A 63,642-nucleotide genomic window follows, 5' to 3' on the forward strand; every position below is an offset into this window, starting at 1 on the left:
TGGTAATTCAAAGTGCTTTACATAAAAGAAAGTGAAATAGTCATTAAAAATAACAAGAAATTAAAAATAATAATAATCACAACAATAAAAACAAAGTGATTTAAAAATTTATTTAAAAAGAATTTAAAACATTTAAAAATAGAAAGTGATTATACATAGTGTGATCAGTTTGGATGTTGCGCAGTGCTCATTCAACAAATGCACAGCTAAACAGATGAGTTTTGAGTCTGGATTTAAAAGTGGCTAATGTTTTAGCACATCTGATCTCTTCTGGAAGCTGGTTCCAACTGTGGGCGGCATAATAGCTAAAAGCGGACTCCCCTTGTTTTGTGTTAACCCTTGGTATTTCTAACTGACTCGATCCTAATGATCTGAGTGGTCTGTTAGGTTTATATTCAGTGAGCATATCTCCAATGTATTTAGGTCCTAGGCCATTTAGAGATTTATAAACGAGTAAAAGTACTTTAAAATCAATCCTAAATGTAAGAGGAAGCCAGTGTAAGGACCTGAGGACTGGTGTGATATGCTCAGATTTTCTGGTTCTAGTCAGAATCCTGGCAGCAGCATTCTGGATGAGCTGCAGCTGTCTAATGGTCTTCTTGGAAGCCCGGTGAGGAGACCATTACAATAATCCACCCTGCTGGTGATAAAGGCATGAACATGTTTCTCCAAGTCTTGACTGGAAACAAAACATCTAATTCTTGCAATGTTTTTGAGATGATAGTATGCTGATTTAGTTACTGCTTTGACATGACTACTAAAACTAAGGTCTGACTCCAGAATCACCCCAAGATTTTTGACTTGGTTTTTAGTTGACTGACCCCTAGAGTCAAGATATGCATTCACCTTGAGAACTTCATCTTTGTTTCCAAATGCAATGACTTCAGTTTTCTCCTTGTTTAACTGAAGAAAGTTCTGGCACATCCAACAGTTTATTTCATCAATGCATTTGCAGAGGGAGTCAATGGGGCTATAGTCATTTGGAGATAAGGCTAGGTAAATCTGGGTATCATCAGCATAGCTGTGATAGGCAATTGCAGCTCAATGTTGCCCCCAGGGTGGTATGGCCGTAAGCGAGGGCTGCTGCAAAGAGTGTCGTTTAGGGTGGCTGATCTTTAAAAAGCTCAGTGTATTAGATAAGGAGTGAAGAGAACCCAAAAGCTTACAGCATCTGGTATTCACAGGCGGTCTCCCATCCAAGTACTAACCAGGACCTACCCTTCTTAGCTTCCAAGATCGGGCGCAGCCAGTGTGGTATGGCCGTAAGCGAGGGCTGCTGCAAAGAGCGGGCTATTTAAAGATCAGCCACTCTAAAGGACAGTGTATTAGATAAGGAGTGAAGAGAACCCAAAAGCTGACGTTTATGTTTCTTCCCTTTTAGAAATTTAAACTTAATCCTCCTTTGTCATCCACACTTATAAGTCCATATCCATTAATGAAAACTTTTACAAAAACATCTTTGCTCAGGTATTTCCACATTTGAAAAACATTCTCTCTCATCACATTTTTAAACATCACAGTAATGTCCACTTTTTTCCCTTCAAAATATGCCAAATTCCTTCTCGCCCAAATTGCATATGTTGCATGACTTAAAATATAATTACACAAATTAACCTTCGTATCTTTGCAATTGTTACATTCACCAAATAAGAGCAATTTTCTCCATTCATCTCCTTTTACCTCTTTTCCCCAGTTATCCTCAATCATTTTTTAAAGTTTTTCATGAAATACATCCAGCTCTTTACATTCAAAAAAGACATGCATTAAACTTTCTGTATCAGTCTTACATACATCACATTCTTTATTCTCATTTTTATTAATTTGATGAATCACCACCTTTGAATATGTTCTATTATGTCTTAATTTAAAATCTAAGTTTTCACACTCCAGTCCATTATACTTCACACTTAAGTTCTTCCATATTGTCTTTACATCAAATCCTGGGAACAATTTTGGCCACACAGCTTCTGATACAGGCAATTTAATTTCCTTTTTCACAAATATTTTATATATCATTTTCGTCGTCATATCAGTCAGAAATTTCTTTTCATCATTTTTTCCCACAATAAACATTTCTGGCATTCCCCAATTTCCCGGTTTAACAGTCTCTCAATCATTTCTACCCAAATCTTGTTTCTACCAAAGCTTGTTTTAATATTTTCACATACAGAATCCACTTTTGATTTTTCAATTTCATCATCCCAATCCACCACATAGTCGTAAATAACTCTATTTGGCAAAAAACCTCTCACATATTCATATGCCATATCCTTTACTTGTCTTGAACCCTCTTCGGACTGGATTAGTTTTACAAGGGTAGATGGAGTAATGTTAATTTACCACAGGACGTCTGTAATATTAATGGCCAATTCGCACGGGATAAGAAATCTCAGTAAAACTACCAGAAGTGGGAGGAGTAACTCGATTCACACACCGCTGTCACCTCCCTGTCGTCATGTGCGTGCTATATCCATCGATTTATTAATTAAATTATGATTGGATTCTGTTTGCAATAGACACTTACCTAAAGCTAACAGTTTCATGCCTCTAACAAGTGCTTTTGAGTCGTTAGTTTCGACCTTCTTTTTGATCTGAATGGTATGCATTGTCATATGCAGAAAACATTCGAGGTTTGCCGCAGACTTGTCCCACTGCCTAGAACGCAACTGAATGTTTCTTCAAGCGTGGAAAAAACACGGAAAACTACTTTTAAATAGAAAAATACAGAATATTTACGTACATATTTACAGCTGGTCTATTCACACGGGATTAGTATTACCTGAGGTAATTCTTCCGGACCTTTTTACAGAAGGTAAAAGTCACCGTAATCTTTACTGACATCATCTGTAATGATTACTGAGATGGCACATTCGGACGGGACTAAAATCACTGAGAAGCTCTGGTAAAAATTACTTTACCCCACCTCTCCATGTAAAACTAATCCCATCTGAATAGGGCTTTACTCCCGCTTTCATGTAGTCTATTATAAAACATTTACCTTTCATCTGTATCTTTGGATTCAAAAATATTGGCTGCTTGTGTATTTGATTTATATTTTCACACTCATATCCCACATCCATTAAAAACTCAGCCCGTGCACTACATACTTCCTGATAAAACAAGGGTATATTTTCAAACATTGGCTTCTTTAAGGCCATGAATACCCCTTATTCTCCGCATCCACTACTTTTATCCAAAAAGTCTTTCATAAAACCTTTCCATCCATATTCCACATTATCATATAAGTACTACTTCATTGTTTTCACTCTTATTGCGTTTCTTTTGACCTCTAAATCGATCAGCTTTAAATCTTCTTCCGTGTAGTCTGCTATTAATGTTCTTTTTGAAATTTTAACCCCCTTCTCTCCCAAAAAAAATATTCAGAACCTCCTTTATCTCATTTAACACCCACACTGGTAAGTCAACTGCGCCCAAAACATAATTACATTTAGTAAGCAGCATGGAATTAACAACTATTACTTTACCCCTTAATTCTCTTAATTTCCAAAAATGTAAAATTTGTTTTATTTTATTTAAAATCCCTGTCCATGTAGCATCTCTTGTTTCTTTTGCCTTTACTCCTATATTCACTCCCAAAATCATTATGTATTCTTTTGTGGCTTTAAAAGGAATATCACACCTGCTCATATTTACCCCTCCTATACTCATTATTTCAGATTTTTCGATATTAATTTTTGGATTCCTGATGCTTTTCCGTATGTTTCCACACGTTTCATTATTCTTTTTATACTTTCCATATCTCTTACTGTAAATGTTGTGTCATCTGCATACTGGTGAATCAAGCTCATTCCCCCATTTGGCACTGGAATTCCACTTATTTCCCCGTCTCTTTTTACCAGTGTTGTCAGCAGCTCAACTGATATTGAATACAGCATCGCAGACAGCGGACATCCCTGCCTCACTGATCTTTCTAGTGGAAAAGGATTCGTTAAAACACCATTCACCTTTACACAACTTTTTGCATTATTATATAGCAGCTTTATCCACCTCAGAATCCTCTCCCCAAATCCAAACTTCCTCATTACTTGTTCCATAAAACAGTGCTCTACTGTTTTAAAATAGTAGTTAATATTTACATTTAAAAAAACATGCAAATAAAAAAGCCATCAGCCTTTCGATTTTTCTTTCTGTTCGATCGCGACCTCTGAGGTGATTACGACAGATTAACGACACAGCAATAGCGTCAGTTGCAGCAGATCAACTTACAGCACCACGTTAAACATTCTGATATGTGCACGTAGGTAATTTTTTTCGCTTTAGGCTTGGGATATTATTTTTGTTGAAATGAAACGTTGGTTAATATCAACCAATGACAAAGCAGGGAGACCAGCAGAGAGGCCAGCGGAGGAACGCGGAGAAGCACCACCGTCAGAAAGGCCATCAACGTCAGGTACGGAAAGAGACCGGCGTGTGCATAAAGAGGACATCCATAAGCAGTCGAATCAGCCTTACTCAAAATATCGAAAGTATCGAGAGGAATTTATCCAGTATGGATTCACATGCGTCATCGTCAACGAAGTACAACATCCCCAATGTGTTGTGTGCACTGAGGTGCTTGCACATGAAAGCCTAAAGCCTGTAAAAATTCTATGACACTTGAAAACCAAGCACCCCTCTCTTGCTGCTAAACCAATAGATTTTTTCCGGCGATAGGAGCTAGAGTTACAAGGCCAAAAGAAAGTCCTAACTAAACAAACAACAATCCCCGCCAAAGCTCAACAGGCATCATATGAGGTGGCATATTTAATTGCACAGGCAAAAAAGCCACATACGATCGGGGAAACTCTCATTAAACCTGCTGCTATAGCTATAAGTCGGGCTATGCATGGGGATAAACTGGCCCGTGAGCTACAATCAGTGCCACTGTCTAACGGGACTGTTGCCCGGCGCATCTCCAACATGGCCCAGGACATAAAGTGTCAGCTAGGGATGCACGATGATATCGGCACAACATTGGTATCGGCCGATAAAAGCTTAAATTACCATCATCGGCATCGGCCGATATGAAGATTTCTGCCGATGAGGCTAACCGATAGGGGGGCGTGTTTCATGTGCGCGCGCGACGACCGTGAACGTAGCTTGAGCGCCAAAAACTTAAACTTACAACATGTCAGCTGTGTGGAGGCATTTCGACGTCTGTCAAACAGATAACAAACTTGCTATTTGCAATATTTGTAAAGCACAAGTGATGCGAGGAGGCGTAAAACAACAGTCTTTCAACACTACAAATATGATTACACATCTTAAGAGCCGTCATCCTGAGCAGCACCAAGATTTTTTGAAAAGTAAGAAAGAAAAAATGCCGGCAAAAACCCATCAGCAGCCTCTACTTCAGTCCTTTGACAAAGCTAGAAAATACAGCAGCGACAACCCAAAGGTAAAACCTTTCTTCACTCTGTCCACCAGCTGACACTGTCAGCTGGTGGACAGAGTGAAGAAAGGGAAATATGCTTTACAGTTAGACGAATCCACAGATGTATCAAACTCTGCCCAGCTGCTTGTATTCGTCAGATACAGTTTTGACAGAAAACTTAACGAGGACATTCTGTTTTGCACGCCACTGGAGGGAACGTGCACAGGCGAGGACATTTTCACAAAACTTGACAACAAACTAAAAGAAGATGGACTGTCTTGGAGCAAGTGCATCGGTGTGTGTACAGATGGTGCTGGAGCGATGCTGGGGAAAAAGAAAGGTCTTAAAGCAAGAGTCTTACAAGTGGCGCCTCACGTAAAATTCACGCATTGTATTATACACAGAGAAGCTCTTGCGAGCAAAACACTTGACCCAGAACTTAAACGTGTTCTTGAGACTTCTATAAAAATGGTCAACTATATAAAAGCGCGTCCACTCGATATCAGACTGTTTGCCACTCTCTGTAATGAACTGGGATCGGAGCACGAGTGCTTGCTGTTCCATACAGAAGTCAGGTGGCTTTCGCGAGGAAATGTGCTCAGCCGCCTGTTTGAGCTGCGGGACAAAGTGCGCTTATTTCTGATGGAGCATGGGTCCCAGCTCGCTGACTACCTCAGTGATCCTGACTGGCTAACAAGGCTAGCGTATTTGGCTTGCATATTTGAAAAACTGAATGGACTTAATATGTCATTGCAAGGTGAAAACACAAATATCATGTCGCTGAATGACAAAATCCACGCATTCAAGAGAAAACTTGAGCGCTGGACTGAGCGAGTTGAAATGGGTAGGATTGATATGTTTTCTGAGCTGGACGAATTCATGTAGGAAAACGAACTGAGTGTTAACATAGTGAAGAAGTCTATCACTACCCACCTTCAAGCTCTCCTGGAACACTTTAACAGGTATTTCCCAGAGGAAACAGCTCCAGAACAATACGACTGGATAAGATAACCATTCACTGTAACGAGGGCAAATCATCTGACATCTGACCTGGAGGACGCATTGGTTGAACTGTCAAGCGACCGAACCTTGAAGACAGTTTTTAATTCCAAGACGCTGGCTGAGTTTTGGATTTCAGTCGAAAGGGAATACCCACAGCTATCCAAGGCCGCTATGGATGTACTGATGCCGTTTTGCACTACCTACTTGTGCGGAAATACTTTTTCGGCACTCACGTACATTAAAAATAAATACAGGTCGCGACTGAACATGGAGGATGATCTCCGAGTGGCGGTCTCCAAAATTAAACCAAGAATGGACTTGCTGTGCTCCAAGCATTGTGCCCACCCATCTCATTAGGTGAGGTTAATGTTGAAATTAAACGAATGAGTAAATTACTATAAAAAAATTATATGGTTGTTAGACCGTTGTGTTTTTTTGTGTTGTCATTAGGCTATGCGCATGTTTGGATAGGCCTATTGGTGCATGTCTTGCCGTTACGCATAACGTTTGTATATTTTATCCACCTCCGAGGATAGTGGGGGTCGCGAGTCACTGGCACCGTTATTTTGGGGGTCGTGGGCTGAAAAGTTTGGGAACCCCTGCTCTACCCTATCAAAGGCTTTATTTAGATCCATGCATAAAACCAACCCCCCTTCCCCATCTTTATCCATACTATACTATCTCTTCCTGGTATGCTGTATGCTTGATTTGGCGATATTATACTCTCCACTACTCCTTTTATTCTATTGGCTAAAATTTTTGTCAGAATTTTATAATCAGTGTTTAAAAGACTCAAAGGTCTGTAATTCTTCAAACTAAGTGGACTGCCTTTTATTCTTGTACAGTATAGTAATTACTCCCAAACCCATTGATTCTGATACCTCCCTTCTCTCTTCCATACACCTAAATAACCTCGTCAATATCGGTGCTAAATTCTCTGAATGTATAATAAAACTCATGCGTTAAACCATCTGATCCTGGACTTGTATTCGGCTTTGTCTGTTTTATTGCTTCTCTTATTTCTTCGATACTTATGTCTCCTTCACACATTTCTTTCTGCATCAGTTAAACTAGCACTTACAGTATTTAAAACTCCTTCCACACATTCTTGTTTTACATTTTCCTTCTTGAAGAGTTTCTTATAAAATGATTCTACTACTTCTATTATTTCTACAAAATATGTTACCTCCTCCATTTTCCAACTCTGTAATATATTTTTTCTCTAAATTCAGAAAGAACTTTGCACCTTTCCCCCTCCACCGCATACTGTGCTCTACTCCTCACTATTGCACCCTCACACTTTTCCTTTTTATACATCTCCATTTCTGCTTTTATCTGAAAGAAATGTTCTTTTGTATACTCAGGGTTATTTTCTATTTTCTCTGCTTCTTTCTCCAACATACTTCCCATGACCTCCATTTCTCTCTTTCTCATAAAGTTCCTCTGTTTTGAATATCTTATACTTCTCGTTTTATTTTCCCTTTCATTATTTCCCACCACTCACACACATTCTCTTCAAATAATGGATTTTCTATTTCACACCTTATACATCCGTTAATACTTTCCCTGTAAGCTTCTTCCTTTAATAAAGATGAATTCAGACACCACATTCCCCCTCCTCTTGCTTCCATGTTTACACCCATCTTTACTGTCACGGCAGCATGATCAGTTACTCCAATAAACTTATATCTCACATTTTTCACATAATGTAATATTTCCCTTTTAACTAAACATAAATCTATTCGACTTTGTTTTAAGTTTCCCAGCACCATTTGCCTTCTTGAAAATTCCTTTTTAAATGAGTTCTCCTCTCTCCAGGCATCTACCATGTCCTCACTTTGCATTAATTCATTTAAATGTTAATAACGAATTAATTCGTTTTTTTTTTTTGTTTTTTTTTTACTATCACCCCCTTCACTTTTAGTTGTCCCTCCATCTTCCTCTTCGGTGATCTGTTCCCTCAAGTTTCTCCCATTACCATCCTTAAAACTTTCCATCCCCTCTCGGTTTGAGTCAACATCATCTCTGCTGCTCTTTTTCTCACCAATCTGTTGTCCTGCTGTTATATCTCTTTCACTCCATGTGTCCTCTCTCTCCTCTTCCTCCACCTCTTCATACAGATCCACAGAGCTTCCCACGCTTTCATCCTCCTTCCTCTCTTCTGAAAGTTTGCATGCGCAAAATGCAGTTCTTATCCTGCACACACTGCAGTTTCCCTCATTGCATTCCCGCACAAAGTGCCCCTGCTTGCCACAATTAAAACATTTAAAGTTCGGACAGTCTCTCACGATATATCCAGGTTGAATGGGTATGGCAGCGATTTAACAGTATGTGTGAACTTGACTTTCAGGAATCTTGTTCCATCTGCAATGTCAGTCCCTGGCCACATTCTTCTTTTAATAGTTGAAACTGCGGTCACTCTTTTAGTTTTCCCATTATCTCCTCATCTTGAATATATGTTGGCAGGTTTAGGAACGAAACCACCATCTCATTATTGCTGATTTCCTTTGCCATTATCTGACTATCTTTTATCTTTAGCCCATTCAGTATTTTGTCCTTTTATTGTCAATTCATATTCTCTTGGATTTTTATATATTTTTTATATTATATATTATTTTATCTCAATTCGAACAGCTGAGTCTTTAGCCATTTTCGAAAATCATCTAAAGACGCCAGCACCTGACCAACTAATACTAACACCTACCTATTCTATCTATTTAAAATAAAAATAGCTACGTGTACTGTGCTGGCCTAACTGAGACTTGTCATGGCACTTGTATACTGCTGCACTCTCGATGGTCTGATTGCTTTTATTGTTCTCATTTGTACGTCGCTTTGGATAAAAGCATCTGCTAAATGATTAAATGTGAATGTAAATGTTATATCTACAACCGATTACCACTCCACATTCTTCTCTTACATTTTTCAGTAACTGCATAATCGTAATCCTGTCTTCCCCCACAACCTCCACCAACACTGTTAATCTCTTCTCATAGTTGCGTCTCTTTGATACATCTTCATTCTCTCTCATATTCCTTTTGCCTTGTCCTTTGTCCATCTCCATGTTGTCTGTCCGTATCGTTTATAAACTCAAAACAAAAGCGCCCCAAACAGCAAAAGGGAATTAAGCTACACAACTAAAAAGCTGTTTTCAAGATATTATCAAAACAAACTAAACTAAAAAAAATCAGAATCTTTCTTCAAACAATCACTCTGCACCAGTACACTCACTTCCTGATTAGCTCAGTGGCGCCATCAGGGTGGTATGGCCGTAAGCAACGGCTGCTGCAAAAGCAGGCTTTTTAAAGACCAGCCACCTTAAAGGCCAGTGTATAGACAAGTATACTCATAGATAAGTACTACTTATAGATAAGTAGTGAAGAAAACCTAAAAGCTTACAGCACCAGGAGGTCTCCCATCCAAGTACTAACCATGCCCTACCCTGCTTAGCTTCCAATATCAGACTAGATCGGGCGCGCCCAGGGTGGTATGGCCTTAAGCAAGGGTTGCTGCAAAGAGCGGGTTATTTAAAGATCAGCCACTCTAAAGGCCAGTGTATAGACAAGTATACTCATAGATAAGTACTACTTACAGACGGGCGCTTGCGTGGGCCGCGGAGGGCTTGCGTGAGCCGCGGCTGGCGGCTGGTTTGCCTGTAGAGAAGCTGGATAGGGCTTGGGAACGTTTGCATAGGCTGGACTAGACACGGTGCAAGGCTCTGGGACGACAGCCACTTTAGGTGATGACTGGGAATCAGTGGTTATGATGGATGAAGACTGGAGATCGTCCATCACTCCGCCGACGGTGAATGCTGATCCCACTATCAGAAGAGCAAAGTCGATGTAAGACTCTAGATCCCAGCTTGGATCAGCCACAGGCATGATAAACCGGATACTATCATTTAGTCCATACCAAAATCCTTCCATTAGAGTTAGGTCATCACCGGCTGCCCAGCTACAGCAGTCGAGGAAGTCCTGGACATACAATTCTAGGTCCCGGCCATTCTGAAAGAGAAACTGGAGGATGGTGGACTGATTGGGGTTGTTGCTCCGAGGAGTTGTGTTGAGGTAAGCCCGTTGTCCTCGCATGTTGTTTTAAGTTTTTAATGGTCTGGTCTTCTGTCACATAATGGAGGGAGAGCTTCTTTATTAACTAAACTGAAGGCAGCATCAAAAGGTAAGTGCAAATAACTCGGAGTTCAAAGAAGCTCAATAAACTGAGGAATTAGACAGCCTTATCTCTCCCTCTTAGTGGAATCAACTGGAGGAAGACATCTATGGAGCCACAGCGATCTAGCAGGTAAGTGATCAGACGGATGAGGAGCTTGTAACCTCGAGACCAGACAATGAGGGTATGACTTGAGTGAAGTATTATAGGGAGCTTGATTAGTGACAACAGGTGAGGAGGATTCCCTGATGACGGTCAGGTGTGAGTGATTACCGATGGAGTGCAGGTGAGTGAACAGAAGGATGCTGGGAAGTGTAGTGCAGTTCAACTGGTGACTGTGACAGTTTCAAGCAAAAACTCACTTAATTTTGACATGTTTTTTCTGAAAACAAGACAATAATTTTTACTTGTCTAGAAAATCCTTCTTGTTTTAAGAATTTTTAGATATTTTGGCTGGAAACAAGACTAAAAATCTTAAGAAAGAAAAGCATTTTTTGCAGTGTATTTTCTGTGTAATTTTCACCCCTTTCCCTTCCCATGTAAAATCACATACACTTTTATTAAATTCATTCATCACCCACCCTGGCATTTCCATTACACTCATTACATACACACATGCAGACAACAACAGACTGTTTACTACCATTACTTTCCCATTTAATTTTAATTTCCTCCCTTTCCATGCTGCACATACTGTTCTTATTTTGTTTATCACCCCAGTCCAAGTCACATCTCTTGCCTCTTTGCTTTCAACCTCTCTACATCCCCTATATACATTAATTCTGACTTCTGCATATTTATTTTTGTCCCTGATGCCTTCCCATACTTCTTCACTATCTCTAAAACTATTTTTACACTATTTCCTTCCCTCACTGTTATTGTAGTGTCATCTGCATATTGGTTTATAGTACACATCCCTCCATACGGCATCTCAATCCCAACCACTCTTTTATCCCTCTTAATAAAAGTGGCTAGAGGCTCCACTGAAATGGAATATAATAATGCAGACAGGGGACATCCCTGTCTCACTGACCTTCCCAACTCAAACTTATCTGTTAGCACTCCATTTATTTCTATACAACTTTTTGCCTTTTCATTTGGTCTCCTCACCCATCCTATAATTTTCACCCCAAATTCAAACTTTTCTAATACGCAAGTATATTAACCTAAATAAGTATTCATGTTCCACCCTATCGAATGCTTTATTCCAATCTATCCCTGATATTATTCCTCCCTTCTTATCTCGTTTCATGTACTCCATCACATCTCTAACTGTCCCTATCGTGTCCGCTATATCCCTGCCTGGTATGCTGTAACTCTGTGTTGGTTGCACTATACTTCCTATCACTCTTTTCACTCTGTTCGCTAAAACTTTAGTCAATATTTTATAATCTACATTTAATAAACTGATTGGCCTGTAGTTCCCTATATCTAACCTATTCCCCTTCTTATACACTAAAGCTATCACTCCCTCTACCATTCTATCTTTCACTGTCCCCGTTCTCTCTATCCCCTTGAACACTTCTACTAATATGGGTGCTACCCCTTCCTTATATGCTTTATACCATTCTATACCGATCCCATCACTCCCTGGACTTTTTCCACTTTTCAAGCCCCCTATTGCCTCTTTCACATCCTCCTCCTCTATCTCCCTATCACACCACTCCCCATCTTCCTTACTTAGAATGTTCCCTACACTTTCTAATACCTCATCAATACTTTTCTCATCTACTCCTCCCCTCTTATATAACTCTTCATAGAATTCTTGCACTCTCTCCAAAATCTCTACATAATCTTTTGTTGTCTTGCCCTCTTTTGTATTTATTTCATTTATATATGTTCTACTTTGTCTGCTTTTCTCTAGCCCTAAAAAATACCCTGTACATTTCTCACCTTCTAATGCATATTTTGCTTTGCTTCTTAAAATCGCTCCTCTGCAATCTCCCTCTCATACTTCTCTAGTGCCATCTTAACATCTAGATATTTTTCCATACTATATCCTTCTTCATCTTCTGCCTTAACGTTAATTCTTCTCTCAGTCTTTCCCTCAACAACCTTTCTTCCTTCATCTTTTCTCTTCTTTTACTATATTTTATACTAATTAACTTGATTTTGGTCTTTCATTTTCTCCCATCTCTCTCCTATTCCATCATCTAGTCTACCATCTCTTTTATACTCATCTATCTACTTATATTCTCTATTTAATAAATCCTTCATCTGTAACTCATATTCTTCCTCTTCAATATACCCTGCATTCAATATCCACATCCCTCCTCCTGCCTCCTCATTCCCTATCTTAATTCTGAACCTAACACTATCATGGTCACTTAAACTATTTCCTTGATGTCTTATCCCATCTATATATCTAATGATATCCTCCTTAACTAACACTAAATCTATTCTACTCTGCTTTAATATACCTTCCTTTAACTGCCTCCTATAGTGAACTCTCTTTGTTCTGGATTTTCATACCTCCACACGTCCATCAACCTCTTTTCTCTCATTATTCCCCTCGATTTCTCCCATATAAATTTGACCCCCTTGCCAACATCTAATCTACTGCATTTTATATTGAAATCTCCAATTATAATGCATTTTCCAAAAACTAACCCTTTTAATTCTTCTAAAACTCCCCTCCTGTCCAATTCTATATTCGGGAACATATATATTTATTAATCTAAAATCCATTTCCCTGTATATAAATTCAACTACCAAAATCCTTCCCCTCTGATCTTTATACACTTCTCTTATATTTCCAACTATCCTTTTTAATTGATATTGCTACACCCCTCGCATTTTTTGCTCCATTATTATAATATATATCCCCTCTCCACTCTTCTCTCATCTCCCTTACCTTATCCTCTTCCCAATTTGTCTCCTGTATACAAATTATATCACTCCTATATGTAAATAGTAACTCTTTCATCTTGCTTTTATTCCTTAACCCATTTATATTTATTGAAGTTACGGTGGCCATGTCTCAAGCCCTCTGTCGTGTATGTCATGTGTTCCCGCCTCTTGTGTCCATATTTGGTCTTGTTCCTGTCCTTGTTAAGAAACAGGTGTTTCTACAGTGAGACTTCTGGCATTGGCTTCTGAGAAGTGCTTGCTCACGCTACCAAAAGAAACTAGTTCTCAACCAGTGTGGCTGTTAAAAAAAGATTGCAACTGCAGTGAAGGAGCAACTACGGTGAAGAGTAACTACAGTGCAATTTCATTATGATCTGCAGTACATGAGTACAAAAGATAAAGCTTACCCCAAAAAAAAAAATAAGAAAAAGAAAAAAAAAACCATGCCTTACTAGGATATCACATGTTCATGACCACAGTGGTGCCTTAAAGTTAAAGCTCAAAAGCAGAAGTTCAAAGCAGTGCAGCCTACTTGAAGCAACAACGTCTAACAGTCTCACATTCACCTCCATCTTATTAATGGAATTCACGGAGAAAGATGAAGATAAAGAGGAGATGAACATCTATGCTAATGTACATTCTGTAAACATTCATGATGTCAGGACAGAAACAGAGAACACCAGGAAACACCAAACACCTCAACACACAGGTACTGCGACTCATTTCATTATAACAACAACACACACATTTGACACAAATGTAACACATTTGAGTTATGAGTGCTTAACGATCTTCAGGAAGTGATTGCGTGAAGATCAGAAGCTCCAGAGCAGCTGTAGTGTGTTTTGTTCTGCTGTGTGTTCTTCTGCTGACTGCAGTCATAGTGCTGTGTGTCCACATCCATACAAACAACACAAACTACACAGAAGACAGAGATGAGCTACTAACCAGGAATACAGAACTCACAGAAAAGACATACCAGCTACTAACTAAGATTGTCAACCTCACAGAAGCGGGAGACCAGCTACTAAACAAGAGCATGCAGCTGACAAAAGAGAGAGATGAATTATTATCAAGTAACCATGTTCTGATTAAACAAACAGACCAATTACGTCAGGAGAAAAATGAACTGTTGATAAGTATTCGTGGAATGGGTAATTATGAACTATATTAAAACTAAAACAACCACTTATTAGTAGATCAGTGTGATGAGAATAAAGTGCTAATAGTTGAATTGATTCTGTTTACAGATGGATGGATTTACTATCAGTCTAATCTGTACTTCATTTCCTCTGAGAAGAAGAGCTGGACTGAGAGCAGAAGATCCTGTACAGAGAGAGGAGCAGATCTGATCATCATAAACAACAGACAGGAACAAGTGAGTGAAACTAATTTTATAACTACGTTATCTATGGCAAGAAAATTGTTATACTTTATCATATAACTATGCTATTTTTTTTTTATTTTTATATCAGGATTTTGTGAAGAAAATATCTGCTAATGCTCATGTCTGGATTGGTCTGACTGACATTGATGTGGAGGGCACATGGAAATGGGTTGATGGCAGCACACTGACCTCTGGGTGAGAAATCACTGAACTGATTATTATGTAATGAATGATTCATACAGTCAACATCATATAACACAGAAAGGAGCACTGAACATCTAATGCTGATCTGTTGATGCAGGTTCTGGGATCCTCGGGAACCCAATGGACATAGAGGAGAGAACTGTGCTCTGATTTATTCACCAGGATGGGCTGATTATCCATGTAGTGATCGTTTTCTATGGATCTGTGAAAAGAGCATTTTAAAATAAGACATCACATGAACTGCAGGTTCATGTAATACAATACATATGGGTACATTTTCCCCTAAGAACAGCTATATTTAAAGGAACTGCAACTGCTAGAACACAGTTATTTCTCTCTCTCTCTCTCTCTCTCTCTCTCTCCATGCAGAGTAGAATCATTTACAACACCAAACAGTGAAGTGAAAGTGCAAATACACACTTTAAATGAAGCAAATGTTTTTTTCTTATGTATTTTTTATTTTTTTATTATAGACTTTTATAATAGAAATAAAAGAAAAGGGTAAACACAGTAAATAAACTGCTTTGATGTTTGTTTTGAGGAGTTATTACACTAACTATGAATTTCCGTCAGTTAAAAAAAAAGAGGGCATTTGGAAGATGGAATACGAGAAGTAAATAAATATATATATATATATATATATATATATATATATATAAAATAGTATATCACTTGTACACAAAGTTTGATAAATATGTTTTATAAATATTTGATATGCATAAAACAATGGTGCTGTGTCAACAGTGTACTTGATAGCAAGTAAAGATAAAATTTAGTGTCCTAGATGCCAACTGTGTAGTAAAATCAGAATATGGATTAAGTGTTTTCTTTTTTTTTTTTAAGGTTTAACATCTAATCTTTAACTATGACAATCAAAATATGAGGTCAATAGTCAAATTTAACCACAGTAGCTGAGCCTTAAAGGTACAAGAAATGAAAGCAGTGAAATCAACCTGAAATATATTTTTTTTACCAATTTGAGAGTACTTATGCTACTTATGTTAACAACACAAGTTGACCAAAGTGTTTTACAGACCCAAAATTACAAACCAAAAAATACTGCAGTAGATGTCAAGGAAATGTTTGTTTTGAGCAGTTTTTACACTAATTATGATTGTTTGTTCAGTGCTAGTGGCAGAAACCACTTAATAGTTTTTACTTTTTATAGCTTTTTTAGCAAAAATGTCAAAGGTTTTCCTTAAATGTGCACTCTTTGTAATTTCTTCCACATTCAAATGTTATACTGAAATAAAAAGTACTTTTGAAATCATGTACACTCATGTAGACTTGTAACCACACAAAAAAGCATCTTATACACCTCAATGTGTAACTGCATGTGTTTCTTGTTCAAGAGATGCTGTCTCAGTTCAGTAAGACTCCGTTCAACTGAGGATGAATTCAGGTTATCATTTTAAAGCAGGAATGGGCTCTCTCTTAAAGCAATGAGAAGAAGTAGAAAGTGTTATTGATGTTTCTTCATGTTTCCTTTTATGTTATCAGATTTATTTTTCTTTTCCATTTTGTTATATGGAGGTCACATTAAACTGACTAGAAAAGTTTTACCATCCTTCCATTATTGTTTTGTGTTCAGTGCATAGATTCAGTTGTATGCTGTATACTATCTTAAAATATGGAGAAACATAATAAAATAAATATGACATTTAAACTATGTACAATTTTTACACTAATCATGACTGTCCCTCAGTTCCTCAAATCAAAAGTTCAAAAGGTGGTGTACTTTTTATGAATGAGGGGGAAAAAAAACATCCTCATATAAATATGAATGATCACTGAGCTAAACAGAGCAGTATATTGAGATTTTTGAGATGAGCTGGATGTTGACTACTGAGAAACGTGTTAATGAACTTTCATCTGTTGTGCATTATGCAAAATGGCTGTCATGGCACTATAAAAAAGACAACTTTCTGTAAATGCTCATTTCAAGTGAAAAAAAAAAAAGAAATTGAAAATTGCTGAGCATACATAAAAGAACAGTTCACCAAAAACAACACTTCTGTCATCATTTACTCACCCTTGACTTCGATCTGTAAAATGTTTAATAAAATAATATTTTTTAAATAAATAAATATTTATTTTATTTTATTTTTATTTTTTTGTCTCAGAGCCTCTGAAAACATCCCCAGTTGGAATCTTAATTTCTGGCGTGATCGGGGCGGTTGAAAAAAATGTGACTGTCGAGCCCTGACAAGGTCATGGCAATCACCGTGTACGTTCCCCCACCGTTCTGTGTAACCTGAAACAATTTCCGACAATAACATGCGACCATAAGCCAACACTATTAGAGATAATGAGACATTTATTCAAATGTGATTGCATGAATCTCCAACCTAATCTGGGTTAAATACAACCCAAATTTTTAAATTTGAATGAAATGAAAACTAAAAGACTTTCAAATCACATGAGCCAATATTTTATTCACAATAGAACATAGATAACGTAACAAATGTTTAAACTGAGAAATGTTACAATTTTATGCCCAAAATCAGCTCATTTCAAATTTGATGCCTGCTACAGGTCTCAAAATAGTTGGGACGGGGGCATGTTCACCATGGTGTAGCATCTCCTCTTCTTTTCAAATCAGTTTGAAGACGTCTGGGCATCAAGGTTAGGAGTTTCTGGAGTTTTGGTGTTGGAATTTGGTCCTAAGGATACGTTTTCTACATGGATTTACAGTTTGATTTGAACACAAACAGCGCATCCCTATATCGCGGCTGACACGGAAGAGCGTACGCATTTTGTGTACAGCGATACTCTCCAAAATGGCGCTAAGGTGACTTTACGGTGCCGAATTGTTGAATAAAGTCGTTATTTTTGTTTTATTTCCGTCGCTACATAATGTTACAGTTGAACCACTGATGGCAGATGGAGTATTCTGATGATGTTTCAGTTTCAGTTTATTTATAAAGCACCACTAAACACAACTATCGTTGACCAGGGTGCTGTACAAGTAAGTCTTACAACTAACCACAAACAAGATTAAAAACAAAAACAAAGTCACAAATAACACTACAAAACACAGGACAGAGCAAATTCAAATCACGAATAATAAGCCAGTTCAAATAAAAATGTTTTTAACCTGGATTTAAAAATGGGTAGTGTAGGGGCGGCTCTGATTTCTGTAGGGAGACTATTCCAAAGTCTCGGAGCAGCTACGGAGAATGCTCGATCACCCCTAGACTTGAGTCTGGTTCTGGGAATCATTAAGAGCCTTAAGTTGGCAGACCTAAGAGCTCTTGTAGGTTGGTGGTCTTTCAACAGATCCGAGAGGTAAGAGGGTGCTAAACCATTTAAAGACTTAAAAACCAGTAAGAGCATTTTAAACTGGATCCTGTAGCACACTGGTAACCAATGCAAAGACTGAAGGATAGGGGTAATATGCTCACTCTTTCGAGCTCCCGTCAGGACTCTAGCAGCCGCATTTTGAACCATCTGAAGGCGGTTTAGGGAGGGTTGACTGATCCCCGCATAAAGAGAGTTACAGTAATAAAGCCTCGTGGTAATAAAGGCGTGGATTACTCTTTCAAAGTTAGTAAAAGAAAGAAAGGACTTCATTTTTACCAGGGTTCGCAACTGATAAAAGCTTGACTTCACAACCTGATTGACTTGTCTATCAAGCTTTAAGGCACTGTCCAACACCACACCCAAATTTTTCATGTAAGGCTTTACATAAGGTGCAAGAACACCAAGATTTAGAGTTGTAATACAGTGTGTATCCGACGGGGTAAATACCACAATCTCTGTTTTACTCTCGTTCAGACTTAAAAAATTTTGAGACATCCATGCTTTAACATCCAAGAGGCAAGCGGCCACCGGATCTAATCCATTCTTATGTGTCAAAGGAATATTTATTTGAGTGTCATCTGCGTAACAATGATAGCATATATCACACTTCTCAAAGATCGATCCGGGGGGAAGCATATACAGAGAAAATAGCATGGGAGCTAGAGTTGAGCCTTGAGGGACCATGTCAAAGGTACAGTGGAAGAGTGAAATTTGCTAATATTAACTGAAAAACTTCTGTTCATAAGATAAGACTGGAACCAATTTAAAGCTGAACCTCTAATGCCCGCTACCTGTTCTAAGCGGGACAGAAGAACATTGTGGTCTACTGTATCAAAAGCAGCGCTCAAGTCTAAAAGTACCAGAGCTACAGAATCTGAGCTGATACATGAGGTTTTACAGCATTCAATGGCAATGGTGTATTGAATAAAATAGGATTGTGATCAGAAAAACTAAGATCACATATCTCAATATCACCCATCAAGAGCCCATGAGACATAATAAGATCGAGAGTGTGTCCATGAATATGAGTAGGTCCTTTAACATGCTGCACTAAATCGAAGGCTTCTGTTAGACTAATAAAGTCTTTTGCAAATGAGTTTTGGGGGCAGCATATGTGAATGTTAAAATCCCCAATAATTAAAAGCCTATCTGAGAAATCTGTTAAAAAGTCTTTATGTGGCTTAGGAGGCCTGTAGACCACAGCAACAACTAATGGAGTGTCTGAGTCCAACACAAGCATCTGCAATTCAAAACTGTTATATGTAATTCTTTGCATGGTCCGACATTGAAAACAGTCTTTAAAAATTGAGACCAAACCGCCACCCCTTCTCCCAGAGCGGGGGGAATTAAAAAATTTACATTTGGGCGGTAGAAGCTCAGAGAGAGGAGTCAAATCTCCATTGGAAAACCACGTTTCCGTGATAAATAGAAAGTCCAGAGCTCGTGAAGTGAAGAAGTCTTTAAGAATAAAAGTCTTATTTACCGCAGACCTCGCGTTGACCAACGCCATCTTTAACTGCACAGAGTCTTCAGGCAGCTGCGTTGCTCTCGTTGCTCGCGGGGGGACGGAGTCCGGGGAGGGAATTTCGAGAGAGGGCGGCGTTTCCAACTGGTTAGGTTTATTTGGAAATTAAAGTGATTTCTATATTTTATCCATTCAAAAGACTATGAAAGCGATCCCAGTTCTGCATATAAACGTAGTGCTGTCAGGGTTCCCACGGGTCCTTGAAATCCTTGAAAGTTTGTGAATCTGATTTAAAATTTTCAAGGCCCTGGAAAGTTTTTGAAAATAAACAAACATAGATACAGGTCCTTGAAAATTCCATATTATTCCCTCCGGTCCGCTAATGTGTTATTTCGCCAACACTGTGTGCATACTAGCTTGCTTGATTTACGTTGCACATTTATGCGTTACGTTAAGTGTTTCCCACGTGAGGTACTTTGTGTTGTTCGTTGCCATGACTTTCACACGAAACTACTAAGATGGTACCTCAGCGTTTCACAGACACACCGTGAAACACTGCAAAAATAGGCTGAAACGTGATGACTGGAAAATGCAAGTTTCAAGATATTTGGCTCACCAAAGATTACAAAGAATGGCTTGCCAGAGATCCAAAGGATGTAATGTTGAATTGCTTTGCTTGTTAAGATAATGTAAAGCCATGAGGCAAGAAAAACCTAAAAGCATATTCATATATCTTAAATCTTCTGGTTACATGAGCCTAAGCTCTTTTCAATAAAATCCATGCAAAAGTTAATATCAGATCATTTTAGAATACAGTATAGTATGTACCAAATATTATTCAATTTTATGCAAAACAGAAATACGACAAATATCAGATTTCTGTCATATGGCCAAAAATAAATGCAAAAGAAAAAAAAAGCTTTTTTGCATAGTTGTGTTTGACACATGAAAACTGTAACAATGTATCTTACAAGGTGACGCGATGTAACCTTTGCTCTCACTTGAAATGTGTCCCCACATTAAGTCCTTGAATTTGAGGGTATTGGACCTGGAACGTCCTTGAAAGGTCCTTGAATTTGAAGTTAACCAAGGTGTGGGAACCCTGACTGTGTTTATGGTTCGCTGCAAAATGCCGTCTTTTGCCATTTAATACCTGCAGTAGCCTATATAGACTGTAGCCAACAGAAATGCTTCTCTATCGTTGCGCGTCCTGCTCCTCACAGCACAGACCATGAAGGCAGACTGCAGTTGTTGTCATTCATTGTAACAAACAAAGTGTAGAGACGATGTAAATAATATATTCAGTGTGCAGTGTAGAGAGCTTCATTCATTAAAATGGAAGTTTGTGAGATAGCGATGAACGGAGGGTAACAGCTTTTTAATGATTATTGAGAGTTTGCAAATGTGAAATTTAATTTATATAACAGTTTATACATTTTTTATTTTATACAAAAGTTAATATTACGTGACTTACATTTTAGGAACACTGTTGTCTATTTTGCTTTATTTCGTCAACAAAAATATAGTTAAAAAACAAAGTCACAGCTGAGCCTCTGCGCAAGTCTTTGACACAGCGCTGTTTCGTTTATGAATGAATCTTTGCTTTTGAACAAATCTAGTGAGTCAATGATTCAATGACCCATTCATAAAGAGAGCCACTTGCTTCGTTCCTAATGAATCAGCCGTTTGTATGAATCAATTCAATGAATGATTCAGTGACAAAGACAGTGACTTGCTGCCACCTACTGGCAGTTTCTGTTTAAAAGCATAAATTGAGTCATTTAAATCATTAAAATTTCTATATTTAAAACATTAATCTCATAACATTGTTATTATGAGATGCATTAATGCCACCTCTGAGTCTTGTCAAAAATTTCTTAAATTCTGTAAATATTCCTTAATGCCACATTTGTGCTCTTCTGTGCCATGCAAAGATTAATTGTTGATGCTGATTTCATTTGACTGGAAACTTATTCTTCCTGATTGTTATTGTTATATCTTATTATTTTAATTGAATTTATTGTTTAGTTAAAATGTTTTGATAAAAGTTTCATCTAAAACATCTAAATTTTTTGGCACAAAAGATGACACATTTAATAAAGTTAGCAAAATGGCATTACAACGGTTTAAAAACAAAAACAAAGGAGTCAAATATAAATAGGAAGGTTAATTTCTGGGTCATTGCTGGGATTCGGTAATATTTCAGTCCCCCAGAGTTTCTAAAGTGGTGGTTCACCAAAATGAATTGTTAGAAGCTTTTCACAAAACTTTGGGATGCCCATTATAATTAATAAAAATAATTATTGCGTTTTTATATTTTTAGCATAAAATAATGTCTTAAATCCATCTTGAACCAAGCATTTTGTGATGTCCCTGAGTTTGTACTTAGAAAATTATTAACAAAATGTGCATAGTGTCTGTGATTTTTGGCAACAATGTAAGCATTTACTTGTGTTCCTTTCTTGACTTTAAAGTTATGTCTCTCAATCTGAACTCAACCCTGTCACACTAACCATTCTACGCCCATAATTTAGTCTCCACTCATATGTGACTTCATTCAGGTCTCTTTAATAGTGGTGCAGAAAATGGTTTATAGTATCATACTTTTTATTCAAATTGTTGAGGCATGTTATAGTCAGGGAGGGTACTGTCAAGCTTAATAACTCAACCCGGTCTTATAAAATTAAGATGGAAAATGATTACTTTTTCAACATTTTATTTTCAATCATAAGTATATTCAATGTGAGTCAGAGACTGATCACCTGCACAGGTGTTCCTCATTGCTTGGTCTATTTAAACTCTCCTTGCGAAGTCTTGTTTTGCTATGCAGTCATTTCTGAGCGGTTTCCCTGTGTTTGCTTACCTGTTGATGACCTGGATTGTTTACCCGTTTCCGAAGGGTTGCTGCCTGCCTCTTCTGACTCTAGTGGTGGGCAAAGCGAGGCTTCGTGAAACACTGAAACAGTCGAAGCAAATGTGTCGAGGCTTCGAAGCAGTTCGACACCCGTCTCTACGGTGACACCTAGTGGTCATTTTCAAGTATTGCTCTGAAACAGTTTCGACAGAGAAGCAGTTAGGCGAATATACGAATTATAACCTATGTTGTGTTTGTTGATTTGCCAAGTGATTTGGGGTAGTGGTTAGTGTTCATGACTGGAATGCTGTCGCCCTGGTTTCGAATCCTGGGTGAAGCAGTAATTCATAAAATAATAAGCATTTAGAATTTGTGTTTTTATTGTTCTGCTATTCTAATGTGTTGAAACATCGGTCTGACATCTGAATGAACTCTTTATGAATAAATGTTATTTTGGTCATGAAAAATGAACATTAATAAAAGACATCAAGCCACAATGTCTGACTTCTTTTTTTTTTCTTTTTTTTTTTACATATAAAGATTTTTATTTTAAAATATGGATTTTCTAAACAGTGTCTCAACACTTTGTGATCTGAATTAGATTTCATACAATGTATGCCTTGCTTAGATGGCCCAGCAGTGTCAATAGCAGGCCTAGGTACAGGGACAATGTTACCATCCTCTGCACCCCCCAAAAGGGCAGGATGAGTGCTCCTCAAATGGCCCATCGTGAATGTTGTATTATTACAGTAGGCTAGCTGATCACAATACATACATCTCACTTTATTTTGTGTTTCCAAATGGAAATGCTCCCACACCACAGATGCGTGGCATCTCTTGCATGGAGCGTCCATTATTATGTAATCTATCAGTATGAAATAATCTATGTATCAATTAGCCTATGATATCCTATCTCTAACTTGCTGTGCTTGTCACTATCTAACTTATATTAATGTATATGTATGCCTATATGAATGTATCAGTATATTTATCCTAATTACCTGTCAATTACCTATATCTATCAATATCTTAATAATAACTTTTCATCTAGCCTAAATATAATTAACAAGATTACACTATAAATATCACTATATCGCAAAATCTTTCTCCTCTCTCAAAAACCCACGAAGTGAAGATGCGTTAACTACACTTTTATACTTTGTGGGAGTTAGGTTGAGAAAGATGTGCGATTGTGTGATTTGTTCCCGACCCTGTCAATCAAACGCAGATTCGGTAGGTATGCCACGTCTCGAAACACTTGTGACACGCCCCGATGCTTCGAATCGCCTCAGTCACGTGACATGGGTGTTTCGAATCACGCTTCGGAGCAGTGTTTCGAAACATCTGCGCTTCGGGATCTCGACACCGTGTCGAAACATCAGCTTCGCATCAGCCATCCCTATCTGACTCTGCCTGCCTTACTGAGTATCTATATTGTCTGTTTGCCGCCTGCCTTGACCCTCAGCCCGAACTCTGTTTCTGATTCTGCCCTGCCTCTGCTATATCTGACACCAGTTACTGATTTATGCCTGTCTGACTTCTCTTGTGTTTCAATAAAACTGCACATGGATCCTGACGCCACTGCCACCTCATTACACATATGGTCTACTCTCCTATGCTACATGAGCAGCAGTGGCCATTTTGTATGCAAAACCACAACCCCGTCACACTCAACCCCATCACAAATATATGTATTTCTCATTGTTACAGGGTTGTAAACTTGTGACAGGGTTGAGTTATTTGCTTAATTTATTAATAATTTTAATGAAAAAATATAAAATAGTCATGGTTTCAGTAAATATATATACTCCAAAATCATGACAACTCATATTTTTTTGAAATAGAATTCATCACCCCTTCTACCCCATCACCCCTTGTCACATTAATATTTTTAGAAAAATACAGGGAAGACAATTAAGAACAAGTATTTCTTGCTGATTACCACCTGACATGTTAAGGGCTAAAACAATAAAATTGTGGTTTTAGTTAAAAGTTTAAATTAAAAATATTTTTTATAAAAAATATAAAGACTGTAGACACACAATTTGTGTATTTTTAGCTTCAGTCCCATAAAAATGTGAAAATGATGATTAATGTCACATTTGTTATCATTAAATTGTTATCAGGGACACAAGAGCAGTAGGTAGATGTTTGTTTTATGACGATTTCTGTGTAAAATCCTTTTTAAACCAATCCCATTTTGTCCATTACACATTTTAGAAAAAAAAGCTGGAAAAAAACCCCTGAAAATGATAAAAGGTCTTTAATGCCTGAGGTGGGAAAATATAATATTTTGAATATGATATATTAAAATATGATTAATATTTTTTGGAGGTTTGGTATGTGCCTAATGATGTGGGGTATTTAGAAGTTGAATGTAGTTGAAAAACATGTATTTTCCAAGTTGAAATGTTACCGAATCCCAGGAATGACCCTCCTGTCATTGATCAGAAGGTCTGTTCTTATTTTTTTTATTCTTTTTTATTTATTTTAAGTAGGAGCACTAGTGCTCCTGAAAAGAAATGTAAGCATAGTGTCCTCAAGAATGTAATATTAAAAACGAGCTGCAAACATTTTTGCAATGTAATATGTGCAAATTCACACACAACATATCTTTAATTTGGCCAGAATTGCAGGTGCTTGTCTAAATATACAAGAAGGTTTAGAGAAAATATTAAATAAGTTGTAAATAAATGTTATTATAGATCATAAAGTGTTTTATAATTAAATACATCCAAAAGGTCATCTAAAATTACCATTATTACCCCCCATTATTAGCTTAAACTTAACTTTTGACCCCTATTTTGAAGTTACTGTCCTCTGCCTTTGTATTGTCTGCAAAAAGTGAGAAGTCACACCAAGGCAAAAAACAGTAACTTACACAATATCAATATTCAGTTGCTGATCACCATTTACAAAATCATTATAGTAACACCTGTATAAAATCTAGTGATCATGGTATTTATTTTGGATGACTGACACTTACTTATAGCCATCTACTTATTGCCATCCTGTGTTTTGGTTGCATTCTGATGGCATTATTAATACATTAGACATGACACAATACCTAGCGGTAAAGAGTATCTTTAATCGGTGTGCAGTAAAACAGGTTGACTGCAGATAGGTGACAATGATTTATATGAATAAACACAAGATAAGCATATTTCTAACAAGTAAACATAACATTTTAATTAATACTGCAAAGATAAAACAAATAATGTACAAGTGAACTTGGAATCCTGTTCTTTTCATGTTGTTTCATGGTGTTCTTACTCCTCATCCTCCACAACATTGCTCACAGGCTGTGAACCCCAGAAAGCCCACCTGTTTGGGGGGGGGGGCATAAAAGGACATAATCAAAAAACTATGTCATTCTTTGCCTCTTCAATCCTTCAGCTCAAACCTAGCCCAGAGGAAATCCAACTCGGTAAAGAGAGCATCTCCTGGAGCCATGTCGCAGCTGAATCACTGACATCTTGCTCAAATTTGGTGCCTTCTTGGTCTTAACACTGGAGTGGCCATCCTTCCAATTCAGCATTCTTCATTTTGACCACACACACAGTAACCAGTAGACCCAACAAACAAGAACTGAAAGGACGGGCTTTAAAGACAGCATAACAAGGGAACTAAGGAGACACACCTGGAATCAAATTAACAATCAGACTGGGAGACAGAAACTGGGTCACTTGGAACACAGGGGGAGCAAAAACACAACAAAACAGTCCGGGGGTGTGACAGTATAACATGTGCCATAAAATACAACTTCTGGCCAGATTTTGGATAGGTAAAGTAATGTGTTAAAATGCCAAAAACTGCTGTAATTTCCTCAACTTTCTTTGCATCGCTGTAATGAATGAGCTTCAATGCTGGAATTATTTGTTGTTTGGAATTATTTGTTGCTCCTTGACATGTATTACTTTCACATTCCTCAGTTCCTATGGAAGCCAATGGGAGTGTCGCAACTCTGTTTCTCAATGTAACTGATTAGCACCATGTTTTGATTTCAAATCCAGATGTTACAAATTTTTTTAATGTTTTGTACCATAGTGATTATCTTGTTAAACAGTAATACAGTTGTTCAAAGACATATTTACATTGATGTGCAAAATATTAAAATGTCTTCTTTATAGATTTATGTTATTAAGATGTTTAATCAAGTGTTTAAACACGTTAAACATTAGATTGTAGTGTATTTTTCTTACGTAAAAGGTAGTAGTCTATCTTAAACACTTTAAATTAAAATTTACCATTGACAGAATTAGCTGTATAGTGCATGTTGTTTTGATTTGTATTATGCTTATTACAATCATGCTGGTCATAAAGAACTTTGTTTTTCTAATTGTACAAGTGCCATCTATGTTGCCTTTTTTTAAAATAGTTTTTCCTTGTTACCCCTATACTTAAAGTCATGTTAAAAATAAAGTTTAGGCCTACTTATTTGATTTTGTATTAATCCATGTTTATTTTTTACTGTAAGCAATGTGCTGTCAGGTTAATTCAGTGTACGCAGCATAGTGAAAATAGTCTTGGATGCAGAAAGTCCTGGTAAATGGTGATGATAAACAAATTAATATTTATTTTGCATGTATTTTTAATATCAATGTGGTTTAATACATACAGTTCTATCCCCTGACCATTATAATCTGATGAACTAATTAAAGAACATATTATTAATTTTGACATAATATTTCTTTGTGGGTTTTTCCCTCTCAGTTTCTTTCTGTAAAATTAGGTTTCGGCAACAGCTAAAAACATTGATGATAGCTTATTTAAAGGTTATGTCATTATGACTAAAATAAAGAGGCGTGTTCCAATGTATTAGCGTTGGGTGGGGCATAAATTTTAAATATGGTGGAAGGGAACATCATTGCTGTTGTTAATGCTATTTCACAACAATTATTTCAGTTACGTTGAATTGTTGTTGAAATAGTATGTTTATAGGCTATATATTTCATAAACTGTGCTGAGAATGTATTTGTACGAAAAGTCAGAATTTCCAGGAAAGTGATTGTTGTGGTGAATGTATGATTGTTAACCAATGGGATGCTGCATTTTATTATTTTTGACAATATAGCACTTAAATGTGACATGGTTGTAATCATGACTTCATAAGCGGATACGTTCGATAGCACATGATGGTGGCATAATGTTTATTAGTAATTGAAGGAAATTTATAAGGATTTGTGTAAAACAGTTTTAAAGCAGAAGGGAATAAGTTGCTAGTGAAAACGAAATTTACACTGAATTAGTTAAGTTGTATTGTTGTTATTTTTTTTCAGAAATAACCGTTTGAATTAATGACAATGGAGAAAAGATCAAAGTTTAGAGGTGGAAGGATATGTTCATGGTGTGTCCAAAGGGATGGAGGGAGGAAGTCGACACAAATACTTCACAGTGATGTTACAGGAGGCAACAAAAAATAGCCGTGTGGTGGTATTTGATGTGCAGCGTCATATGTTTGAAAGTGCAGAAAAAGACAGGTAATTGTAAAAAGTCATGTTATAGATAAAAATATAATTTTTTTTTTTTTGTATTTATGAATAAATATTGTTTGTTGTAAGTTTGTTTTTGTGGGAAAATATTAATGGAAGTTGTTTTTTTTAGGAGTCCTGTAAGGCTGTGTGGTGTTGGCTTTTCACCATTTCGCCAAAAGAAAGGAGAGATGGACATCATTGTCAATGTTTCGACCACTCTAACATGTGTGCGTAAACTACAGTTTGCGTTTGAGTGTACACATGACATTGTACAACACTGGACGGTGCAGCAAATCATCAATGATCCCAGGGAGTATCAAAGGGTAGGTTGTTACTACCATCCTTTTTGGAGATATAGTTGTTGTATTTTGAATGTGTGTGTGTCTGGTATAATGTTTTGTTATTTTTACCAAGTTAAGAGATTTCTGAATAATGAAACAATGTTTTTCCTTTTTTTTTTTTCTTTTTTTGCAGTTCAGGTGAATGTGAGGTCAAAGTGGTCCAGTTGGTGGAAGATAGACAGGGTATGACCCGTAGCAATCAAAGATTGCAAAGGTGGTCATATGATGTGGCTGATCAGACGTGTAGTTTGTCGTTGACTGTCTGGGGAGGAGATGTATTGGAAATCAGGAAGTGGTACACCACCAAGAATGCATCTGTTAGACAATTTGATGGTTACACTTGTTTGTCAACCACTTCACAGTCGTCTTTAACCATAGTACTGGATGTCTCAGCTACTGTTGCACAACCAGTTGACAGTTTTACAGTGAAGGAAGGAGAAATTGTGACCGCAGATGTGAAAGCCCAATACATGTTTCCAAAGATGCATACCTTGCTTGCTGTCAATTTGACCAGATGTCAGCAATGTGCAGCATATTGCAAAACTGCAAAAGTTAAGTTTGAACTTAATGGAACTGTCACTGTACAGGATAACACTGATAATATGAGTACATTTGTATTGGATGACTTTGTGCTTCGCCAGTTGATGACTGTTCCAGCTGACAGTCAGGTGGAACCAGATGTGTTAGCTGCAAAGTTGCTGAGTGATGACAAATGTTTGCACATCAAATTCAGAGGACAATGTGTTATGTGTGCATCATTTGTGTTTGATTCTGATTCAGCTAATCAATCTACTGAAGCAGAACAGAATGATGGTGTAAAAAGTAGCGGTACTGTGGAAGAGTGTGCACAACCATTGTCTGAAGATTTAATGTTGGAACAGTTGTTTGCAGATGAAACTGTTGAACCCTCACAAAGTCAGGGTTTGGGGGAAAAGGGAAAAAGGAGCTGACTCTATGCCTGCGAATCTGTCTTCTGAACCAGAAGAAAAAGATGTCATGGTAAGTGATATATGTCTTGTTGAATATCTGGTTTTTGGAAATTTGGATTGGATTTTGATACCTGATCCTAGTGGTAAAAAGTGCAAGTATAGAACAGTTTGTAGAATTAATGTCTAAAGATGTGATGCTTGAACAACTGTTTGTACATGAAAGTGTTTAATGTTTATAGAGTCAGGTTGTGGAGGAAAGGAGCAAAGGAGTCACAAAATCAGTTGTCCAAAGCACAAGAGAAAAGGTGTTCTGGTAAGTAGTGCAAGAATGGAATAATCTGCAGAACTACTGTTTAAAAATTTGATGCTTGAAATATTGTTTGCACATGAAACTGCTGAATATTCACAGTGTCAGGGTTTGGACAAAAGGAGCAAAGGAGGTGATGAATCCAGTAAAGGCAAGGCTGGAGTTTCTGTGGAATCTATGGTGAAAAGAAATGAGAAAACATTTGGAAAAGGTGTTAAGAGAAACAACCAGAAGTAAAGAAAGATGTTTAGTAGAGTGGGAAGTAATTTTCTTGTTTATTTGTTTGTTGTAAGAGACTAATGTGAATGTGTTTATTGTATAGTGTCACAATATAGTAAGTAGTTGAAAAAAGCTCTAAATGTTAGCTGTTTTGGATTTTTAAGCATTTTTCAGATTACAAGATTGAATAAACATCATTGTAGTACCTTTGGAGTTATTCACAATTGAGAAAGTTATACTCAGATATTTATCTTTAGTATTAAGGGTGCATTATCAAGCGTTGTGTTTATATATATTTTAAGAATTACAAAAGTTGTTTATTTGCATAAAATTTATTTCCATAAGTGAATGTTAAATACAGGTGTGTATTTTATAAATGCTAGTATTGTAACATTTTGAACAGACAGTATTAAGTAAATGTAAATGTGGAGTGTTGTATATTAAAAGTTGGTTTGCAAGGTTGATTTTGTTTACTTTGAAACACAATTTGTTGTGCATATTTAGTGGTTTTAAATAAATGTGTGAAAAAACATACACGCAGTCTGAATTGTGTTATTTTGTGATAGTGTTTGTACCATGTGTTCCATAAGGTGGTAAACAAGTTACATGGTGTCAGGATACAGTTAGCTAGTTTATATGAATATGTTTACACCAATTCAAAATAAATAAATAAATTATATATATATATATATATATATATATATATATATATATATATATATTTTTTTTTTTTTTTGGTCCAATTCTGGGATTTAATAATTATTGCAGAAGGTTTTATATTTTCTACACAAGTTATAATTATGTTGTACACATACACTGAATTTTTCTATGTACACAAAAGGCCTATTTCTCTCAAATATTGTTCACAAATCTGTCTAAATCTGTGTTAGTGAGCACTTCTCCTTTGCCGAGATCCACCTCACAGGTGTGGCATATCAAGATGCTGATTAGACAGCATGATTATTGCACAGGTGTGCCTTTAGGCTGGCCACAATAAAAGGCCACTCTAAAATGTGCAGTTTTATCACACAGCACAATACCACAGATGTCGCAAGTTTTGAGGAAGCGTGCAATTGGCGAGCTGACTGCAGGAATGTCCACCAGAGCTGTTGCCCATGAATTGAATGTTCATTTCTCTACCATAAGCAGTCTCCAAAGGCGTTCCAGAGAATTTGGCAGTACATCCAACCAGCCTCACAACCGCAGACCACGTGTAACCACACCAGCCCAGGACCTCCACATCCAGCATCTTCACCTCCAAGATCGTCTGAGACCAGCCACCCGGACAGCTGCTGCAACAATCGGTTTGCATAACCAAAGAATTTCTGCACAAACTGTCAGAAACCATCTCAGGGAAGCTCATCTGCATGCTCGTCGTCCTCATCAGGGTCTGGACCTGACTGCAGTTTATTGTTGTAAACCGACTTGAATGGGCAAATGCTCACATTCGATGGCGTCTGGCACTTTGGAGAGGTGTTCTCTTCACGGATGAATACCGGTCTTCACTGTGCAGGGCAGATGGCAGGTAAACACATTTACCAGACATTTACCAGATGGCAGGTAAACAGATTTACAGGTAAATCCTAGTATTTTAAATTTGTGATTAATCATGAGTCCATGAGTGTGATTAACGTGATTAAATTTTTTAATCGATTGACAGCACTAATAAATATACAGTATTTAATGTATAAACATAACCTATTTTTCTTAAATATATACATGTATGTGTGTTTATTTATATTGTAGCATTTGGACCAATCAGACACAATTTTTCATTTGATTTAACAAATCAATTAGTTATTAGATTAACAAATAATCACAGACCCCTCACCCAATACACATACTGGGTGCCCCTATGTCTGTGAATGACTCAGGCCCTCGGTTCCATGGTAACCAATCTGATAACACTAGTTTATTGCTCAAAGGAATATGGGTAGAGCAATACTCACCTCATTTTCCCTTAGGAAAGTGACTTTATGCCATAAAAATAGACTCTTCTCTAATTAATTCATAGAGAAATCTTTCTTTGAATGAACACACATATCATTCAGATCATTGTGTATATTATTACTGTTCTTGTATATGTTCTTGTGTATTGTATACTGTTGTTTTGCATGCTTATGATCGATCACTAGTTAATATTACCTCACATTCCATGTTTGGTCTCTATCAATTTGTCTTTGGATGATCTAATTGAGTGTATATTATATGTTGATACCTATGCAACATATTAGTGTTCTAAGAATCTTTAATAGTTTTTATATCAACTTCCAATCCAGTTCATATGCAAATTACCATGTTCAGAGACAAAGAGCCATAAAACATTGCCTCCAAAAGTTCAAGACACTATTGGCTCTTTGACACCCCAGAGGTGTGACCTCTATATCAGATAAAGCTCTCACATCAGTGATGCCTGCCAGTCTGCGGTTCTTTCAGATACTGAGAAGATGAGGATGTGAGCTAGAACTCTTCTGCACCCTTACATTTTTGTGCCAGGCCTTGTGGCCTTGACTTTCCATTCAACCAAGGATCCTCAGATCTCAGTAGATCTCTTTCTTAGCTCTTTTTTCACTTTCTACCTCGGAAGAAACTCCCAATTACCACCGAGCCTTAATAACATCTTTTGGAGTTCACTCTTCAAACCCGGAAGAACTTGAAGAACTTACACTGAATGTTTGCTGGACGAACAGATCAGTTGATGGCAATTTAATTCTGCTACAGTTATTACTGTCATTGTAATTATTTATATACATTTCACTTTTGAGCTAGATTTGCTACAGTATATACATAATAAATATACACAGTACACATACATATATTATGTATGCAAAAACCTTTATTTTGGATGTGATTAATCATTGCCCAGCACTAATTACTACATAACATAACTATATACAACTATTTACAACTCTACCTTTGTAGGTATAGGTTACAGGTTGTTCTTGACATGCCAGTTGTTGAAGCAGTCACGCTCTGGCAGGAAACAAAGAACAGCCCTACAGCCAGGGCAGAAGACTGGTGTCTTCATGTGGCACATTCTGCACTTTCTTCTGAAGGCACAGCTTGATGTAGTGATGTGCTTTGGCCTGTGGATGGCAAGCTGGGAGTCAGGAGCAAAGCTGAATGACCAGAGCGTCTCAAAACTCCATCTGACTTTTTGCCTTCTCATTTTTTATTGCAGCCAGCTGCTGGTGAATAATGAAGGCGTTTACAACAGCGATGTCCACAAAATGGTAAAAGAGAGACCATTTTCTGGTTTTTCTAAGGACAGTGTAATATCCAACGAGGGCATCGGACATGTCAACACTTCCCATGTTCCTGTGTGGAAAGCAAACATAAACACAAGTCAATATATAAAACCTAAACACTTAAGCACATTTTCTTGCAACACAGCAGAGAATAAATTCTACACACTTGTTGTAGTCGAACACTGCAGCAGGAATGGGGACGTCTTTTCTGCCCATTGCCCATCAGGTGTCTTGACCCTCCTCTGCACTGTCTGGTTTCCGTTAGTGTGGTGGCATCTGCCGCTGTGGGGAATCATTCTCAAAGTCTTGGAGTTTTGATGCCAGAAGATAAGACTTTATTATATGTGATAATGAAGCCTGAGAGACCCTGCAGAGAATCTCCCGAATCTGGGTTTGCACCCTCTTAAATACAGCTTTTTCTCCTAAGGCGTGTTCAGTACATTTCCTGTATCATTATTGTTTACCTTTTTTGGATGTGCCTCTAGTCTGCTTTCAGGAAGTGGACAGGAGGCCTCCATATATGTTAAAGAAGAGGCACCATCATATAGTTTTTGTCTAATGTCACAACAGGATGTGCAGTTTCAGCACAGAATGTATGTCTGCGCATCCTCTTCTCATGCTGGCCTCTACACACAGGCAGATACATGTTCATAATAGTAGAATAACTTGATACATAAATGGCTATATTCACATTGATTATACTTGATTAATTTATATTTTGATTAATAAAACTCTTCTAAATTAGCTGGATGGAAGGAGGAGCACATCATAACTTCTCTTGTGTCCTTCCATTCAACAAACAGAAGTTTGTTGTCCCTGATCCACTTAATGGTCCCACGAGGGGATTTTTAGGCAGTTTACGGTGGTTTGGGGGAAGCCTAACCTGTTGCTTCTGATGGTCCCACAGGCGAAGATTCGTTTTTCAAGGAGATCCCGGAAGAGCATTGGACTTGTGTAGAAGTTATCTACATAGAGCTTGTAGCCGGTACCCAAGACATTGTAATTGACTACAGCTACTACAGATTCATAGCTTAGCCCCTTGTTCTGTGGGTAAAAGCTAATGGTTTATAATGGTATTTTAATGGAAACCATTGGAATTTCTGTGACGGTTTCTATTGGACTTCTATTGTTTGTTTGTTTTTAGCAGGGTAAACACAACAAAATATATGAAGAACTAAAAAATAAGCAAATAAGTTATAAACATTTGGAAAATATTAAAGGTATTTGGTATTTGCACTTTTATTTATCACTCTTTCTATATTTATTTAATTCTATTTTTGTAATGAGTTTTTGTAAATCATAATGATGTTAAACTATTGTTTTGAACTGCTTGCTATCTACAGTGGTTACTATACTGTTTTTATAGTGTGATTTCTGGTGAATTGTATTAAAACCAGACTAAAAATCCTAATAATAACTCTGAACATAATAATACATATTAATAGCAGCTATATGGAATCCACAACAATTAAAAATGCAATTCATAGATAATAACAAATTATATTTCAGTGATATTTTGACCACTCTCGTAAGAAATGTCCACGGTTTCATTTCAGAAATCTGGTCACCTTTCGTTCAATGCACTTTTGTGATTTTAGACAGCAGCGCGCGAACAGGACTTTTATTCTGGTCTGACGATATGACATCATAAGTCTGCGCCGCGCTCCTGCATCAGTTTGGGAAACGACTCTAGAAAGGTTTGTGTTTTTACCCGCATTTAAATTGTTTAAATCGACGCAAACTGCTCTGTTTATTTTACAACTTTTATAATAACTGTAAAGTAATCCTTATCATTGAATAAAACAGTGTAATGCGTTATTTAACTTTAATAAACGTTATTTTTTATTTCTGAGGAAAGCGCATCTGAAAAACGTGGTGCGTCTCATTTCGCGCTCTATATCGTGAATCACTTCATCGTAATTCGTGAAGAGAAACGGTGCTTTTTGAAACAAACTCCGAGTCAACTGAAGCGAAAGTGATTCACTTGAAGCTCGAGTGAGTACACACTCTGGTCAAAACAATGTAAATACAACGAGATCAACAAACAAACACACTATGTGATGGGAACTACTGCAAATCAATAGAAAATGAATTCATTAAAATATAATCTATTAATCAATACATATCAAATCAATATAAAACAAACTATAAATCATAAATATGATTGTTTTGGCTAATTAGGTCATTTAAAATCATGAAAATCAATTCAATCTCATTCTGACTGATTAAGATGCAACCAGAGATATAGTTTGCATTTATTTTTGTTAATTATTCTGATCTTAAACAGGACAAAGTGGCCAAACACAGAGAAAAACTCCTGGTGAAGCAGCTGAGATCCACGTGACACACGATTAAAAGATGGCGTTTATTAAAGAGGAGAGTGAAGATATAAAGATTGAAGAAGTATTCAGTCTGAAACAAGAAGATACTGAGGAACAAACAGGTTGGTTTTCTTTTCCAAAGCTGGACTTTTTAAAATGTCAGTCTCTACAGAAATTAATGAAATTGTTGAAGAATGTCACATGAGCAGTTTTATTTGACATTGAGTGGGTCGCCTCGTGAACAGCCTTCAAGTGCAGCTGAGATCTGTCTATAGCTATAGTGGGTAAAATAAGTATTGAACACGTCACCATTTTTCTCAGTAAGTATATTTCTAAAGGTGCTGTTGATATGAAATTTTCACCAGATGTCGATAACAACCCAAGTAATCCACACATACAAAAAACCCCAAAAACAAATAAGTGCAGAAGTTAAGTTATGTGTAATCATATGGAATGGTGGTGTGAAATGGTGACGTGTTCAATACTTATTTTACCCTATCTATCTATCTATCTATCTATCTATCTATCTATCTATCGTTTGGTAAAGAAATGCAGTGAATGCTGTTATATTTTTCGTGTTTTTGGGTGACGTGTAAGGGAATTTAAACTATTCACAATCTCAGATACACTTACTCTAGTTTAGTTTACAAATAAAATATTATTATTGTAACCTTATTAGCGTATTTTAACCCTAAAACCCTATTGGGGACAAATGTGGGCAAAATAATTTTGATTTATTTTTTAAAAATACTTCCCTTGATCTGAGCGGTACAAGACTTGGCTACTTTTCCTAAGTTTACCACCTGAACACACACACACAAAAATGACTCGATTCTACAATGTTAAGTGGGTGAAAAAAAAAAACTCCTTAATTGTGCCCACAAAAATGGGCACCCATAGGAATGAATGGGAAAACCTGTAATTCAGAGCATTCTTGTTGTTTTTTTGAGCAATTCCACCGTTACGGACGTGACATTTGCAGTCAAAATCTGAAATATAAATTCTCATAAATTATATTTATTACCAATATATTAAACCATCTATTTATATTTTTCTAAACCCCCTAAAATAGAGTCCAGACATGAGAAAAGTATCAGTCTATAACCCTGTTTTATATGTTAAATGGGGGGAAAACACATGCGTTACGGACGTGACAAAAAATAACACGAGTTTCTGGGAGACAACATATTTTGTAAACTTTCTGCGAATTACAATGCACAGCCCAGAAGCGACAACGTGTGCCGAATGGAGAAGGGTTGGCTATTTACAAAGCATTAAATATAAATTTTGTTAAAATTTTCGTTGTTGTGTTTCAGAGGAAAAAATCAATGTTACGGACGTGACATCTCTCCGTTACGGACGTGACCAGTCTGAAAGCGGAATTCATCCGACTATGAAAAAACATATAAAAATGCTTTAAAAACTTTAACAGAGACGTCTAGTGAGTATTTAATAGGGCTGCCCCCCACTAAAGATTTTTCTAGTTAACTAGTTGTTCGTTTAAGCCATTATATTCAACTAATTGCGCATTTTATATTAAATTAATAGACCTACTAATCCATATGAGCTTCAATATATTCAAGCACACGTATAAAATTTGCCACAAGGCACAGGCAAAAGTAGCCTAAGGATTATTAATGTATAGAAAAAGGAGACATTTTAATTATTTACTAATAAACTAAAGTTTATTACGGCTGCAAGAAGAAATTCATAGTGCCGACTCTCACCTCCACAGTATGGACCATTGGACGCGCCTTTAGGGATAAATGCAACCTTCATACATTTAATTTTTGTTTTAAATTGGTTCGTTTAAAAGTAGGCATTTCAGCCTTTCTATAGATATATTTCTCTATGTGAGACACACGCTGAGTTGTGGTTCTTTTTGGAGACGTGCTCCAGTTCACAGAGACGCATCCTGTATGTTTTGGTTATTTTGCAAAAGCACAACATTTTATTGTTATTATGAATTTACATAAATAAAATTAGTTTCGAATTGATTTTAAGTTGTTTCATTATCAGGAAAAAAAAATGCAAATGATCGCACGGGCGAGGCGCAGGCGCATCAATTGATATTCCGCACAAACACTTGAACACGGGCCAAAAATATAGCACATTGATAGCCTATAGGTTAACGCTAGAGGTTGGAATCCACATTAAAATAAATCCTCACCAGTCTACATCCGAGTCAGGTGCAGTTATAATCTATAAATTGAAGGCTATTTGACGTTTTAAAATGATCTAACCCACCAACGCCGCTTCAATTCGTTGATAATAGTTGTTGATCACGATTAAACGGATGCCGCTGAAAAAAAAGTTTTAATGACTTGCTTATGCGTTAAATAACTAAGATAAAAACAGGTTAAGTAAAATATTCTAAATATAATAGGCCTATTGTTCAAATATATAGACTGCGAAGACCTTTTGCATCTGCATAACAAAGTGAATTATTTATTTATTTATTATTTTACTATGCAATGATACAAAATTAAACCAAACAAAAAAATATTTAGACAAAATAAAAATAAATTATAATCCCACAGTATGCGCGAGCAGCAAAATCTTGCACTCCCAGGTGAAAAACAAGTACACTTCCATAATGTACTTAAAGTGCTCTGTTATCGCGCACTAATTTTGTACTTAATATACTAAAACTGATCCTTTAGTACTTCTTAGGGTCAACTTAAGATCATCTAAGTGTACTCAACTGTGCTATTTTGAGACACCATGAATGAACTAAAATGCGCTTTTAACATACTATCTTTGTATTTAAAATGTATTTCGTTACCACTTGTACTTGAACCCTTCTTTCATTCACCAGAACAGCGACAAGAGTTATTTGAAACACATAAAACGTTTAAACAAGATAATATTGACAATGACATTTAAAATAGTTTTGGCGGGCTGAGAATGCGATTTCTAAAATGTTATGATAAGGTAAGCCTGACACAGCAGTAGACCTTTATCAGTCAGCAACGAGGCAAAAATGCGCTACCGGTGTTCTGATGATTTGTGCTACCGCTCAGATTGTGCTACCTCCCATTAAAAGATAGGCAGCACAAATCGATAGCGAAAAATGCTACCTATCAGATTGTGCTACCAGCATCTTATTCATGTGCTTTGAGGCTTTTTTTTTAATGTCCATACCTACCCCTACCCTAAACCTACCCGTTCACACCTACCCTTACCCTAAACCTACCCTTAAAACAATGCAAATATATTACTGGTAGCACAATCTGATAGGTAGCATGTTTCGTCGGTACACCGGTATGCATATGATTTATGAAGCGTCCGTAGACTACAATAGATTTACAATACACAAACCAGAAACGTTTAAATCCTATTAAAGTAACATAATACTCCATAATGAGCATATTCCGCTCAAGCATAAAGTTTGCCACAAAGCACAAGCAAAAGTTGCCTAATGATTATGAAAAAAGGACACATTTTATTTTTTATTAATAAACTAATGTTTTCATGAGTCCTTGTCAGCTGCAAAAATGAAATTCACGAAATTTCCACTGGACGCGCCTTTAGGGAATGCATTCAGATTACGTAATCAGGGAGTATTTGATTTCGTTTTGAATTGGTTCGTTCAAAAGTAGACACGCTTTCTGTAGATATATTTCTCAGGTAGGCTATGTAAGGCACCCAATTTTAAGTTATTTCATTATCAGGAAAAAATGCAAATGATCGCACGGGCGAGGCGCAGGCGCATCAATTGATATTCCGCACAAACACTTGAACACGGGCCAAAAATATAGCACATTGATAGCCTATAGGTTAACGCTAGAGGTTGGAATCCACATTAAAATAAATCCTCACCAGTCTACATCCGAGTCAGGTGCAGTTATAATCTATAAATTGAAGGCTATTTGACGTTTTAAAATGATCTAACCCACCAACGCCGCTTCAATTCGTTGATAATAGTTGTTGATCACGATTAAACGGATGCCGCTGAAAAAAAAAAAAGTTTTAATGACTTGCTTATGCGTTAAATAACTAAGATAAAAAACAGGTTAAGTAAAATATTCTAAATATAATAGGCCTATTGTTCAAATATATAGACTGCGAAGACCTTTTGCATCTGCATAACAAAGTGAATTATTTATTTATTTATTATTTTACTATGCAATGATACAAAATTAAACCAAACAAAAAAATATTTAGACAAAATAAAAATAAATTATAATCCCACAGTATGCGCGAGCAGCAAAATCTTGCACTCCCAGGTGAAAAACAAGTACACTTCCATAATGTACTTAAAGTGCTCTGTTATCGCACTAATTTTGTACTTAATATACTAAAACTGATCCTTTAGTACTTCTTAGGGTCAACTTAAGATCATCTAAGTGTACTCAACTGTGCTATTTTGAGACACCATGAATGAACTAAAATGCGCTTTTAACATACTATCTTTGTATTTAAAAATGTATTTCGTTACCACTTGTACTTGAACCCTTCTTTCATTCACCAGAATAGCGACAAGAGTTATTTGAAACACATAAAACGTTTAAACAAGATAATATTGACAATGACATTTAAAATAGTTTTGGCGGGCTGAGAATGCGATTTCTAAAATGTTATGATACGGTAAGCCTGACACAGCAGTAGACCTTTATCAGTCAGCAACGAGGCAAAAATGCGCGCCGGTGTTCTGATGATTTGTGCTACCCGCTCAGATTGTGCTACCTCCCATTAAAAAGATAGGCAGCACAAATCGATAGCGAAAAATGCTACCTATCAGATTGTGCTACCAGCATCTTATTCATGTGCTTTGAGGCTTTTTTTTTAATGTCCATACCTACCCCTACCCTAAACCTACCCGTTCACACCTACCCTTACCCTAAACCTACCCTTAAAACAATGCAAATATATTACTGGTAGCACAATCTGATAGGTAGCATGTTTCGTCGGTACACCGGTATGCATATGATTTATGAAGCGTCCGTAGACTACAATAGATTTACAATACACAAACCAGAAACGTTTAAATCCTATTAAAGTAACATAATACTCCATAATGAGCATATTCCGCGCTCAAGCATAAAGTTTGCCACAAAGCACAAGCAAAAGTTGCCTAATGATTATGAAAAAAGGACACATTTTATTTTTTATTAATAAACTAATGTTTTCATGAGTCCTTGTCAGCTGCAAAAATGAAATTCACGAAATTTCCACTGGACGCGCCTTTAGGGAATGCATTCAGATTACGTAATCAGGGAGTATTTGATTTCGTTTTGAATTGGTTCGTTCAAAAGTAGACACGCTTTCTGTAGATATATTTCTCAGGTAGGCTATGTAAGGCACCCAATTTTAAGTTGTTTCATTATCAGGAAAAAATGCAAGTGGTCACGCAGGCGCCTCCCTGTCATTCTTGAGCATTAATTATTTACCACACAAACACTTGAATATGAATAATAGCCTAGCACATTTATATTAGGTTAACGCTAGAGTGTGGGATCCTCACCAGTCTACATCCTAGACAGATGCAGTTTAACCTGCAAATTGAAGGCTATTTGACGTTTTAAAATGATCTAACTGGCCATGCTGCTCCAATTCCTTGATCATTGTTGTTGATCAAGATTAAACGGATGTCGCAGTCATAAACTTGTTTTAATGAGTCTAGTAAACTTATTTTAATAAATCGCTTATGCATTAAATAACACAGATACAGAACAGGTTAAGTTAAATATGCTGAATATATAGGCAATTGTACAAATAATAAAATGCTATAGACTGCGAATAAGATTGCAGTTTCACATTTCGCATATGCATAGTATAGTGAATTATTTTTAACATGCAATGATACAAAATAAAACCAAACAATATTTGTAATGAAGAAAAATATTTAGAAAAAAATGAGAGAATGATGTAAACCCACAGCACATCTCTTGCGCGTTACACATAGCAACATGCGCGCGCCGAACACGCAAAATCTTGCTCTCTGAATGAATGCAGCGCAGATAGATTCGAGACACAAGTTATTTGAAACACATTGAATGTTTAAATAAGATAATATTGACTATGAACATTATATGACATTTGAAAAAGTTTTGACGATTTGTACTTCAGTCCGCCTGTGCATTTCTGGCCCGCACAGTTTTAGGCTCAATCTCCGCGATGTTTTCGTTGAAAATGCAATTTCTTACATGTTAGAATTAATTCATTTCTAAAATTTCATGATATGGAAAGCATGAAACAGATCCCAGCAGTATAAACATACACAGGCTATCAATCATCAGCAACGAGGTATGCATGCCAGTATGCATAACGTCCGTCACGGTCACGTCCGTAACGCATTTTTATGGTGGATAAGTGCAGAGAATGGAGATGAACTGTTGATCATAATTAGCATGGCCATAAGTTAGCTTTGTACAGAAAGTTTCAAGTTAATTGCATTAATAATTACTATAAGATATAAACTTAATCTTTAAAATGTTATGGACGTGACACAGCGCTGAAGCGTACAGACCTCATAAATCTAGCCCTTATAAATCCAAAAGTCATCGCTGTTAAGACAAAGTGAGTTTATTTACTTTTCAGACAGGCCTCCACCTTTCTACAAAATACTTACTTGTTGACATAAATAAAAAAATGGTCAGTCTTTGATCTCTTATTTGAAAACATGAAATACAGTCGAATGAAAATGTAATTTTACTTTAGGTACACCCCTCATATGTGATGGATAAACATTGCGATTTCCTTCAAATTTCTATTAAAGCACGTTAATGCAGTAAAATACAGACCTAAATGTACAAGTTAAACAGGGTTTTATTCTTTAGGTAAAAACTTTATTTTTTCATGGTAAGGATGACATTTGCATGGAATTGCTGTTTTGTAAAATAAAATCAATAAATCCAATACAATGTATATCTAACATACACACAAATGAAGGGCTGATCCTGTTCAACATTCTGAACATGGCAAAAACTCTCACTCATACACACACACAAACACAAACAATGCATTCAATGAGCCTATGACAGAGCTGGGCTCTGTCACACATACTGAACTCACTCACACATACAAAAATGATCCAATCAATGATGACAACCAATGGAATGATCCAATAAACCACCTGGCTCATCACCCTCTCTCTCTCTCTCTTACACACAAGCACACACACACACACACACACACACACAATGCATTCAATGAGCCTATGACAGAGCTCAGAGCTTTCAAATAAAAACTTACTCACACATACAAAAACAAAAATTTAATGAGCCAATGTCTGACCATGTTTTTGGTATGATCCAATCATCCACAGACTCTCTCACACACGCACACTTCAGAGTCAGATCAAAGTGCTACTGCAAGGTTTGTTGATACTTAGATACAAAACGTTTATGCAGCATATGCTACCTAAACCTGTAGTGGCAGTTATTTTATCAGTTCACTGCAAACAGCACAATGAGTAAGAGGTATAGTGCAGCAGAGACCCTGGATATTCTCCTGGAATCCAGTGGGGAGGAAGGAGGCATGCCAGACTGTGGTTTGGAGTCAGCAGAGGATCAAGGATCTGAAACGGACAGTCAGACCGAGTTTGACCCAGATTATGTCGACACAGATGAAGTCGACACAGATGAAGACTCTGAGGAAGAGGATCCTGGCATACTAACTTATGCATCTAAAAATGGAGAAATCATCTGGACGGCTACTGCACCTGACCAGACACCAGGGAGAGCACCTGCAGAGCACGTAATGAAGATGACCCCTGGGCCAACCAGATATGCCTGTTCGCGTGTGGACGACGTAAGGTCAGCTTTTGAGCTTTTTTTTCCTGAGGAAACTCAAAAAACACTGATTGACATGACAAATTTAGAGGGGAAAAGAGTGTATGGGGAGTCATGGAAAGAGGTGGACTGGGTGGACATACAGGCCTACATTGGTCTGCTTTTGCTGACCGGTGTTTATCGTTCTCACGACGAGGCCACAAGAAGCTTGTGGAATGCAGACACAGGGAGAGCCATTTTTCGTGCTACAATGTCTCTTGGTGCATTTGAAATCATGACAAGGGTCATCCGGTTTGACAACCGAGACACAAGACCTGACTGCTGGAGAGACGACAAACTGGCTGCCATACGAAAAATCTGGGACAAATGGGTCGAAAATCTGCCTAAAATGTACAACCCAGGCCAAGAAGTTACAGTAGATGAATGCCTGGTACCTTTCAGAGGACGCTGTAACTTCAAGCAGTACATGCCAAGCAAACCAGCCAGATATGGCATCAAAATCTGGGCAGCCTGCGATGCTAAGACCAGTTATGCATATAATATGCAAATTTATACCGGCAAACCAGCTAATGGGCAGCGGGAAAAAAACCTGGGAATGCGCGTTGTCCTCGATATGTCCGCGGGTCTCCAAGGGCACACTATCACGTGTGACAATTATTTCACGTCGTATGCCCTTGGCCAGGAGCTCCTGAAGAGAAAACTGGGCATGCTGGGAACGGTGAGGAGGAACAAGCCTGAGCTCCCATCCGCTTGTGAAAATAAGGGGCAGAGAGAAATTCTCTTCAGTGTTTGCATTTACCAGTACACACACACTTGTGTCTTACTGTCCAAAGAAAACAAAAATGTGCTCTTGATGAGCACAGTTCACAAGGCAGCCACAGTCAGCACAGGGGAAGACAGGAAGCCAGATGTAATCCTGGATTACAACAAGACGAAAGGTGGAGTGGACTGCCTTGACCAGGTATTTTACAAAAAAAATTTTTGCATTGTTTACTCATTTTCCTATGACAAATTGCTTGCAGTTTATAATTTGTAACAAATGGATGAGTTGCTAAGTGAAAAAATGTAAATGTACTTTTGTCAGTATAGTGTTTGATTTTATTCTTTTCTGTGTGTATTATTCAAGATGGTCGCTGCTTACACATGTAAGCGCAAATCCAACCGTTGGCCCATGGTGGTCTTTTCAAACATGCTGGATGTGTCAGCCCTGAATGCCTTCGTCCTGTGGTCGGGAATCAACCCTGCCTGGAATGCAGGAAAGACCTTCAGAAGGCGGATCTTTTTGGAAGAGCTTGGGAAGGCTCTGGTGTCCCCACTGATTCAGAGAAGGAAGAGTGTTCCCCGTGGAGCAGCCTCTCTGAGGATGCTGAATCAGATCAGAGGACAACCCTCCTCAGAAAGCATCCCTAGCACATCAACAGCAACTCCTCCAACAAAAAGAAAAAGGTGCCATGTCTGCACTTCCAACAGGAAGAAAACCAGCACTGTATGTCCAAAATGCAGAGAATATATCTGCAAAGAACATTCAGTTACAATTACCACCTGCCACAAGTGCATGTAAATAATGTAAATAACTATTACTGTTTGTTCTTACCTGTTTGTTTGTTCTTTCCTGTTCTTAGCTAACACTTATTTAGTTGTTGTTATGTATATTCTTACCCGTTTGGTACTAATTAGTTATTGAAATTTTATGTTTTTTGTTTGAAATAAATGATAAATGTTCTACTTTGTCTTTTCCTTATAGCATGGTCATATTTATCTAAGCATATTTTGACATCTTTGTATAGTCTCACCTAACAGATTTTTTTTTTTAAATTACAATTTTAACTTGTGATAGTCAAAAACTTAAGAGGTCAAATTGATTTTATACAGTGGTTCAGTTCAGTCTATATGCAGCCATTGAGTATGAGTAGTACTATAGCCATCTAGTGGCTATTGATATTATTGTTTTTTATTCTTAATTTAATACCAATATAAGGCACTAGATGCCAGCAAAAACACTTCATCTTCAGGATTTAACTCTCAGAACTTAGTGGAATGATATTTTTAATGTAGGTAAAGAAATAATAAATATAACATAAAATAAGCATTATTTATATAGAAATTGTGGTACTTTTAGAGGTAAATAAATTCAAAAATACCCCCAAAATAAAAAAAAATACCATAAATGGATAGAATAAATTTTATCGAAGACATTGATATAACATTTATAATAAATAAAAAATTGGATGACACCTGAGACCTCTGTGCCCACATTTGTCCACGAACAAACAATTAAGGGCTGTTATGTGAATAGGGTATGAGGGTTAATATAAAAAGTAAATAAAAGTAAACACTGAATCAAGCGATAATTAAATCATATGTCAGATGCACCAGATGAAATAAAAACATTTCTCCTGTTGAGATCTCCATCTTGCTAGAGTTACTACATTAGCACCTAAAACGTAAATCAGTACAAACTCTATTCATCTTTAGTAGCAGGTGGATTTTGAACTTGAGGCCACATCCACACGGAGAAGTGTTTAGCTGTATACGTAAAGATTTTGTATCGTATCAGCGTTTCGCAGGGCTCTACAGTGCGACCGAAACCTACTGCGTGCGACTATGAAAGAATATTTAGGAGCGCCTGTGCGACTGACCCGATCAGCATATTTGTGTTTGCGCTGAGGGAGCTTCAAAGGTTTCTAACGTAGGCTACTTACATTACTCAACGCTGCAAAAGCACGTTGTATCACAGACCTCTCATTATAACAAACAAAGTGTAGACAGAATAAATAAGAGATTCACTGTGCATTCACTGTGTGGAGCTTCGTTGATTATAATGGAGTTTTGTGAGATTGAGATGAACTAAGATGAGTGACAGCGTTTAATGATTATTAAGGGAGTTTGCAAATGTGATATTGATTTAATACAAGAGTTCATTAAACAAGAAGTTAATATTAAGTGACTTATATTGTCTGACTACAATACTATTGCCTTATTTTGCTCTATTTCGTCAACAAAAATAGTTTCAAACAAAGTAACAGCTGAGCCTCCATTAAAAGTCAATGATTCAATTACCCATTCATAAAGACAGTCACGTACTTTGAATGAATCAGCCGTTCAAACGAATCAAATAAATGAATGATTCAGTAATAAAATCAGTGACCAGAATCAGCTGATTTTTCACATGGTCCGTCCAGACTGGTGACCGGCCGGTCAGCCTCACATCTTGCCAGTTCCATTTTGACGTCACACTTATGCTCACATCTGCATGTAAACATGTCGTCAGCGTGGAAAGTTCTTCACTGTGAGTGAAAACGACACAATGGGCCTCATTCATGAAATTTGCGTAAATATATGAGTAAGTTCTGAATAAACTTCCGATTTGATAGTTAAACACGTGTATGTTAATGAATTCCAATCTTCATGCACGCTTCATACACAATTAGCATAACCCCCGCCTATGAATTACAGCTATGCAAAATGCGAACACAGTGGAATATTCCTGTCTACTTTCTCAGGTTTGGCTTCAGTATATTGCATGAATGCAAAAAAAGAATAATAGGCCATATGCCTAACAATAAATATTCAATAACGCGTGTCCACCAAAGATTTTTTAGCCAGCTGAAAAAAATGTCATGCGCTCTTCTTAAAACGACCAGCTGGTGGCGCTTAAACGCTTTGGCTCCTATGATTTGAATATCCATGGCAGCAACATATTACTGGGATCTCATTTTTAAGAATTTTACTAAATATAAAAAAGCAGTAACCAGTAATATTATCCTCTCCATTGTTGTAGGCAGTCGTTGCACAAGTAGAGTAGTTGGTCAGTATTTGTCCCGCCCCTCCTCCATTGATAGTGACAGTGACGAACAATGCGTTTTACAGTTACCGACTCGGCTACAATTTTTAATACATGTGAGCTGAAGTAAACCATGGAGGAACCACCACAGAGCTCGGTTAACACTTATTTTAGTATATAACAGTATATTTTAAAGGGGCTAGTGAGAGAGAATTTTACTTGCCCAAACGGACAAGAATCCTGATTAAAATGTCAATAATAAACAGAAAGCACTATGAGATAAATAAGATGGCATCCATTTAATAATATTAATAAATATGATAATTTACATTCAATGTTATTGTATGTTTGACAAATGAAATTTTTTTTCCTGCAAAATTGAACATTGTTGAATAGGGCTGCATGATAAATGGAAATGAAATCGCGATAAGGCAAAAGTAGCGATTGTCATGCTTTCAATGAAACACGGTTCTGTGATCAGTAGTAAATCTCCATCCAAAGGCCAGAGGGCGCTCTCATGCGGAAATATATATATTATAGCGTTAGAATTTTTAATTTTTTTTATTCTTTTTTTTTCTTGTCCGTGAATTACGGCTCTGTCTAGTAAATGCTGCTCCATCTGAAAGCAGGTGATGGAGATTTATTACTAATCACAGAACCTGCTTTACTGACGAGATGCTCATTATAATCGCATTCGATTAATCGTGCAGCCCTATTGTTGAAAGGTCTGCATAATTCTAATAATTTAAACTAGTGTGTCAAGCTCAGCCTTGCAGCCCAGCCTCTGCAGAGTTTTAACTCAAATTCTAACAGAACAAGCCTGAATCAAGGTCTTTAAGGTCAACTTAATAGGTGTGTTGGTGCTAAACTCTGCAGGACTGTGACTCTCCAGGATAAATGGCAGATTTGGGCCATTTTTATAGTCTGTTCTACTGTTGCTTTTAAATAGAGGTTAACTTGTATTTGTCTCTTTTCACCCTAGACCTGATGGTGCTGAAAAAGGAGAGTGAAGTACTAGATGAAATGCAAAATGAAGATCAGTATAAGAAAGAGCATGATTTCATAACTGGACAAAAATCAATTAGTTGCTCTCAGACAGAAAAGACTGGAAGTAGAGATCATTACACCTGCCAGCACTGTGGAAAGACTTTCAATCAACATGGAAACCTTAAAGTCCACCTGAGGATTCACACTGGAGAGAAGCCTTATACATGTCAACAATGTGGAAAGAGTTTCGATCAACAAGCAAACCTTAAAGTCCACTTGAGGATTCACACTGGAGAGAAGCCTTATACATGTCAACAATGTGGAAAACATTTCAATGAACATGGAAACCTTAAAGTCCACATGAGGATTCACACTGGAGAGAAGCCTTTCACCTGCCAACAGTGTGGAAAATGTTTCACTAAAAAAGGAACCCTCAAAAGCCACATGAATGTCCACACAGGCGAGAAGCCTTACACATGCCCCCTGTGTGGAAACCGTTTCAGTCAACAAGGAAGCATTAACAGGCACATGAAAACTCACACCGGAGAGAAGCCGTACATCTGCAAACTGTGTGGAAGGAGCTTTACAACAAAACCAAACCTTAGGTATCACATGAACAGTCACACTGGTGAGAAGCCATTTACATGTGATCATTGTGGAAAGAATTTCAGACATAAAGGAACCATTAAAAAGCACATGATGATTCACTCAAGAGCTCCCTCTCTCAGTTATATATGTCATCAGTGTGGGCTGAGTTTTCCAGACAGTAATCACCTTAAAAGTCATGTCAAATCTCACACTGGAGAGAAGCCTTTCATGTGCAATGACTGTGGAAAGACTTGCTCAAACAAGACAAACCTAAAGATTCACATGAGAATTCACACTGGAGAGAAGGCTTTCACCTGCCCTCAGTGTGGAAAGAGTTTCAGATTTAGAGGAAACCTTCGGAATCACATAAAAATTCACAGTGGTGAAAAGCCTTACACCTGCCCTCAGTGTGGAAAGAGTTTCACACTTAAAGGAAACCTTAACATTCACATGAGGCTTCACACTGGAGAGAGACATTTCACATGTCTTGAGTGTGACATGAGTTTCACGTATCATAGAAACTTGAAAGATCATATGCAAACTCATTCTTCATGTTCTTCAGCGTGACAAGTTTTGAAAAAGGAGCAATTTAAAAAAAATCACCTGCACATTCACTCAGGAAGAAGGTGCCATAATGTGTAATAATTTTGCCATCACACTAATACACCTGGAAAAGTCATGTATGTGTGAGACCCTGTTTGTGTTCTTTGACCGGACATCATTTTAAATAGCTCTGCAGTATAAAATGGCAATTAAACTGAAATAGCAAAAATAATTTGGAGAGCTGAAATTATTAACTGAAACCGTGACATTTCATGAGCTTTTTGCTGATTAAACTTGGTTTTGGTTTCATTTTTATGGGCTTTCAGGCTACGTTTACACTGCGAGCCTTAAGCCTGAGAGACACTGCACGATTTTAACAATCCTATAAGACCATTGCATGTCACACTGTGCAACGTGAATCTAATAAACATGGCTACGACGTGTGTAGACTGTATGATGATGACACCTATTGAATCGTATGGTACGCCGCATGCTACTATACAAGAATTTTGTAAGGAAATAGATTTTGTATAGCTAGATGCCCCATTGGTGGCTATTTCTATGGGACGCTATACGTAAGCTGTCCACCGCATTGGAATGTCAAAGCTGCTCCATTTAAACTTTTAGAGCAAGTTGCCGGTGCATCTGCGCTGCAACTGTAGTTATAAGAATGTATGAATATCTGTATCTTCAGTAGACCTCAGAAGATGCTTTTGCTAAACTAACACAATACAAGAAGACACATTCTTACCTGTGAAAGTTTATCCAGTTTCTTCAGGAATTAAAATTTTGGCGCTTTTTACAACCAGATGCAGCATAATGTTCTTGTATCTTGAAACTCATAACAAGACCGGTCTAAGATGGCGGACGTGCCTGGAGCGGTTGAATGTGGCTTCTACCTATACCTATGGTTTTAAATAGCTCTGCAGTATAAAATGTCACCTGAAAAAACGGGCTGAAATCATTGACTGAAACAGTGACGTTTCATTAACTTTTTCATTATTAATCTTACTTTTTTTCCATGTTCTTGTCGCTAGTTTGTTAGGAATCATTATTAAATTTGTGATATTCCTTCATTTGTCGAATGGCTCATTCAATGTGAATTCTCAATTGAGCTATGTTGTGTGTGTGTGCATGTGAGTTCCTCATTACTGAACTGTCCACTTGGGCCAAGAAAAGGTGGGATAACTAGTGTGGCATGAATTTCAGCCAGTAGGTCTTTTGATTAAAAAGCCTTTGTTCACCATCACTGCATCACTGTCTTCAAGAAGATTTAGAATACAGAAAACTGCTTTCAGATCCCAGTCAATGGGCCTTATTCATGAAACACGAGCAGAACGAATTTGTGCAAACTATTCGTAAAGCTGTTCTGACGTAAACTGTCATTATAATATTTTACAAGTTTGTTTGTTTGTGTTTTTTTTTTTTTTTTTTGTAGCTGAGAGTTGAACGCAGCGCTTGTCACTGTCACTTTTTACCCAGCCGTCCAAAATGGAGGAGGGGCGACACAAATACTACACTAATTAATTATCCTACTTGTACAACAACTGAACAACAATAGAGAGGTTAACATTGCTGCTTACTGCATTTTTATATTCAGTAATATTCTTCAAAATGAGATACTAGTAATACGTTACTACCATGGATATTCCTAATCATAGCAACCACAGTGTCTCAGTTGGAAAAACGCTGTGCCACCAAAGCGTTCTCAAGCACCACCAGCTTGCCGTTTTCAGAGGAGCTCCTGACATTTTTTCAGCTGGCTAAAAACTCTTTGGTGGACACGCGTTATTGAATATTTATTGTTAGGCATATGGCCCATTAGTCTCTTTTACATTTATGCAATATACTGGAGCCAAACCTGAGAAAGTAGAGCTGAATATTCCACTGCGTTCCTGGACATGCAATTTGCATAGCTGTAATGCATAGGTGGGGATTATGCTAATTGTGAATGAGCGTGCACGAGCGCCCTATTTCCGAATGATTGGAATTCATTAGCATATTCATGTTTAACTATCAAATCGGAGGTTTACGAAGCATTTGTGCATCCGGAGGAGAGTTTTTGTAAAGGTCCATTTTATGCTCAAATTTACTCCTATATTTACGAATGTTTTATGAACGAGGCCCAGTGTTTTTGAAAATCTTTCTGGAGAAAATGTTTGGAACACACTCTTGTGTTCTTGCAGATATTTTATTGTTGAACACTTGAAGAAAGTCTGCGCACTCTACCAAAAAGGAAAGAGATTGAATGTGAGATAAAAACCAATTTACTGAAAACACAGGGCAAAGGTTTGTCATTGCCAAGCTAATTTGAAAAATGTCAGATTGTAACACTAGTAGTGTTTTAAAGAATGTTAAACACTTACAACATTAAAAATTAGCGATTAGCAACAGGCTAATATTCAGAACAGAACTTATACATGCTGCCTAAAACCAAATTTTTATTTAAAAGTAGATAGTTGCCATTATGTGTTATTGTGTAAACAATACACATCATCATCATCAGCTGATTGTGAATAAAACCTGTTATGGCTTTAATGTTTTTAAATGTTTGACACCCCATCTTAGCAAACTCCTCTTCTGAGAATGGCACTGGATATAGATATAACTCATCTTGAAGAGGGAGAGTGCTGTTCTTCCAGTGATTGCTGCCATCTTGATGAGGCTATCTGTATTACCATCTGAGTCTTGAGGGAAAATAATAAGTCTTTCTTCCTCCATTGCCACCTGCCAATTCAAAAACACATTACTTGGAAGAAATGTAGATGGAGTAGACATGCTTGTTTTTCTCTCCCTCTTTTACGGTTTCTCTTAATCTTTTGAGCCCCTTCATACATTTATTTCAGGTTTAAATAGATTATACCAACACAACATTTTTGTTCGAACATGACCTCCAAATCGACTAAACAAAGCAATCCAACAAAGACCTTGCTGAAGACATTTCCAGCAAGGTCAGAAAGGGTGATCCAAGAGATTCCAAATTAAAAGCAAACTTTTCTTCAGCTTGTATTTATGAAAATGCTTGTTTCCTCATGAAATCAAAATTGTCTTCATTTACATAGTGCACACTATTAGTCTTGAGGTGAACAATTAATCTGTGTTAAATTAATCCACTGAAAAAAAATGTTTGCCATGGTTGTAGGACCTCATTGAACGGACACACAAATAAACTTTAGAATCGGCGCATTCCAAAAGGAATCTAAGGAGTCTCCCCTCAGCCATCTGCGGTCAAAACCAGGGATAGACAACGTCAGTCCTGGAGTGCCGATGTCCTGCAGAGTTAAGCTCCAACCTTGAAAAAACCCTCACCTGCCTGTAGCCCTAGTAGAAGACCTTGATTAGCTTGTTCAGGTGTGTTTGATTAGGGTTGGAGCTAAACTCTGCAGGACAGCGGCACTCCATAAACTTTTTACGAACAGTGACGTCACTCTCCACCCCATGCAATCTAAATTGTTCCAAAACGGTGCCATTCGTTTGTGCTCGATTTGTGCCGTTCAAATTTACATAGTATTTATTTCCCGTCCTCAGAAATAAACAAATACAAACCGGGCCAGTGACATCACTCTCCACCCCATGCTGTCCAAATCCCTCCAAACTGGTGCCGTTCATTTGTGCTGGTTTGTGCCATTAAAAGAAACAATGTAACCATGATTTCTTCTTAAATATAACGAAAACTTCACTCTCCACCACATTTAGCGTGGCCGCAGAGTTAAAAAAATAAATAAATAAACAGTTAGTGTTCGTGCTGCCTCCAAATTTTCACTAACTTCATATTTCAAGTTGACTAAGCTTAAATTTCAAGGAAGCATCAAGTTGAAATGGTGAGAGGGATTTTTTTTTTTTTTTTTTACAGTGATCTAAATCGTTCTAATTAGTTTGTGCTCGATTTGTGCCATTAGAACACTGAACATATTCCCCCTAGGAATAACAAATATATGCTAATTCCGCTCTCAGGCCACGCCAACAGCTCCATTCGTTTGTGCTAGATGCCGTTAAAATGAACATTCTATTTATTTCTCCTCTGTAAAACATTACACATATCTGAAGGAAAAGTGATGGTACGCAAGCCGCTCGTCCAAATTCCTGTCTTCTATAGTTTGCAAATATGCTGGTTTACAACGTTTTTCTGAGTTTTATTGCCAGTGACTTCTTCAAGCACCAAATCCAAAATTTTTATTTGCTCGGAACAGGCTATTGGAACTTAATATCACATGTTAATCAAAACGCAATTTTTTTAAATATACGTAACCTTTTGGTTGCTGCACTGCGGTGACCTGTAGAAGCAGTAACGTCGAAGTAGCAACACTGTTTGTTTGTTGTTTGTATGAGTTTAAGTTCCTGAAGTATCTACTAAGTTCTTCACTTTGCTGCCTTTATTGAACCATCATGATGATATATCACACGGTTGTGAACTACAAACCCGATTCCAAAAAAGTTGGGACACTGTACAAATTGTGAATAAAAACAGAATGCAATGATGTGGAAGTTTCAAATTTCAATATTTTATTCAGAATACAACATAGATGACATATCAAATGTTTAAACTGAGAAAATGTATCATTTTAAGGGAAAAATAAGTTGATTTTAAATTTCATGGCATCAACACATCTCAAAAAAGTTGAGACAAGGCCATGTTTACCACTGTGTGGCATCCCCTCTTCTTTTTATAACAGTCTGCAAACGTCTGGGGACTGAGGAAACAAGTTGCTCAAGTTTAGGAATAGGAATGTTGTCCCATTCTTGTCTAATACAGGCTTCTAGTTGCTTAACTGTCTTAGGTCTTCTTTGTCGCATCTTCCTCTTTATGATGAGCCAAATGTTTTCTATGGGTGAAAGATCTGGACTGCAGGCTGGCCATTTCAGTACCCGGATCCTTCTTCTACGCAGCCATGATGTTGTAATTGATGCAGTATGTGGTCTGGCATTGTCATGTTGGAAAATGCAAGGTCTTCCCTGAAAGAGACGACGTCTGGATGGGAGCATATGTTGTTCTAGAACTTGGATATACCTTTCAGCATTGATGGTGCCTTTCCAGATGTGTAAGCTGCCCATGCCACACGCACTCATGCAACCCCATACCATCAGAGATGCAGGCTTCTGAACTGAGCGCTGATAACAACTTGGGTTGTCCTTGTCCTCTTTAGTCCGGATGACATGGCGTCCCAGTTTTCCAAAAAGAACTTCAAATTTTGATTCGTCTGACCACAGAACAGTTTTCTACTTTGCCACAGTCCATTTTAAATGAGACTTAGCCCAGAGAAAACGCCTGCGCTTCTGGATCACGTTTAGATATGGCTTCTTTTTTGACCTATAGAGTTTTAGCCGGCAACGGCGAATGGCACGGTGGATTGTGTTCACCGACAATGTTTTCTGGAAGTATTCCTGAGCCCATTTTGTGATTTCCATTACAGTAGCATTCCTGTATGTGATGCAGTGCCGTCTAAGGGCCTGAAGATCACGGGCATCCAGTATGGTTTTCCGGCCTTGACCCTTACGCACAGAGATTGTTCCAGATTCTCTGAATCTTTGGATGATATTATGCACTGTAGATGATGATAACTTCAAACTCTTTGCAATTTTTCTCTGAGAAACTCCTTTCTGATATTGCTCCACTATTTTTCGCTGCAACATTGGGGGAATTGGTGATCCTCTTCCCATCTTGACTTCTGAGAGACACTGCCACTCTGAGAGGCTCTTTTTATACCCAATCATGTTGCCAATTGACCTAATAAGTTGCAAATTGGTCCTCCAGCTGTTCCTTATATGTACATTTAACTTTTCCAGCCTCTTATTGCTACCTGTCCCAACTTTTTTGGAATGTGTAGCTCTCATGATGTCAGGTGTGGACGGAGAGGCAGACACAAGGTTAGTGGAAGTACTTTTCTTAATTTATTTCCTTTCCACAAACTTAACTCAAACTCAAAGGATTTCAAACAAAACATAAACGACGATCTAAGAGATCGGTAAACATAGACTGTGAGTTCAACACCCAGGCTTTTCCTCTTCCTAGAGACAGGTCGGTATGAAGGCGTACGGCACAGAAGGTCCTGGAATACCATGAGGTGAGTAGAAGGTAAGTAGCTTGCGACCTCGAGACCAGCCAACGAGGGAATGTGGTGAGTGACTGATATAGTGGCTGGTAATTGATGACAGGTGGTAATTAGTATTCTGGTGATTGTGAGCGGGTGCAGGTGGTTGGTGTGGAAGAAGTTGTGGGTGGATCCGTGACACATGAAGTCCAAAATGAGCCAATATTTGACATGACATTTCAAAATGTCTCACTTTCAACATTTGATATGTTATCTACAGGTGCTGGTCATATAATTAGAATATCATCAAAAGTTGTATTTCACTAATTCCATTCAAAAGTGAAACTTGTGTATTATATTCATTAATTACACACAGACTGATATATTTCAAATGTTTATTTCTTTTAATTTTGATGATTAGAGCCTACAGCTCATAAAAGTCAAAAATCAGTATCTCAAAATATTAGAATATTTACATTTGAGTTTGAATAAATGACCATCCCTACAGTATAAATTCGGTATCTCTTGTTCTTTGAAACCACAATAATGGGAAGACTGCTGACCTGGCAATGATCCAGAAGACGAACATTGACGCCCTCCACAAAGAGGGTAAGTCACAGAAGGTCATTACTGAAAGGTGTGGCTGTTTACAGAGTGCTGTATCAAAGCATATGAAATGCAAAGTTGACTGGAAGGAAGAATTTGGGTAGGAAAAGGTGCACAAGCAACAGGGATGACCGCAAGCTTGAGAATACAGTCAAGCAAAGCTGATTCAAACACTTGGGAGAGCTTCACAAGGAGAGAACTGAAGCTGGAGTCAGTGCATCAAGAGTCACCACGCCGGACGTCTTCAGGAAAGGGCTACCAAGCCACTTCTGAACCAGAGACAACGTCAGAAGCATCTTACCTGGGCTGTGGAGAAAAGAACTGGACTGTTCCTCAGTGGTCCAAAGTTCTCTTTTCAGATGAAAGTAAATTTTGCATTTCATTTGGAAATCAAGGTCCCAGAGTCTGAAGGAAGAGTGAGAGGCACAGAATCCATGTTGCTTGAAGTCCAGTGTGAAGTTTCCACAGTCTGTGATGATTTGGGCTGCCATGTCATCTGCTGGTGTTGGTCCACTGTGTTTTCTGAAGTCCACAGTCAATGCAGCCATCTACCAGGAAATTTTAGAGCACTTCATGCTTCCTTCTGTTGACAAGCTTTATGGAGATGCTGATTTTATTTTCCAGCAGGACTTGGCACCTGCCCACACTGCCAAAGGTACCAAAAGCTGGTTCAATGACCATAGTGTTACTGTGCTTGATTGGCCAGCAAACTCGCTTGACCTGAACCCCATAGAGAATCTATGGGTATTGTCAAGAGGAAGATGAGAGACACCAGACCCAACAATGCAGATGAGCTGAAGGCCACTATCAGAGCAACCTGGGCTCTCATAACAGCTGAGCAGTGCCACAGACTGATCGACTCCATGCCACGCCGCATTGCTGCAGTAATTCAGGCAAAGGAGCCCCAACTAAGTATTGAGTGCTGTACATGCTCATACTTTTCATTTTCATACTTTTCAGTTGGCCAAGATTTCTAAAAATCCTTTCTTTGTATTGGTCTTAAGTAATATTCTAATATTTTGAGATACTGATTTTTGACTTTCATGAGCTGTAAGCTCTAATCATCAAAATTAAAAGAAATAAACATTTGAAATATATCAGTCTGTGTGTAATGAATGAATATAATATACAAGTTTCACTTTTGAATGGAATTAGTGAAATAAATCAACTTTTGATGATATTCATAGTGCCCGGTGGGTGTAATAAAGGCCGTCTTCCACTCATCGCCTTTCCGTATGCGGATTAAGTTATAGGCACTGCGAAGATCGAGTTTGGTGAAAAGTCGGGCCCCACGAAGTTCTTCCAGGGCAGCCGGGACCAGAGGTAGGGGATAGGCAAACTTGATCGCTTGTGCATTTAGTGCCCTGTAATCGATGCATGGACGGAGGCCTCCGTCCTTCTTACAAAGAAGAAACTGGATGCTGCGGGTGATGTGGAGGGCCGGATGAATCCTTGCTGTAGTGCCTCTCTCACGTATTCCTCCATAGCGGCGCTGCTCAGGGATGGAGAGCGGGTAAACATGACCTTTGGGCAGTTTGGCTCCAGGTAACAGGTCTATGGTGCAGTCCCAGGGTCGATGTGGAGGAAGGCAGTGGCGGCCGTTTTGCTGAACACCATCCAGACGCACTAGTTCGGAGAATGGGTCTGGCGTCGGGAGAGCTTGGTCTTCCATTTCCCGACTTTCTTTGCTGGGCTGGTCTTCTGTCAGGTGTGGACGGAGAGGCAGACACAAGGTTAGTGGAAGTACTTTTCTTAATTTATTTCCTTTCCACAAACTTAACTCAAACTCAAAGGATTTCAAACAAAACATAAACGACGATCTAAGAGATCGGTAAACATAGACTGTGAGTTCAACACCCAGGCTTTTCCTCTTCCTAGAGACAGGTCGGTATGAAGGCGTACGGCACAGAAGGTCCTGGAATACCATGAGGTGAGTAGAAGGTAAGTAGCTTGCGACCTCGAGACCAGCCAACGAGGGAATGTGGTGAGTGACTGATATAGTGGCTGGTAATTGATGACAGGTGGTAATTAGTATTCTGGTGATTGTGAGCGGGTGCAGGTGGTTGGTGTGGAAGAAGTTGTGGGTGGATCCGTGACACATGAAGTCCAAAATGAGCCAATATTTGACATGACATTTCAAAATGTCTCACTTTCAACATTTGATATGTTATCTACAGGTGCTGGTCATATAATTAGAATATCATCAAAAAGTTGTATTTCACTAATTCCATTCAAAAAGTGAAACTTGTGTATTATATTCATTAATTACACACAGACTGATATATTTCAAATGTTTATTTCTTTTAATTTTGATGATTAGAGCCTACAGCTCATAAAAGTCAAAAATCAGTATCTCAAAATATTAGAATATTTACATTTGAGTTTGAATAAATGACCATCCCTACAGTATAAATTCGGTATCTCTTGTTCTTTGAAACCACAATAATGGGAAGACTGCTGACCTGGCAATGATCCAGAAGGCGAACATTGACGCCCTCCACAAAGAGGGTAAGTCACAGAAGGTCATTACTGAAAGGTGTGGCTGTTTACAGAGTGCTGTATCAAAGCATATGAAATGCAAAGTTGACTGGAAGGAAGAATTTGGGTAGGAAAAGGTGCACAAGCAACAGGGATGACCATAAGCTTGAGAATACAGTCAAGCAAAGCCGATTCAAACACTTGGGAGAGCTTCACAAGGAGAGAACTGAAGCTGGAGTCAGTGCATCAAGAGTCACCACGCCGGACGCCTTCAGGAAAAGGGCTACCAAGCCACTTCTGAACCAGAGACAACGTCCAGAAGCATCTTACCTGGGCTGTGGAGAAAAGAACTGGACTGTTCCTCAGTGGTCCAAAGTCCTCTTTTCAGATGAAAGTAAATTTTGCATTTCATTTGGAAATCAAGGTCCCAGAGTCTGAAGGAAGAGTGGAGAGGCACAGAATCCATGTTGCTTGAAGTCCAGTGTGAAGTTTCCACAGTCTGTGATGATTTGGGCTGCCATGTCATCTGCTGGTGTTGGTCCACTGTGTTTTCTGAAGTCCACAGTCAATGCAGCCATCTACCAGGAAATTTTAGAGCACTTCATGCTTCCTTCTGTTGACAAGCTTTATGGAGATGCTGATTTTATTTTCCAGCAGGACTTGGCACCTGCCCACACTGCCAAAGGTACCAAAAGCTGGTTCAATGACCATAGTGTTACTGTGCTTGATTGGCCAGCAAACTCGCCTGACCTGAACCCCATAGAGAATCTATGGGGTATTGTCAAGAGGAAGATGAGAGACACCAGACCCAACAATGCAGATGAGCTGAAGGCCACTATCAGAGCAACCTGGGCTCTCATAACAGCTGAGCAGTGCCACAGACTGATCGACTCCATGCCACGCCGCATTGCTGCAGTAATTCAGGCAAAGGAGCCCCAACTAAGTATTGAGTGCTGTACATGCTCATACTTTTCATTTTCATACTTTTCAGTTGGCCAAGATTTCTAAAAATCCTTTCTTTGTATTGGTCTTAAGTAATATTCTAATATTTTGAGATACTGATTTTTGACTTTCATGAGCTGTAAGCTCTAATCATCAAAATTAAAAGAAATAAACATTTGAAATATATCAGTCTGTGTGTAATGAATGAATATAATATACAAGTTTCACTTTTTGAATGGAATTAGTGAAATAAATCAACTTTTTGATGATATTCTAATTATATGACCAGCACCTGTATATTCTATTGTGAATAAAATATAAGTTTATGAGATTTGTAAATTATTGCATTCCTTTTTTATTCACAATTTGTACAGTGTCCCAACTTTTTCGGAATCGGGTTTGTACTTGATTATTTGGCTACTCTTTGGATATCTTGTGAGAGGACAGCGTGGGATTTTCTTATGGAGTGCCGTGTTTCTGATTACGCTGTGTTGGATTAAACCCACGACTGGCCTTTGGAAACTTTAAGGATTGATCTTTCTCACACCCACACAGAGAAGAACACCAGTCAGAAGGTGAGGAAAAGGGGAAAGAAGGGGGGACTGCGTAAACAGCAACTACATCGCATTCCACTCCCTTCAATAATTCTAGCTAATGCCCAGTCTCCGGAATAAACTGGACAATTTACAAGCAAACGTTCGGTTTCTCTCGGATTATAGGAATGCATGTGATATTTCCTTGACTGAGACTTGGCTTAAAGAACATGATTTAGACTCTGATTTGCAAATCCATAGGTTCCATGTGACGTCACAGTGTTTTATTGCCGCCGGTTTTGTGTCCGAGTCACAGCTGCGCGACCTGTCAAGTCTGTGGTCACAGCAGCCACAACTACCAGAGGAAGATCAACAAAACACTCCCAGAAGGTTCACAAGGTTACAGTATGCCCGATATATGTTGTGCTGTAACAACAGTCATCAGGAAAACCCTGAACTACAATTTTATTAGATCCCAAAGAGGTTAGATCGGCGGAATAAATTGTTGGCTTAAATCAGAAGGCACCACTGGCAGCTAACGTACGGTTGCCAACTTCAGAAAAGGATAATAATTGACAATTGTGATTCTTTATAGGAGAACAAAGGACATTAAAATATTTGTATTGTACCACATAGGCTGTGTCATTTCCGTATATGCTCAGTAAAGCATTTTTTAAACAATGGCAAAATCGTGAACTAAAATGTTATTGCAGCCATGTAGCCTATGAATAAATGAAAATGCATATTTTTAATTAAAGTGAACTTAGTGTGGGCTGCTTTTGGTGCCTAAATTTGTGCTTCAATAATGAAATCCAGGTTTAAGAATACACTAGAAGTGAAAAACGTCTTCCCTCGGGTAGATTGCATGTTTTCTTGGCTTGGTGGATGTTGGGCTCATGATCACTAATCATGTTGTTTGCATTAACCAAAACTGACATGCTGAAATCAAAACGCGGACGGAGAAGGGAATCACCGAGTCTCGCTCGCTGTGAAGCAGGAGCGACCAGCCAGCAGAGGATTCTTCAAGGTCTTAAAGCCTTCATCGAGCAGCTACGTTCGCAATTCAAACAGTAATTTGTCCAGACAGAATGAACAATTATAAATTGTGCTAATATTAGCTAAATTGACATTATTCAGATTGTATAGTAAGCTAGCTAATTAATATTATCTATTAAATCTCATATGGATGTGCTGTGCTCGTTGTCACATCGGACACAAATATGGCGGCGAGCATAGCGGAAGTGACGTCTTTGGTACCCATGGATAGAGGGCTTCGGTGTCCCGTTGAGATTGGACAGGGATGCCTCTGTGACTGGAAAAACTCTGGGTAGAGGTGTATGCATCTACGTTAACCAGCGTTGGTGCAAGTCTGCAATTTTGCGGGAATCTGTATTGCAGTCCTGATATTGAACTGTTGTCGATATCACTTCGCCCTTTTTGCTTGCCGAGGGAGTTTCCACAAATATTCATCTCTGTTGTATATATCCACCCAAAGGCTAATGTGAAAAATGCATCCGACATTCTATGTAAAACGGTGCATCGGTTGCAAAATATTTCTCCTGACGCACCTAATATTGTGATGGGAGCTTTTAATCACTGTAAAAAGGACAAAACACTTAGCCATTTTGATCAATATGTGGATTGTCCTACCAGATGTGGGAAATATTTGGATCTCTGTTATGGGTCTATTAAAGGGGCTTATAAGTCATTTTTGAGGGCCCCTTTGGGCCTATCTGACGATAATTTTGTTTATTTGGCCCCTGTTTATAAACCTGTCCTGAAAAGGGAAAAAACAGAGAAAAGATGAGTTCCTGTGTGATCGGAAGGCTCAATTCAAGAGCTGATGGGATGTCTTGAATGTACTGATTGGGAACTCTTTATATCTGTGTGTAATGATTTAGATGATCTCACAGAGAGTGTGACTAGTTACAGTGGGGCAAAAAAGTATTTAGTCAGCCACCAATTGTGCAAGTTCTCCCACTTAAAAAGATGAGAGAGGCCTGTAATTTTCATCATAGGTATACCTCAACTATGAGAGACAAAATTTGAAAAAAAAATCCAGAAAATCACATTGTAGGATTTTTAAAGAATTAATTGGCAAATTCCTCTGTAAAATAAGTATTTGGTCACCTACAAACAAGCAAGATTTCTGGCTCTCACAGACCTGTAACTTCTTCTTTAAGAGGCTCCTCTGTCCTCCACTCGTTACCTGTATTAATGGCATCTGTTTGAACTCGTTATCAGTATAAAAGACACCTGTCCACAACCTCAAACAGTCCAAATCCAAACTCCACCATGGCCAAGACCAAAGAGCTGTCAAAGGACACCAGAAACAAAATTGTAGACCTGCACCAGGCTGGGAAGACTGAATCTGCAATAGGTAAGCAGCTTGGTGTGAAGAAATCAACTGTGGGAGCAATTATTAGAAAATGGAAGACATACAAGACCACTGATAATCTCCCTCGATCTGGGGCTCCACGCAAGATCTCACCCTGTGGGGTCAAAATGATCACAAGAACTGTGAGCAAAAATCCCAGAACCACACGGGGGGACCTAGTGAATGACCTGCAGAGAGCTGGGACCAAAGTAACAAAGGCCTCAAATTCTGCAGTGCCAGACGTGTCCCCCTGCTTAAGCCAGTACATGTCCGGGCCCGTCTGAAGTTTGCTAGAGAGCATTTGGATGATCCAGAAGAGGATTGGGAGAATGTCATATGGTCAGATGAAACCAAAATGGAACTTTTTGGTAAAAATTCAACTTGTCGTGTTTGGAGGAGAAAGAATGCTGAGTTGCATCCAAAGAACACCATACCCACTGTGAAGCATGGGGGTGGAAACATCATGCTTTGGGGCTGTTTTTCTGCAAAGGGACCAGGACGACTGATCCATGTAAACGAAAGAATGAATGGGGCCATGTATCGTGAGATTTTGAGTGAAAACCTCCTTCCATCAGCAAGGGCATTGAAGATGAAACGTGGCTGGGTCTTTCAGCATGACAATGATCCCAAACACACCACCCGGGCAATGAAGGAGTGGCTTCGTAAGAAGCATTTCAAGGTCCTGGAGTGGCCTAGCCAGTCTCCAGATCTCAACCCCATCGAAAATCTTTGGAGGGAGTTGAAAGTCCGTGTTGCCCAGCGACAGCCCCAAAACATTACTGCTCTAGAGGAGATCTGCATGGAGGAATGGGCCAAAATACCAGCAACAGTGTGTGAAAACCTTGTGAAGACTTACAGAAAACGAAAATATTTATTATAAACAAGGTGATGGTATTCGGTACAGAGAGGCCCATAAATTGGTGAGAAATGAGATGAGATTAGCCAAATTGCGGTATAAGGAAAAGGTAGAAACCATGTTTATAAGTGGGGAATCTCATTTAGCTTGGGATGGAGTGAAGTCTATAATTGGAACTAAACAGAAGACTAAAAATATTACGGTAGGTGGGAAATCTGATCATGAATTAGCAGATCATTTTAATTTATTTTATACACGTTTTGATACTCATGATTTTACATCCGAATTGTTGAAGTATGGTGGGAATATTGTGACTTTGGACACCTCTGTTAAATTTCAAATCAGTGAAGCTGGTCAGGTTAAAGTAAGGAAAAGTCCAGGCCCTGATCATATTATTGGAAGACTGTTGAGGAATTGTGCAGAGCAGCTTTCAGGGATTTATTCATTTATTTTTTATAAATCAATGCAACTTTCTAAAGTCCCTCATCTTTGGAAAGATTCCATAGTAGTGCGAAAAAAAATAAATCCTATTTCTTTTAATGATTATAGGCCTGTTGCACTCACTTCCCTGGTTATGAAATCTTTTGAAAAAATAGTTAGGAAGGGGATTTTTGCCTTAACACAGTGCGCCGCAACAGCTAAAGTCTGTCTACACTGGACGCGACAAAGTGCCTGTGTTGTAAATAAAATACAAATAATAAAAAATTTTTTTTTAAATGTTCAATCTCCTCACATTCT

General features: G+C 37.9%; 4 protein-coding genes and 2 pseudogenes across 9 annotated transcripts; 5 read left to right on the forward strand and 1 right to left on the reverse strand.

Annotated features, from left to right (window-relative positions):
• Positions 1-1,159: 1,159 nt before the first annotated feature.
• On the reverse strand, positions 1,160-1,268 carry LOC131538177 (5S ribosomal RNA; annotated as a pseudogene).
• A 3,574-nt stretch (positions 1,269-4,842) lies between these two features.
• Positions 4,843-6,798, forward strand: LOC131534621 (zinc finger BED domain-containing protein 5-like). The gene is made up of 2 exons (XM_058767622.1): positions 4,843-4,977; positions 5,441-6,798. The coding sequence occupies exons 1-2, from the start codon at positions 4,843-4,845 to the stop codon at positions 6,257-6,259; spliced, it is 954 nt and encodes a 317-aa protein (XP_058623605.1). The 3' UTR covers positions 6,260-6,798.
• Positions 6,799-13,589: 6,791 nt separating this feature from the next.
• On the forward strand, positions 13,590-17,398 carry LOC131537223 (CD209 antigen-like protein C). Of its 2 annotated transcripts, none has more exons than XM_058770533.1 (5): positions 13,590-14,102; positions 14,191-14,547; positions 14,644-14,771; positions 14,869-14,975; positions 15,082-17,398. In XM_058770533.1, the coding sequence occupies exons 1-5, from the start codon at positions 13,973-13,975 to the stop codon at positions 15,209-15,211; spliced, it is 852 nt and encodes a 283-aa protein (XP_058626516.1). In that variant the 5' UTR covers positions 13,590-13,972; the 3' UTR covers positions 15,212-17,398. The 2 variants fall into 2 exon arrangements, with proteins under 2 accessions (XP_058626516.1, XP_058626517.1); XM_058770534.1 differs by having other exon boundaries at positions 14,404-14,547.
• A 9,709-nt stretch (positions 17,399-27,107) lies between these two features.
• On the forward strand, positions 27,108-30,486 carry LOC131537218 (uncharacterized). Of its 4 annotated transcripts, none has more exons than XR_009270208.1 (3): positions 27,108-29,420; positions 29,590-29,663; positions 29,760-30,486. XR_009270208.1 is itself a non-coding variant. In XM_058770527.1 (3 exons), the coding sequence occupies exons 1-2, from the start codon at positions 28,342-28,344 to the stop codon at positions 29,369-29,371; spliced, it is 879 nt and encodes a 292-aa protein (XP_058626510.1). In that variant the 5' UTR covers positions 27,108-28,341; the 3' UTR covers positions 29,372-29,420; positions 29,590-30,486. The 4 variants fall into 4 exon arrangements, 3 of the variants coding, with proteins under 3 accessions (XP_058626510.1, XP_058626511.1, XP_058626509.1); XM_058770527.1 differs by having other exon boundaries at positions 27,108-28,403; positions 28,555-29,420; positions 29,590-30,486; XM_058770528.1 differs by having other exon boundaries at positions 27,108-28,086; positions 28,211-28,403; positions 28,555-30,486.
• Positions 30,487-34,831: 4,345 nt separating this feature from the next.
• On the forward strand, positions 34,832-50,451 carry LOC131537194 (gastrula zinc finger protein XlCGF57.1-like). 2 transcript variants are annotated; one of them, XM_058770493.1, is made up of 3 exons: positions 34,832-35,119; positions 35,412-35,567; positions 47,948-50,451. In XM_058770493.1, exons 2-3 carry the CDS (start codon positions 35,483-35,485, stop codon positions 49,105-49,107), a joined length of 1,245 nt encoding a protein of 414 aa, XP_058626476.1. In that variant the 5' UTR covers positions 34,832-35,119; positions 35,412-35,482; the 3' UTR covers positions 49,108-50,451. The 2 variants fall into 2 exon arrangements, with proteins under 2 accessions (XP_058626476.1, XP_058626477.1); XM_058770494.1 differs by lacking the exons at positions 34,832-35,119; positions 35,412-35,567 and adding an exon at positions 44,617-44,747.
• LOC131537180 (piggyBac transposable element-derived protein 4-like) lies at positions 39,744-47,938 on the forward strand (annotated as a pseudogene).
• Positions 50,452-63,642: the final 13,191 nt, after the last annotated feature.

Source organism: Onychostoma macrolepis, chromosome 03, assembly GCF_012432095.1.
Source record: "Onychostoma macrolepis isolate SWU-2019 chromosome 03, ASM1243209v1, whole genome shotgun sequence".
In the NCBI taxonomy this organism is placed as follows: domain Eukaryota; kingdom Metazoa; phylum Chordata; class Actinopteri; order Cypriniformes; family Cyprinidae; genus Onychostoma; species Onychostoma macrolepis.

What these genes read in the sequence shown, in the direction of transcription:
- LOC131534621 (XM_058767622.1), top strand. Translation starts at nt 4,843, where the DNA reads ATGCATGGGGATAAACTGGCCCGTGAGCTACAATCAGTGCCACTGTCT. An exon ending in ATGATATCGGCACAACATTG is followed by an intron (nt 4,978 to 5,440) that starts GTATCGGCCGAT and finishes TGACACTGTCAG; the next exon opens with CTGGTGGACAGAGTGAAGAA.
- LOC131537223 (XM_058770533.1), top strand. Translation starts at nt 13,973, where the DNA reads ATGGAATTCACGGAGAAAGATGAAGATAAAGAGGAGATGAACATCTAT. An exon ending in GATAAGTATTCGTGGAATGG is followed by an intron (nt 14,548 to 14,643) that starts GTAATTATGAAC and finishes TTCTGTTTACAG; the next exon opens with ATGGATGGATTTACTATCAG. An exon ending in TAAACAACAGACAGGAACAA is followed by an intron (nt 14,772 to 14,868) that starts GTGAGTGAAACT and finishes TTTTTATATCAG; the next exon opens with GATTTTGTGAAGAAAATATC.
- LOC131537218 (XM_058770526.1), top strand. Translation starts at nt 28,342, where the DNA reads ATGACATTGTACAACACTGGACGGTGCAGCAAATCATCAATGATCCCA. An exon ending in ATCCCAGGGAGTATCAAAGG is followed by an intron (nt 28,404 to 28,554) that starts GTAGGTTGTTAC and finishes CTTTTTTTGCAG; the next exon opens with TTCAGGTGAATGTGAGGTCA.
- LOC131537194 (XM_058770493.1), top strand. Translation starts at nt 35,483, where the DNA reads ATGGCGTTTATTAAAGAGGAGAGTGAAGATATAAAGATTGAAGAAGTA. An exon ending in AGATACTGAGGAACAAACAG is followed by an intron (nt 35,568 to 47,947) that starts GTTGGTTTTCTT and finishes TTTTCACCCTAG; the next exon opens with ACCTGATGGTGCTGAAAAAG.